General features: G+C 37.0%; 1 protein-coding gene across 1 annotated transcript; it reads right to left on the reverse strand.

Annotated features, from left to right (window-relative positions):
* Positions 1-3648: 3648 nt before the first annotated feature.
* On the reverse strand, positions 3649-44549 carry LOC136833226 (protein sax-3-like). Its single transcript, XM_067095098.1, has 4 exons — positions 44127-44549; positions 9582-10160; positions 6519-8048; positions 3649-5626 (listed from the first exon to the last, which is right to left on the reverse strand). Exons 1-4 carry the CDS (start codon positions 44176-44178, stop codon positions 4524-4526), a joined length of 3264 nt encoding a protein of 1087 aa, XP_066951199.1. The 5' UTR covers positions 44179-44549; the 3' UTR covers positions 3649-4523.
* Positions 44550-65000: the final 20451 nt, after the last annotated feature.

The following is a 65000-nucleotide window of genomic DNA, read 5'->3' on the forward strand; positions in this document are numbered from 1 at the left end:
TTTCACCATGCAAATTATGGTAAATTACCGGGAAAATGATATTGTATAAAAATTATGATTCCCTGTAAAGACTTCGCTTGCTCACCGATACGTGTCTTTGTTGGGTCCATGAAAAGTTAGTTTTTTGCAAAAATTACTTATTTTTATGTCCTTTCAAAACCTAGTATGCTAAAAAAAATTCCATAAGTAAAACGTCAAAATTACTGGATAAAGTTGGCCAAAATAAAAAAAAAAAACCATAACGTGCCGAAATAAGTATTTTCCTAGACTAAAGTAATATATATTATTTAATTTTGCCGTCATTATTGGTGTCATGGGTACGCTAGTACTGTAATAAAAAAAAACATCAGTAATAATAATTATAGTGAGTTCATCCCAACGGTATATAACAATTTGGTATATTTTGCTCTTCCTCGAGAATCATCCAAACTGCATTCAAATGACATATGTTTTACTAGATGCGATATAACACCTCTCTCTCTCTCTCTCTCTCTCTCTCTCTCTCTCTCTCTCTCTCTCTCTCTCTCTCTCGCTTGTACTTGCAGTAGCGGCACTTAGTGTTTCAGCTGAAATGCAAACAGCTATCGACGACAAGGAGCGGGGGGAACATCAACAAACAATCATGTGAAGTGCAGTGTTTTGTCAGTATCGAGACAGATACTACAACTTATTTCCTCTCGCTTTTTCTGTTTTGCGATTCTCTCTCTCTCTCTCTCTCTCTCTCTCTCTCTCTCTCTCTAAGCTACAGATGTAACTGTGAAATCTCTAGTTTTCTCTTCGTTTCACATATAAATTTGTATGTCTGGTTATTATGAGCAAATAAGAAAATCGAATAGACAATAAATTGTATTTAAAAAACATAAACAGACGTTTACAAAAGCGATTAATCCGGCTGTGTAAAAAAAAAAAAAGAAAAAAAGTCGACACTTTTAATGTTGCAGAAAATATTTCGAGAAACTGGCGCCGAATACCTCGCTTATCGATACGACTAATGACATCCCGAATTGATCCAACCCAAACGACAGAACTAAAACACCAGACGAAATCTATAATGGTCGAGTCTCCCTCTTCCCCCTCCCCCGCCACCCTACCCCCCCTGATCAACCACCCTCCCTTGCTCCCCACCCTCCCCTACCGTGCCTAGCGAAAACAAGTTTTTGATGCATGAGCAGTTTTGACAAAAGCTGCCACTAACTTGTCTCCTCTTCCTCCTCCTCCTCCCTCATCCGTTTATCGAGGTTAGAATCATACAAATTGATCTATTTAAGGAGCTGTTAAGAGAACCTCCCAAAAGATAATGGGGCCTAATTAAAAATCGAGGTGTCCCGAGGCAGGTGAGAGCGGTTGTTCAAAAACCCATCACCGTGCCCTCTGAAAGATTTTTATTGGGCGCATGCGTGATACCCCGATACCGGCGTCCCTGCCTACGAAGCGTCCTTTAATCGTCACCAGAGGTGTGGCTTTTATATACCTTAACATTTCATCCTTTAATAGTGTCCGGTTTGTTGGGATCCAGGCGTGGGCAGATCTGATGAAGGCGTGTTCTCCCAGGCTAAGTGAATCTCGCCTCCATTATTTTGCTTTAATTTTTTTATGGCCAAAACTCAGCGTTGGCTAATAGTCGGATACTATAATGACGTATTTGGCTTTTATGGTTTTGCCGTTTTATTTGCTTTATTTTGAAAATTAACATATTCATTTTTTTTGGTAAATTATTAAATATTTTTGGAGATAATACAAAAACCTCAGCGTTGGCTAATAGTCAGATACTATAATATAATGACATTTTTGGCTTGTATGGTTTTGCCATTTTATTTGTTTTTATTTTGAAAAATGACATATTTATTTTTTTGTATAATTATTAACCAGTTTTGGAGATATATACAAAAACCTCAGCGTTGCCTAATAGTCAGGTACTATAATGACGTTTTTGGCTTTAAGGTTTTGCCATTTTATTTATTTTTATTTTGAAAATTGACATATTTATTTTTAGTTAATTATTAAACATTTTTGGAGATAAACACCTTCCCTTTTCAGTTTTGTTTATTTTGTATGGGGTATAAACAACCTTAGCGAAGTCAAATACTTATTTATTTTTCCTTTATTTAGGTTTCGCTTTTTTATGTTTATTTATGCTTATTAAAAACAGCTGATGAATTTTTTCTAGAAAAAATAATATTTTTTATTTTAAGCTATGGTGATATCAAATGTTTATCTATTTATTTATTTTGATCTTAAAGTAGGGATAATTCCTTTTTTCATATTTTATCAAATAAATCATTTATTTTTGCCGGAATTGCTTTGATTTGATTTGATTTTCAAAGTGGTTATTATTTTGATATTTGTTGCTAAGAAACAAAAACATATCTATTTATTTATTTTGGTTTTAAAATAGAGGTAATTAATTTTTTCTTATTTTGTGAAATAAATCATATCTATTTTCGGCTTAAGGTTCTTCCGGCGGAATTGCTTGTTTTGATTTTATTTTCAAAGTGATTATTATTTTGAATATTTGTTGCTAAGAAACAATAACATATCACTTGGAATTAGATGTAATAGTTTCATACAAGTTTCTCGAGTGATTTTTTTTGTTTAACTTTACGGTATTTATACAAACATTTCGGCTCAAATTGGTTTATTTAATGAAAGAGTAAACAGACGCTTATTTGCCTCTCGTTAATGCAAGAATAAATCCATATTTACTCTACTTACCATTTAATGACGAAACAAATATGAGAAGATATTCACCTCAACACTGCAAGAGTCTCGGCGGCTCTGCTGATACAGAGCTGGACTTTGGAGAACAAGCAGAGAGAGAGAGAGAGAGAGAGAGAGAGAGAGAGAGAGAGAGAGAGAGAGAGAGAGAGAGAGGTGGAATGAGGTTAGAGCGAGGGTATTTGTCCATCTGTGTAACGGTCACTTGCTCATCCATTGACCCGAAGGAGAGAGAGAGAGAGAGAGAGAGAGAGAGAGAGAGAGAGAGTGAGAAGGGGGGACCTGAGCCAGTACTTTTGGATCCATCCGCCTGTCTAAATGAGATATGTATGTGCGCGCGTGTCTTAGAGAGAGAGAGAGAGAGAGAGAGAGAGAGAGAGAGAGAGAGAGAGAGAGAGCTGGGACGCGAATGTGTATTCCTGCACCGAACCGTGTGTTTGTATTACAAACATGTTATTTTGAAGAGAGGAATCGAGTGAGCAATAGCGATTTTATCCAAGGGTTTACGTGACAAATATCGCATGTGAGCGTACGAACCTAATGAAAATACAATCATCAACTGCGTTTTTTTAAAACAAATCATTTATTTTTCAGTAACGCATTTAACTGTTTATATGTTTAGAGCTTCCAAGGGTAAATACTTGCATTTCTCTCATCCGAAAACCTTGTGACATTTGAAGTACATGGTGTATAATCGTGGTGTTTAGATTTTCTTATGCCTTTTTCTCTACTTGACATACATGGTGTGTATACGCATGGCATATGAATTTTCATGTGCAATTTGCCATTTTGTAGGATATCCCTCTTCTGTAGGAATACATATATTTCTGAAAACTTCAGTCAGAATCTTTGATCTTAAATAGGTTTTCGCTACTTCTGTAGCAAAAATCTCACTGCTAAGGTGTTGAAAGGAGTGAGGTCATCAAAAAAGAATTCTAAATCAAGGTCATTTATTATAAGAATAACTCTGTTATTCACATATGTACAGAATTTACAAAAGTACTCCATCTCAGTAACTGAACGGCTTTCAAACTGACAGAAAAAAAAAAACAACAAATAATAGAATTGGCACATCACTATTCATCGTTAATGAGATTCAGTCAAGAGAACAAAGACTTAACAAAGACTCCAGCCTTGAAAACAAGATATTAGCAAAGCGTCAATCCCAGTCTGTAGTTACGGGCTTCCTCTACATGTGATTTTTGCATAAATTGTGTAGTTATGTTAGCGTACTTGGGTGATAATATGGGCTGTTACGACCAGTAACTGCTTAAGCTCGGGTTTCCAATCAGAGAAAATCAACAGAAGTATTAACAGCTAAACCTACCTGAGGAAAACAATATACTTCACTTACAAATCTGTAAGGTATTTGACAGTAGCCATGAGAAGCATAATGCAGTCATTGACGTAGTTAAAATCCAGATAATCATAAATGCACTGCAGTTTGCAATTTTTTTGGGTAATCTAAAATTTACTGATCTACAGCTTAAAAAAGCGCCTCTAACATCAAATTAACATCTAGGATCCAATAACTTATTCCAGCACGTACTCTAATGAGAATTCTAGTTAATCATTTACACATGACTTAGAAGGGGGGCAGGGGGGAGATGTAGGTATTTACAATACATGACAAGAACAGGTACACATAATAACTCTTTGGTACAGGTTCTCCCTGAATATAAGCAAGGAGATTTCATTTGAAACCGTCTTTCTGCTGTACAGAAGAAGAAAAACGTTATTTACAAGCACAACCTCACTGTGATAACAAACAGGAACTTCCTTCCCTAAGCGACCAATTCCTCCCAACATTAGTGGGTGTTGTTGTAAGGGATGTCAGTCGTCTCCTCCTCCTGCAGCTGCTGGTCGTCTGAACTGTCTCGGGAGATGTCGCGGTTTTGGACAGTGTTAAATGTTATGAACCTGTCCTTAGTACAGTTGTCAGAAGTCACCTGGGAGTACGTGTCGTACATGTGATCTGCAGTGGCATCACAAGGCCTCTTATACTGTTCTGATCCCCCAGCATTGTCAAGCTGCGTGGTTCCATTATACCCGCCCCTTCGGTTGCTCCTAGGGCTTGCTTGACTTGTGGGATCACCTAGGTCCAGCTCGCGAGGAGGCGGGCAAGCTGGCGGCGGTGGAAGGAAGGCTGCCCAGTTCACTTTCATCCCCGAGTTCTCCCTCTGATGCCACGGGCTGCCTTGGTGGACCAGACGAGGAGAGCCAGGTGCCAAAAGTGCCGTGGTGGCATACGGCTCTGCCGTTTCGTTGGCATGCTGAGATCTGGGCTCAGCATACTCGTTGATCTGCTGGTCTCCTGGCAGAAGACGCACAGAAGACAGGCCGTATTCCTTCTCACTCTCTGATGGGCGCCAGAGCTTCTGTTCACTGTACATGTTGATGGAGTGATGGGTCGGGTATATGGAAGGGTCTTGGTAATGTGCCGGTGTCTGTGGTGGGTTTGACGGGGCAGATTTGTGATGGAGTCTCCTAATGTAAAGAATAGTACACACAAACAGCATGATGACCAAGGGAATGAGCAAGTACACCAACCAGTCAGGTTGTGCAGGAGCGTAAATCACAGATGTTTCGTTCGAGGGTTCATCCAGGTCTTGGTGACCCTGGGCCAGACCAGATCCAAAATCAATTAACACAGGTGCACTGAAGGGCCCTAAACCCGCTCCTGTCTCTGCAGCTACTTTCACGCTATAGATGCGACCTGGGGCGAGGCCATGAGCTTCCAGCCAAGGGCTGGACACAGTTTCTGTCGTCTCAGTTCCATTGTGGGTGAGGGTGACCTGGTAGCCTGTGACTTTCCCACGGGCGTCTTTGCTTGGCAATGAGGACCACGTGATGAGTATGGAACCGTCTTCCCTGAGGGTTGCATGGACGTCCTTTGGTGGCTCGACAGGTTCTGCAAAAGAGGATTTTATTGCTATAATAAATTAAATGTGATTTTTATGGAATATCATCAGCATGACATCTCGCTATCTCTTCATAATGTCGTTAACATCCTTTTACAAACACACACACACACACACACACACACACACACACATATATATATATATATATATATATATATATATATATGTATGTGTATATATATATATATATATATATATATATATATATATATATATATATATATATATATATTATGGCAGGTGTATATTTGCAAGAAAGGGTGAATTACAAAATCTGAAACAATAAAGGAATCCCACTAAAAACTTCAAGTAATGGAAATTATTTTATTAGCTCTCGGAAGGGAACATTCTCTTTCCTCTTTCAGATAGTTATATCAGAAAGAGGAAAGGGAATGTTCCCTCCAGGAGGCTAATGAAATGATTTCCATCACTTGAAGTTTTTGGTGGGATTCCTTTATTGTTATGTAATATCACGGGAAGTGTCTGTCGTCTCTATAATAGAAATAGACAGGGAAATGAACAAGTGCTTTTTTGTATATAATCATATAGCATATATATATATATATATATATATATATATATATATATATATATATGTGTGTGTGTGTGTGTGTGTGTGTGTGTGTGTGTGTGTGTGTGTGTGTATGCATAATTATATATGTATGTATATATGTATGTATGTATGCAACTACAAAAGTTATACTTTACATAATTAAGGATAGTCCAAAAGTTTGCACAGTGACATATATATATATATATATATATATATATATATATATATATATATATATATATATATACATATATATATATATATATATTAGAAATCTTACTAAATTCTTTCATATAGGAGTGGTGGAGAAACCTGGAAATACTCACTATCCTCTGGGGTGGTGAGCGTGAAAGAATTTGAAGGCGTTCCCTCGACGCTCCTCCAAAATGGTACTATGAAGAAAGAATACTCAGTATTGGGTTCCAGATTATGTAAATGATGTGCAGAGGAAGAGGACCCTAGCACAGTTGCCACTTTTACTATTCCGTCCCCTGACACTGTATAAACCAGGACACCTTCCACTGTTTCGTGGGCAGTAGTGAGGAACTTCCACTTCAGAAGCACACTAGTGGCACCTGTAGCAGTTGCATCAGCAAGGGTAACCGTTGGCCTGGAGAGACGACGCCTTGCATGAATGACCTGGTCCATTGTCAGCGACGGGTCCCTGGGAGGCCGTATGGTGACTGGATCTGACCAAGGACTTGGGAAGGAGATGCCTCCTTTCGTGACTGCTCTCACCAAGAATGTGTAAATGTTGCCAGGTGTCAGGTTCTTTACAATACAGGATTCATCCATCATGATGGTGTCGGCAACCCGCCACTCATCCCATCCTTGCCTCCAGTATTCAACAATGTATTGGTGCCTTGCACCACCGATTATCTGAGAATTGGGTAACCATTTCAAGATAACAGCAGTCTCGTTGGTGAACAGAATATGAGGTTTTGAAGGAGGTGCAGGAATTGTTGTAACTGGAGCTGGCACAGCATCTTTGCTTATCCGCAATATTGCCTCTTGCTCTATGTGCCCTGTTTCTGCAGATACTTTACAAGTATAAATGCCCCCATCATCAACCCGGACATCTCTTATTACAAGGGCACCATTTGATGATAGTGAGATCCGAGCATTTTCAAAACCTTGGGCCAGTTGTCTAGCAGGTAGGTGTGCAGCTGGGCGATACCACCAAGTTATTGTTGGTGTTGCAGCTTCACTCACTGCTTCACAAGGAAATGAGGCAACACTTCCAGGGGCTAAGTTCAAGTCTTTTGGTCCTACACCAATTACAGGAGGTGGGTAGGCTTCAACAACCATTATCTCTACTTGGGCACTCACTCCTCCTCCACTGCTAACTCCCCAGCAGTAATAGATGCCACTGTCCTGGGTGGTAGCTGCATCCAGGTGCAAGATTTGTCCATCTTCACTCACAGACACATGGCCACTTGATTGTTTTGGGGTGAGCAGGGCTGTTCTGTCTTGTGTAGGAAGTCGCCACAAGATGAGAGGAGCTGGGTCTCCTTCGACAACACAGGTAATCTCTGTTGATTTGCCTGTCATCACCTGAATGTCCTGTGGACGCTGCATAAGCTCAGGGGCATCTACAACCGTTAGTGTGGCTTTTGCAGTGGCAACACCCGCCTCATTTTGCACCTCACACACATATACCCCAGAGTCTATAGCGGTGACTTGTTCAAGAACTAAACGTTGATCTTCGATTGTAGCCCGACCAAGTGGCATGATGCCATCAAGTCTTCTCCACGTAACTGTGGGCATTGGCGATCCCTGGGCACGGCATGTTAGCTCTACCAACACACCAGACGCAGTCGTAACGTTGGCAGGCTTCTTCTCAAACCAAGGAGGAACTGGAGATGAGGAAAAAAAAAACACATTCTGGTTAATAAAGAAGGGCATTTCTTGGGATTTCTTGTAATTATCCTAATATTAGCCACATCGTTTACTTTACTTTTATATATCTACTTACATGTATATACACGCGGGAGAGAAGTACATAATGTTCATATGTCGGTAATGGAAGAAAAACAAAAACAACCCTTGAAAGCTGAATATAAAATACATATGTGCTTAGTAGTTAACAAAGTCCTTTTCATATTTTTCCTGATACAATGATTCACAGTTACGGATTAGGCAGTAAACATTTTGCACAAGACACAGCGGTTAATCGGCGAATCTTGTGCACCTTATCAATACATGTTTCATTAAGAAAATACGATAATGTTCATAACATTAAAGGAATTCAGAAATTAAAGTGATTCACAGGAAAATTCTAAGCCAGTTTTGTGGTATAGCGAATTGGGCATAAACACTAACGACAAGAAGGCATCTGAAATCATTTCCTTTTAAACTGTAATAATTTGAATAATTTCATATTTAAATTTATGAGAACTTGTGCTTTCCGCTTTGATTCATATGGTTTCGGTCACATAAATACTGAAATTATGAAAATGGTTCTAATAAAGGCTCAACATTAGAAAAAAAATCAAAATGTTTGTTTTACAGATTAGGTGATGTAGAAGTTAGGCCTAAAGACCAAACATCTATTTATGGGGCGGGGGGAGAATTAATTAAAAGGATCAACATTGGCCTATTATGAGACAAACGTACTCATAATTGGAGAGAGCAGACTCATAACTGTTGTTATTCTTTATTTTGTAATGATTGATAAAAATGGTGAATGAAAAAAAACACAACCAGTGGATCTACCCCAGCACTTTTTGTCTGCTACTCATTTTCTCCTGATGCGCCAACGAGCACCTTTCTGTCAGCCAAGCAACTAATTTTACTCTATCCCGTTAAAGAGTTAATATCGTTGACTGTGAATCAGCAATGAGCACCTTTCTTTCAACCAAGCAACTAATTTTACTCTATCCCGTTAAAGAGTTAATATCATTGACTATGAATCAACAACGAGCACGTTTCTTTCAACCAAGCAACTAATTTTACTCTATCCCGTCAGAGAATTAATATCATTGACTGTGAATCAATTTTGCTCTGTCCTGTTAAAGAATTAATATCATTGACTGTGAATCAGCAACGAGCACCTTTCTTTCAACCAAGCAACTAATTTTACTCTATCCCGTTAGAGAATTAATATCATTGACTGTGAAGTCTTTCAACCAAGCAACTAATTTTACTCTATTCCGTTAGAGAATTAATATCATTGACTGTGAATCAATTTTGCTCTGTCCTGTTAAAGAATTAATATCACTGACTGTGAATCAATTTTTCTTTGTCCTGTTAAAGAATTACTATCATTGACTGTGAATCCGCAACGAGCACCTTTCTTTCAACCAGGTAACTAATTTTACTCCATCCTATTAGAGAATTAATATTGACTGTGAATCGACACCCCTGAACGATAGGATAACAAAACTCACTCATAATGATAAGTTCCGTCGGCCTGGTGTCTCGACTTCCAGCGACGTTTTGCGCCCGGCAGACGTACATCCCGGAATCCTCCAGGGTGACGTCTGTGATGACCAGATCCCCGTCCACCGCGACGGAGACGCGACTCGTATTGGTCATCTCCCTCCCGTCCCTCAGCCATACCAAGTGAGGCTCCGGAACTCCCTTCGGCGCCCGGCAGGGCAGCGTCACGGAGTCCCCGATGCGCGCCTTCACCACCGGCTCCGGATACGACTCGAACTCGTCGGAGAGAGTGGCGATGGTCAGCGTCGCGTTCTGCGATCGCGTCGAGCCGTAGCTGTTGGAGGCGACGCACCAGTAGGTCCCGGCGTCCGATTCCCTCCTGCTGGAGGTGACCCGCAGGAAGAAGAGCGAACCCGAGGGCAGGAGCACTCTGTGGGAGCGCGTGCCCTGCGAGGACGTCACCACTTGTTGGCCATCGCGGAACCAGGTGATACGAGCAGCACCCGAAGCGGCGCAGTTGAGAGTTGCCGGGTCGTTCCGACGAGCTATGACGTTGCTGGGCTGTTCTCGAATCTCGGGAGCCAAGTCTGCAAGGAAGAAGACAGGATTATGTTTTAATGTCTGCCGAATTTTGAGAGAGAAACAAATTCATTTTTTGAAAATATTAGTATTTTGATATTATCATGAAACATAACTGTTATGACGGGCAGTAAAATGTATAAAAACACTGTCATGATCGTAAGATATACCGAAAATAGCAACCGCTCTGTCTTCATAATAAAATTCAACGGAAGCCACTCCTCTTCCGAAGCAACAGGTAAAAAGAAAGAAACGCGAGAACGGCGCTAAATTAGGAAACAGCTCAAGAGCCACCTTCATTTTTTTTTTAAAGAAAGTGAACTGATAAATAGAAGCACAAAATAATAATAAACAAAATTGAGGAAAACGAAAGACGAAACGTATTTAAAAGCAGAAGAAAGTCATCCCACCCGAATGGAGAACACACTGGATAACGTCAAGCAAAACAAAGAACCTATTACGGCGAAAATATATTGTATTGGCTTAGGGGAGCTTTGCATATAAAGTGTTGAAGTTTAGTATTTGAAATCAGATTTCGACAGCTGTGCTGGAAGGCAGAATATATGGCGCCTCCTCCTCCTCCTCCTCCTCCTCCTCCTCCTCCTCCTCTGCTTCTTCTTCTCTTTGCACCTTGCAAGACTAACGGACCTTCTTTGGTTTATACGAGGAGAGTTGCTTTCTTCTCTTTCTTTTTTTGTCGGCTCAGAGAACTCTTTCTCTTTGCGGAATTGGATAATAAATAGAGAGCGGAACGACGGTTGTACCTGATGGGTGTACTGCTCAGAGTCGGTTTTCCTTAGATGTTTGTTTGGCCATCTTTATGTTTAAGGTCTTCAAAGGAGAAGAAGAGAGGGAGTGAAAGCTGAACAAGATGTGGGAAGAGGATAAGAGAATGATAACGGTGTAGGTAAATGAAAACAAATGCAAATTGCGAGCCATTTGAGGGGGATGTTGAACCAGGAGGAAAATTGCGAGCCTTTTCAATTTGTTTCGAGTTAGCTCGTCTAAATGAATAAATAAACAGTTTAGATAATTAAATGCTTTAAAAAAAAAAGGGGGGCGAGGGGGCAGAACCGGTAAACTGGAAGTCAATGGCGCCCGGTCTCGGTTCTTTTAGGGCAGTGGAATATTTTAGATATAACTTTGAACAACCGAGGTTAATTTGAAGTTATCATCAGTCTTACATATTCATTCAGTCGAAAAGGTGTCATTATATTTTTGTGTTGTTTCATAAATTGATTACAGTAATGGTAATGTAGATGTATCAATAATTTATTTCCAGCCGGAAAAGGATCACGGTAAGGATTTAAACTGAAACCCTCATTGTGGTATAAGACAATCTAAGAATGGAATCACATGAAATAAAATTAGAGGTTATAAGTGTCCACGGGGAATGTTATCATAGGAAGAATTGGTTCGACGCTGCAGAAAGCGGCGATTCGGTAATCAAAAGCAACACTTTTAATATTTTGTCTCCAGCGAAAATCTGAAGCTTCGGCCCAGTTTTCCAGGTGGGAAGTTGCAAGATTTTTAATCTCGTTTGGGCCTAGGCATATGCAAATTTTTTAGTTATCTTAAATACTTTTGCTTCACGTCAAGGACCTCTGAAACAGCGCAGTCACCCTTGACGTCCTCCCCTTCGCCTAGGGAACAATTTTATCCCGTGATGCTATGAAAGATTAATAAGGGACCGCTACTCGACTCCCTAAAATAGCCCGAGTCATATAATAGCTTTTTTTATCATTTTATTCCGTCATATTTACCAAAACTCCCCGTAGGGAGGGAGTGCCATCAGTGCACCTCATGCGGTGCACTGTAGGCATTACTTAAGGTTCTTTGCAGTGTGCCTTCTGTCCCCTAGCTGCAAACCCTTTCGTTTCTTTTACTGTACCTCCTTTCATCTTCTCTTTCTTCCATCTTACTTTCCAACATTCTCCTAACAGTTGACTCCTAATGCAACTGCGATGTTTTACTCCTGTTACACCTTTCAAACCTTTTACTAACAATTTCCGTTTCAGCACTGAATGACCTCTTAGGTTCCAGTGCTTGGCCTTTGGCGTAAATTCTGTATTCAGTTCATTTTGGCCTTTGGCGTAAATTCTGTATTCAATTCAATTTACCAAAACTGACGAATCAGCCCACGGAATTTACGGTGAATTTTGAGGCAAAAAGCCTGAGATTACATACCTGCGAGTACAGCATAATCATTTTGATCTCAAAATCGGATCGTTATTTTTGGCACCCACACACGCAGAATAATGATTCGGGTCTCACAACCGCACAGACGAAAATATCCCCCTGATTTTTAATAATTACGCTCAAAGAATTCCGCGATGGCGCTTTGCCTTAATTATTCCTTTTCCGGGATTTAACTTTCAGTGTTCTTTATTTTTTTTTTTCTCGGGTTTTGCAAAACTCGAAAACGAAAAACGGCGGGGAATAAATAAGGGAAGGAATGTGGTTCAAAGGGGATGCCATTGTTGGAAAAGACGAGAGTCCCAGTACACTCTGTTTCGCGTCCTGATGCGGTATTCTTTCCGCGAGTGAATGACCTTTATTGTTCATCTTTTGTGCGTGGCGGCGCATTTTCTCCATTAATCTTTGTGCGGGAGAGTGCGTGGGTGGAAGTCTTTGTGTGTGTGCGTTTTGTGTATTCCGTATTGGTGTTTTTGTGTGTTGGGAAATCATTCTTTATTATTAGTCATTTTTGTTAATTAGTCAAATGACTGTTTATGTGCGGGTGAATCTTCTTCTTCTTCTTCTTTCTTCTTCTTATTATTATTATTATTATTATTATTATTATTATTATTATTATTATTATTCATGTAAATCTCATAATAGCATGATTCACTAAAATGGTGAAGAAATCCACAGTGGTGTAAATGTAAATATAAATTAGAAATATATATATTTACACCTACACCATTGTGAATTTTTTCACCATTATTATTATTATTATTATTATTATTATTATTATTATTATTATTATTAATCTACGGGTAGGTGTTTGCTCGTCATAAATATTTGTGTGTGAGAGCATTCTTTGTTTGTGGGTGAATATTCCTCATTGGATTTGGTGTGCGTATGGTCCATCGTTCTGTTTGTGTTTGTTTGCATGTTCTAATTTAAAATGTGTGTGTGTGTGTGTGTGTGTGTGTGTGTGTGTGTGTGTGTGTGTGTGTGTGTGTGGGCTGCGGGCTGTGTTGGAGAACGACTGCCTCATCCCAAAATACTAGCTATTAATCAAAAGGCGTATGCATGTTGGAGTCATATGTATATTTATGTTTATATATATGTATATAAATATTTGGATATATATAAATATATATATAAATATGTTGCTATATATATAATTATATATACTGTGTATATATATATATATATATATATATATATATATATATATATATATATATATATATATATATATATATATATATATATATATATATATATATATATATATATATATATATAAACACTGGAACTTCCAAATACGTCTACTAAATGTCTCTAAAATCATTAAAACCCCATCTACGTTTATTACAATTTTCAAAATTCGTTTGCGCATCGCTATTGCAACACCCATAACAGGTAATCAACTCAGCCTTCCCTCATTTAACTTATTGACATTAAACACACCGAAGAGCCATCGAAAATTAGTAAATACCACCAAAAGCAGCAGGAACAGCAGAAACAGCAGCAAAAGCAGCAGCATCTAAACAGCAGCTGGTAGCGGTTTCAAATAAATGGAATTTCCATATCCGTCCATGTCAGAGGGCGATTTAATTCAATTTACTGTAAGTCCATTTGGTCTCTCGGACCGTGAATATTCAAAACCTTGATCTTATGATTTCCCCCCCTCCCCCGCCCCGCCTTTCGCTCCGCCGGAGGAGGACTCGCTCGTACATGCAAAGGCATGTTGGCAGAGAGAGAGAGAGAGAGAGAGAGAGAGAGCTTGCAGTGATATATATATATATATATATATATATATATATATATATATATATATATATATATATATATATATATATATATATATATATTATTATATATATGTATATATATATATATATACTGTATATATACACAGCCATATAAATATATTTGTATCCTTGCGTAATTTCGTTGTATACTATATATATATATATACACAGACATATAAATATATTTGTATCCTTGGTAATTTCTCTCTCTCTCTCTCTCTCTCTCTCTCTCTCTCTCTCTCTCTCTCTCTCTCTCTCTCTCTCAAGAACAGCCACTTGTGCACTTGTCAAGTGCCCGGTGACTCGGCAGAAATCTTTATGCAAATCGATAGAGAAGAAAAGCGCCTGGGATTAACAGACCCAATAATCTTTCGAGTCGATTTGATTTGCGTTCGAATGAGTTTATTTAAAGGAAGATTTCTCCTCCCTAACGATTCTAATGGATGGTGCTGACGGAAATTTCTCTCTCTCTCTCTCTCTCTCTCTCTCTCTCTCTCTCTCTCTAGTGATGCTCTCTTCTCTGATGTTAGGTAAATTGTTCTACTGGATGATGCTGACAGAAATTTCCTGTCTCTCTCTCTCTTCTTAATGATGCTAGGAAAATTGTTCTAATGGTTGATGCTGACGTAAATTTCTCTCTCTCTCTCTCTCTCTCTCCCTAATGAGGCTAGGAAACTTGTTCTAATGGATGATGCTGACAGAAATTTCTCTCTCTCTCTCTCTCTCTCTCTCTCTCTCTCTCTCTCTCTCTCTCTCTCTCTCTCTCTCTCTCTGTATTATGAAGTTCGTGTATGTAATCATGCGTGTCTCATCACATGACCACAAAAGTCTTGGTCATAAATAGATTAAATTTATCAAAGGAAACAAACTTATAAAATCTTAGAAAACGCATTAAGTCCAAAGGGATACTTGTTATTTATTCGCTTGTCTTTTAAATTTTACTTGATATTTAAATTTTTAATTTTTACCTGTATTTTGATACACCTCTGATGCAATATCAATTTATTATACATCAATTACACTGCTTTAAGCTGAAGATTTCCCTCTGATGTAGTTATTACGCCCTATTATTACTCAAGACACCATCAACAATTTTGATCATCCGATTTTCATTTCCAAAGACTCAGGAATTTTTTGTCGCATTGTTTGTTTCCAGGACTGGATGACGACTTTTATTTCTGGAAGCATGATATGAAAATGCCACTGGCAGAGAAATTTTGGGAATCATTTTAGTTCTGTTGTGTAGAAAAGGACACTCCCTTGAAAAGCCTAGCTCAGAGAAAGTAAAACCGACCCCTTCCATCCCTCCTCTCTCTCTCTCTCTCTCTCTCTCTCTCTCTCTCTCTCTCTCTCTCTCTCTCTCTCTGGCGACTGCAGAGCAATTCATCCACTGCGAATACATACCCAGTGAAAGCCATTGTTCATCCAAGCACCCAAACACTGATACCACCAAAGCCCTCGGAGATACAAAGAGAGAGAGAGAGAAGAGAGAGAGAGAGAGAGAGAGAGAGAGAGAGAGAGAGAGATTTTCAGTCCCCCAACAGCAACAACATAGCAAAAGCAAACAAGAAAGTGTGAGACAACAAATTTCCTCCTATTCACCACTCCATTCTCTGTCTGACTCTCTTTCTCTCTCTCTCTCACACACACACTAAACCAAAAATTGCATTCCATTCAGCGCCCCGGGTATGTATATATACAGTTACTCATAGGACGAGAACTCCGTTTCTTTGACTTTATTTCAGCATATCAACTGGTGCCGACAATACACAGCTCTGTTTGGGATTAACTCTCACAAGTGTCTGTGGCGTATGTCGCAGTGTTTATATTTAAATAATCCCAGTCACTTCCAGCTCATACACACATATCTGTCTACTTGATAATATACAGATTTGTGTCTGTATGTTATACGAATACAGATGTGTGTGTTTGCGTGCCATATGTTTGTGTATATTTTCCTCTCTTGACTGCAAGCCATTTCCCTTAACAAGGGGTAGTTCCGGAAAAAAAATGACAACAGTCATTACCAGTTTCATACTTTTAACTGGTTGACACCCCTGTGCAGAAAACCTCCACAGCATTAGACGCCTACACAGAGGGCCCATTAGCATCTCGTTGAACCCCCTTCGCACACTGCACCATTCACTTCCCCCTTCCACTCACTTCGCACTTCCTGGAAATTCAGAACCTTCCTTTCCAGTACCCCTATTATTGCTCTTCACCAGCCTATCGTCCTCCATTCTTTCCACAGGACCAAATCATCTTAGAACTGATACGTCCTTTCACGTACACACTAACATTTTTAGCACTTTTTCTGTGTCCCATCTCATCTTTCATATATATATATATATATATATATATATATATATATATATATATATATATATATATATATATATATATATATATATAAGCGCTGTTGTTTGTATGCATGTAGAGTGCCCATAAATTTCCTCTTTTTATATATACTCACATAATAGTTTTGATGATCATCAACAAAGTTAATTTCTTTTTTCGTCTTCATTCATTCGTGAAATATATCAGTAACAAAACAGGAATTCCCATGCAAACCACATACGTCCAGTTTCAGACTCGTGGTGCATTTTTCATTTGTTTTTTTAATCTTTGTCAAAAAGTATTTTTTCGTCATTCATTCCGTTATGATATATGCCCCGACTTCAAAATTGAAAATTCCCGTGTTAACAAAGACTGCTGACCTCAGTTACACATATGTTCCACTGAAATTCTTTTATTTAAATCATCTACAAAAATAATCTGGGTTTAAACTTCATGAAACTTTTGTCATATTCGCGAGTATTCTTTTTTTTTTTTTGTTACGGTATTTTATTTTTGAATTTCATCACAAGCATGTGTTGACATCCCATTACAATAGAAAAGAATTTGTAGGAAGTTTATTCCTTCATAAATGCGAAGGAAAACGAATAAAAAAGTTGAATCTTAAAATGCAGAATGCAAAACTATTGCTTTATTTATTCTGTCAGATTTGCAAGCATGTTTGCAAGCATGTTTGAAATATACAGATGTAAGCGTTATGATCAAAAGTACAGTTAGAGGTTATATTTAAAAGAATACATTTATTCGTGAAAGATAATTATGTACAGCATAGGAAATTTTATATATATAAAATATGTATATATATATGCATATATATAATATATATATGTATGTGTATATGTATATATATAATATATATATATATATATATATATATAATATCTAAAATAGATATATACATTTATATATATATATATTTATGTGTATGTATACATACATGTATACATGTATATATATATATATATATATATATATATATATATATATATATATATATATATATATATATATATACATGTACATATATTTATATATGTGTGAACATATATACACATACACATACACGCATACACATATACATATAGGCTACGTGCTCGCTCGCATAAAGAACATATGGATTCATAAATCAAACTAAACCTTGACTAGTACATGTTCGAAACAGTATAATAAAGAATTTTCAGAAAGTGAAAGGAACGCTATAGACAAAAAAAAAAAAAGAAAGGCAATAAAAAAAAAGCGAGTATAAAAGCGATGATGTTGGACAGACTCAAAAGACACAGAATGGCAAGATAGAGGGGAGAAAGATGGCTGCAATAAAACATTTATGAGAGCAATATTGTGGAAACTTTTCTTGCCTTTTTATTATGAACAATAATTCCAGCACCAACGGGAAAAATGTTCTCTCTCTCTCTCTCTCTCTCTCTCTCTCTCTCTCTCTCTCTCTCTCTCTCTCTCTCTCCATTGAGGAAATGTACTACATGCTTGCTTTTTGTTGCGGAATACACACACACACGTTCTCTCTCTCTCTCTCTCTCTCTCTCTCTCTCTCTCTCTCTCTCTCTCTCTCTCTCTCCAATGAGGAAATTTACAGTACAATATGGATTCGTTTTGTTGTGGATTACAGTCAAGTTCTCTCTCTCTCTCTCTCTCTCTCTCTCTCTCTCTCTCTCTCTCTCTCTCTCTCTCTCTAGTGAGGAAATATACAGTACAACATGGTTTCCTTTTGTTGGGGAATACTGGCAAGTTTCTCTCTCTTTCTCTCTCTCTCTCTCTCAATGAAGAAATGTACTACATGGTTTCGTTTTGTTGCGGAATACAGTCAAGTTCTCTCTCTCTCTCTCTCTCTCTCTCTCTCTCTCTCTCTCTCTCTCTCTCTCTCTCTCTCTCTCTCCAATTGGGAAATGTATCACATGCTTTCCTTTTGTTGCAGAATACAGTCAAGTTCTCTCTCTCTCTCTCTCTCTCTCTCTCTCTCTCTCTCTCTCTCTCTCTCTCTCTCTCTCTCTCTCATACCCCCAAAATAAAAATGCACTGTCTCTCTCGCTTGTCTTCCGTTGTCACCAGTTGCAAAATCCTCTTTTTCTTCCTCCTCCTCCTCCTCTCCTTCTTCTTCCTTTCTTTTTTTCCTACAAGCACATCTAACCATTTTACGAGACATGTCCCAGACTTTTACCGAAGAGGAAAAAGACTATTTCCTCTCACTCCATCCGTGGTATGACCGACGGTAGTGGCATGAAACCGAATTACCCTTCCATTGCTCGGAATAATGATGATGATGATGATGATGACGATGATGATCTTCTTAGGTGATGACCTCTGTGTCCGTGCGAAGATGACGGAATTTGCTGCGAATCGACTGGACGGTGATGATGAGGTGATGAGTGGTGGGTAATGATCGTAATAATAGTTTCAGTCAGATTTGCCTTTTCTTTAGATTTAGATATATATATATATATATATATATATATATATATATATATATATATATATATATATATATATATATATATATATATATAGGATATTGATTACTGCAGTTTCCTTCCAATGGGCTTTAAGCAGGCAACTAAAAGGTCAGCGTTAAAATATTTCTTTTAATGGGCGTTAAGCTATTAACTAAAAAAAAAATAAATACCAAAATATTCCTTTTAACGGCCATTAAGCTAGCAACTAAAAAAAAAAAAGCTAATAATTTTTTTCGGATTTTGACTATTATTGCGTTTCTCCTTCCAAAGGGCTGTAAGCTAGCAACTAAAAAAAATCACTAATAAAATATTTCTTTTAACAGGCATTAAGGTATCAACTAAAAAAAAGAAACAAGTAATAAAATATTCCTTTTAACGGGCATTAAGCAGCAACTACAAAAATAAATACCAATTTAACGGCCATTAAGCTACCAACGCAAAAATTCAGTAATGAAACATGCATTTTAACGGGCATTAAGCTGCAGCTAAAAAAATAATTGCCAAAATATTCCTTTTAACGGACATTAAACTAGCAACAAAAAAATCACTAATAAAATATTCCGGGCATGAAGATAGCAACTAAAAAAAAGTATTAAAATATTAATTTTATTCGGCACTGAGCTAGCAACTAAAAAAACAGTAATAAAGTATTCATTTTATTGGGCATTGAGCTAGCAACAAAAAAAAAAAACAGTAATAAAATATTAATTTTATTGGGCATGAAGATAGCAACAAAAAAAAAAGTAATAGAATATTTATTTTATTGGGCATTGAGCTAGCAACTAAAAAAAGTGATAAAGTATTCATTTTATTGGGCATTGAGCTAGCAACTAAAAAAAAAAAACAGTAATAAATATTCATTTTAACGGGCATTAACGTTGCAAAAAAAAAATATTCCTTTTCAAGGGCATTAACCTAGTAACTAAAATAAACAAGTAAAAAATGCGCCGAAGTTTCCTCGGGCCAATCGAGTTTTCTGTACAGCCGCTACAGCTTATAATCAAGGCCACCGAAAATAGATCTATCTTTTGGTGGTCTTTGTATAATGCTGTATGAGCCGCGGCCCTTGAAACTTTAATCTCCGCCCGGTGGTGGCCTATCCTGTGCCGTTGCCAGAGGGACAATTACGGCTAACTTTAATCTTAAATAAAATGAAAACTACTGAGGCTAGAGGGCTGCAATTTGGTTTGTTTGAAGACTGGAGGGTGGATGATCAACATACAAATTTGCAGCCCTCTAGCCTCAGTAGTTTTTAAGATCTGAGGGCGGACAGAATAAAGTGCGGACGGACAGACAAAGCCGGCACGATAGTTTTCTTTTACAGAAAACTAAAATCAGTAATACAATAAACTTGTTTCGTATTCTCAATCAAGTCGATTCTCATTATAATGCACAAAATTATTATCAAACCCTTACGTTTGCACAGTAACGTATTTTAAGACGAATAAATAGCCCATTTCTAATAACCGCCTCCGGATAGCTTGGCAAGTACTTATAATGTACTGAGCACCCTTCACTTACGTACTCCCTGTACTGCAGTAGGAAATGAACGCAGAGAGAAAAGAGTTAGTAGGGGGAATAATGAGAGGAACTGAAAATAACGGAGAAAGTAGGAAACAGGAAGGGGGATAATGTTACTGATATAAATGAGGAAGTGAATGAAGAGAAAAAAAATAGCAGGAAACAAGAGAATTGGGTAAGGGTAAAGCATCGGATGTGAGAGGCAAGGGGGAATACTGCATGCAACTTGAGAGAGAGAGAGAGAGAGAGAGAGAGAGAGAGAGAGAGAGAGAGAGAGAGAGAGAGAGAGAGAGAGCAAATCCCTTGTCCCCACAATATAGCACTGGATATCTTTTGTCTCCAAGTCCACATACTTCTCACAATATGTGACTAAACAGCCGTCTGGAGACACTCTCCCCATATCTCTCTCTCTCTCTCTCTCTCTCTCCTTCTCCTCCCCTTCCTACTACCCCTCCTTCCCTCGAACCGTCGCAAACACAAACAAACGCACGAACGCTATTATCTGCAAGGCTGCGAATGGCACTCGGAGCCTCGATAGTCAAACTGTCGCCGCTTGTGGTATTTGCTCCGGAAAATATTGGTTTAAAGACACTGCTGACGACGACGAACTGCACAAACGTTGATGCCGAGACTTACGCTGGCTTGTTTTGGGGCTTCGGAGTTGCCAGAAGGGTGGAAGGACTTCATCTCAGACACCATGCAGATGAGAGAGAGAGAGAGAGAGAGAGAGAGAGAGTTTAGATGAATGTTAACTGTGGAAGAACGTCATCTTACAATTTAGAGAGAGAGAGAGAGAGCAACATGGTTTAAAATGGATGTTAAGGCTGAGATTATTAAAGGCAGTCGAAACTATGGAAGAACTTCATTAGACACCATACAGAGAGAGAGAGAGAGAGAGAGAGAGAGAGAGAGAGATGTACAAGGTTTAAGTGGATGTTAGCGTTAAGGGTATTAAAAGTAGTCAGAACTATAGAAAGAACATCATCTGACGACGCTGAGAGAGAGAGAGAGAGAGAGAGAGAGATGATTCAAGTGGATGTTAACGTTAAGAGAATTAAAAGCAGTTGAAACTATTGAAGAACATCATCTGCCAACGCTGAGAGAGAGAGAGAAAGAGAGAGACTACGGCTTCAGTGGGTTATTAATGTACGTACACTATTTATCCAGTAAATCTGCTATTTCAGTTTTACAGGTTTTTACAGAGAGAGAGAGAGAGAGAGAGAGAGAGAGAGAGAGAGAGAGAGAGATGATGTTAACGCTAAGAGAATTAAAAGCAGTCGAAACTATGGAAGAACTTCATCTTACAACTTTGAAAGAGAGAGAGAGAGAGAGAGAGAGAGAGAGAGAGAATACGACTTCAGTGAATTATCAGCATACAATATTTTTCCAGCAGTTCTAATACTATTTTGAGAGAGAGAGAGAGAGAGAGAGAGAGAGAGAGAGAGAGAGAGAGAGAGAGGAGCGGTGTTAATAAAAACTTACTGGCCAAATGGATGCATTTGTTTCAACCTTATCTCAGCCATTGTGGTTTAATGCATCTTATACACTTGGCTGTAAGTTGTAATAGCGGTAATGCACCATCTCATACACTTATCTGTTATAGCTTCTAGTGGCCTAATGCGTTTGCTCTCATGATTATCTAGTGTTATACTAGTCAAAGACATCTGTTTTCTTAAAGTTTATAACTGTTAAAGGTTGCTTTAGATTAACCGGAAATTTTATACAAAGCTGAGTTATTATTTTCCAATCAAGTTAATAATAACGGTGACATAATGTCCCCATTTATTGAGAGGTATTGTGCTTATTCATTTTTAGATCGGCATAATGTTTCTTTGTAAAGCGATAAACTCATATGTTAGGCTTATTTAATGCGTCTCGTATATTATTTCTGTAACATTGCATTGCCAAATTCATCAGATTTTTGTTGCCTTGGTAAAGTTTACTAAGTTGTATTGACAAAAGTATAGGTGGTGTGTAATTCTTTCATTTGTGGCTCAGAGTTAAAAAATGTTAATAAAATCCTACAGGCCAGATTCAATAGCTAATTAAGCAAGGATAGATTAACCCACATCACGTGTCCTTCCTTTTGAAATGTAAAATACGATGTAGTGAAAAATTCTTTTCAAACTGCCGGTCAGAGTTATTTTTGAATACCGACTCTCTCTCTCTCTCTCTCTCTCTCTCTCTCTCTCTCTCTCTCTCTCTCTCTCTCTCTCTCTCTCTCTCTCTCTCCAGTAAATTCGAGATTTGCGCCCTTCCTTGGGGAGCGTAAATGAAGCAGTCAGAAATCCGTTTAAATACGAGGAATTTTTCGTTCGTTGTCCGCGGAATAAGATATCCGGGGTTGTATTATAATACATCTCGTAACGTCGGCCCCTCTCCTGCTGCAATGTTTACCGGTGAGATGCGGATTCCTTTCAGCGTTATAAACTGCATCATTCATCACGGGAATACAATTTGAAGTAAAAATGGCAACACTGACGTTCAAGGAAAGTGATTCTATATTTCATCTCTAGTGTTTTCGTTCAGACCTTCTTAGTTTTCTTCCTCTTCCTTCTTATTCTTCTTCTTCTTCTTTTATTTTTAAAACGTCATGGAATCCCAAACAAACTCCTGAGTCGAAAAATTTTGAGAATTCCTTCTTTCTTCTTCTTCTTCTTCTTCTTCTTCTTCTTCTTCTTCTTCTTCTTCTTCTTCTTCTTCTTCTTCTTTATTTTTAAAACGTCATGGAATCCCAAACAAACTCCTGAGTCGAAAAATTTTGAGAATTCCTTCTACTTCTTCTTTTTCTTCTTTATTTTCAAAACGTCATGGAATCCCAAACAAACTCCTGAGTCGAAAAATTTTGAGATTTCCTTCTTCTTCTTCTTCTTCTTCTTCTTCTTCTTCTTCTTCTTCTTCTTCTTCTTCTTCTTCTTCTTCTTCTTCTTTATTTTTAAAACGCCATGGAATCCCAAACAAACTCGTAGGGTCGGAAGATTTTGAGAAGTGTCGAAATAATCCGGCCATGACGTTCCCAATTTTAACGATTTTAGAACAATGGTTTACCCACCCTATCATTTCATTTTATTCTTTGGCAATCCCACAGTTTTATTGTGGAATTCGAAAATTCTTTGAAGTATACAAGTTATCTTATTTTTTATAGTTTGGTTTACGTTTTTCTTATTTTAAGTTTGTCTCCAGAAGAAATAAATACAAGTTCTGAAAATGTGCGTCAGATTAACCAGCGTGAGACCACCTGTCGGAAACATCGTGAAATGTCACACGCAAGAAATAATAGTCGCGGATAATAACAGAATCAGCGAAGCTTTAATAAAAAAAATAATACTTTTTCGTTTCTCTCTCTCTCTCTCTCTCTCTCTCTCTCTCTCTCTCTCTCTCTCTCTCTCTCTCTCTCTCTCTAATCGTGAAATGTCAACGCGAGAAATAACGACAGACAATAGTAACAAAATCACGAGGGAATGATTATAAAAAAAAAGTCTTTGCAGTAAGCCCTCTCTCTCTCTCTCTCTTCTCTCTCTCTCTCTCTCTCTCTCTCTCTCTCTCTCTCTCTCTCTCATATCTGCTTTTGAGTCACCAGCCATGTTCTTGGCGTTGTTGTCCCGCTCGTAAATTCACCTAGGGCTAAATTGCCATGTTCTCTCTCTCTCTCTCTCTCTCTCTCTCTCTCTCTCTCTCTCTCTCTCTCTCTCTCTCTCTCTCTCTCTCCCCCTTTCTTTCTCCCCTCCCCTTTGCTGAGTACCTTTAGGCCTAAGTACTCCGTACTTCGGTACTCTGGTGTGCCTGCGTTAGTCATCCTCTTTGGTCTAAGAAAGGATGGCCAAGGCCTACTTATCGCCCACCTTCAGTCGCATAGATTCTCTTTCTTTCTCAAGGCCCGCCTACTCGGTCAAGCTCTCTCTCTCTCTCTCTCTCTCTCTCTCTCTCTCTCTCTCTCTCTCTCTCTCTCTCTCTCTCTCTCTCTCTCTCTCTCGTAGCCTAGATGCTACCTCGTCTAGCTCAAAAATGGGCGACCCACGTTCGATTCTTGAAAGAGACGAGAAGGGCCACGTTGGAGTGTCCCCTAAAAATCTTGTGTGCCTCTGTTAACCTAAGCAGTAACTTGGTGCCTCGTTGTTAGACGCCTGTTGAGGATCTCGGCTATGGCAGAGAGAGAGAGAGAGAGAGAGAGAGAGAGAGAGAGAGAGAGAGAGAGAGAAAATAGACGCGAGTGTCCATTGCTCTGTCATAATGTATATAATCAAAACGGGAGGGCCTCGAGGAGGGAATCCTCATAACATTTAAAAGTTCTCTCTCTCTCTCTCTCTCTCTCTCTCTCTCTCTCTCTCTCTCTCTCTCTCTCTCTCTCTCTCTCTCTATTTCCATGCAATTTTTCGTCATTCCCTTTGCTCATTCTTACAGAAGGTTCCAGTACTCGGGAGACACTTTTTAAACAATTTTTCCAGCTTTTTAAACTTCTGATAATAATTTATCATATATTTGCCTCGTATCTCATTTCTCTTATCTTTAGGCATTACGACATTATTAAATTTTTTTATAGCGTTTTCTCTCTTTCTTAAGAAAAAAAAAAGATAAGAAAGCTGAGTCTTCCCTTTACATGCTTGTGGCGAAAGGAAGCAGCCGCCGACCAGCTCCAATCCAATGTCGTAAAGTAGATATAACACTCACTCGCCCTTCTCCCCTGCTTCCAGATTAAAGGAAATTGTGAGGTGTTTTACTTTCCGAAGGAAATTATTAGAGTTTTGTATTATTTTACCATGTATGTGGTTTTTTTTTTTTTTTTTTTTTTTTGTAGATTATACCTGATGTCACCTTGGATCAATGAGTTTCATTTGGTTTCACGGTGTTGTTTTCTGAAAGATAAATAGTGAAAAATGATTTTGAATTAGTGTAGTTTTGACTGATTTCTTTTAAAGAATAATATTATCCAGTTACTTGAATCACTATGCTTCTGAGGGATTTTAAAAGATGTTTTGGTAACCACTATGTATCGTGGAAGTAAAGAAAATATTCACAGGCCAGTCTTCGCAGGATTCTTACATTACTTCTTCGCGTGACTTGCATCTGTTTAAGTTCTTCGTTGGAGGGATGGGTAGAGCTGTCGCCTAGCACTCTGCTGGGCCCGCGTTCGAGTCTTCGGCCGGTCAATGAAAAATTAGAGGAATTTATTTCTGGTGAGAGAAATTCATTTCTCGCAATGTGGTTCGGATTCCACAATAAGCTGTAGGTCCCGTTGCTAGGTAACCAATTGGTTCTTAGCCACGTAAAATAAGTCTAATCCTTCGACCCAGCCCTAGGAGAGCTGTTAATCAGCTCAGTGGTCTGGTTAAACTAAGGTATACTTAACTTTTTTAACTTTTGCATCTGTTTATTTGATTCATATTTAGAATTTAGATAAAATATATGAATAAAAGTGAGCTTGAATATAAACGGCGTCAGTAGGAAGTTTTATGAAAGCGCCGGTTCTCAAAAGAATTTTCATCATTTGCGTAATTGTATCACAAGACCCCCAGTGACGACCCGGTAGAGGGAACTGCAGGGCATTCATCGTCGATTCCTAGAACCAGTCTCGTTTCCTTTTTGGAGTCACAAACATTCGGTATATCCTTTTTCTTTCTCCTTTTCTTTCGTGGCTTTCTTAGAAATTATTTACAGCCGATGTCGCAGCGGCCGATTGAGGAAAACCTCGTTTTTTACAGCTGACACTGGAGGACATTTCTGTTTTGATCCGATTCGGGCGTGAATATGGGTTGAGGGGGAGGGGGAATGTTTCTTGATGTGGGGAAATTCTAAGGTTTTGATTCTCAGTAGTTTATACATCTTTAAAATTTCCAAAGTTGTGTTAATGAATAGCGTTTACTGTTGTCATTGTTGCCACTGTTGTTTTTTTTTTTTTGGTAATCATTATGATTGTGGTCAATGTTGACTGATTGATTGTATTACCAAATTGACTAAACAGCATCAGTGATTATCGACCTCGTTACATAAAAGAATAACAAAGACATTTAAAAGGTTTACTAATCATCCCAATTGCATGTTGAAGTAGAATACAGTAACTAAGAATATAGATTGGAATATAGAATTTAGGTCAAATGCCAAGCTTTGGGACCTATGAGGTCATTCAACAGTGAAAGGGAAATTGAGAGTAGAGATGTTTGAAAGATGTAACAGAATAAATACTTCGCAGTTGCGCAAAGAAATAATGAAAAAGCAAGAGAGAGAGAGAGAGAGAGAGAGAGAGAGAGAGAGAGAGAGAGAGAGAGAGAGGGGGAATCAGGAAGAAAAGACAGCCAGTCACATTTTTTTTCGAACGAATGAAACCAGCTAGCGAAAGAGACACGTTTCAGTACTAAATTCTGAGAGAGAGCGGTAGTTCACTATTTTATTCAAATACGTTTCATTTGACGAATGCCACAACTCCAAACCGGAAACGTGACGTTTCAAATACCTTTCAGGAAAAAGAAAATATGAGAGAGAGAGAGAGAGAGAGAGAGAGAGAGAGAGAGAGAGAGAGAGACTTCTTTAGCTTTGAGACATAAATCTCTAACCCAAAGGAAAAAAAATAAAAGAGTTCCCACGTCAAGTGCTTCGTCAGTACGTGACCTTCTTCGAGAAATTTAAGAAGGGGGAAACGAGGGGAGGAGAAATGACTCTCTCTCTCTCTCTCTCTCTCTCTCTCTCTCTCTCTCTCTCTCTCTCTCTCTCTCTCCTAAACATATTCTGAAGCTGGGTTACCCTAGCATCGAAAATCAGCCGATTTGTCACAGATTTTCTTTAATAGATTCCAATAATAAAGAAGCCTTTCCACGCACCGATATAAAATCAACAAAACCTTCGTAGTCTCTCTCTCTCTCTCTCTCTCTCTCTCTCTCTCTCTCTCTCCTAAACATATTCTGAAGCTGGGCTACCCTTGCATCTAAAATCAACCTAGCTTTCACAAATTTATCTCTAACGGATTCCAACAATAAAGAAACCTTCCCACGCACCGATACAAAATCAACATCGTAGTCTCTCTCTCTCTCTCTCTCTCTCTCTCTCTCTCTCTCTCTCTCTCTCTCTCTCTCTCTCTCTGCCCCTGGCCGTTAAGTGACTGTCTGACCCCTCTCTAATCTCCCACAACATCCCCTCACTCTTCTCTAAATAAGAATCCCCTCCCGAGATTCTTTTCCCCTTCTTTACACCATTTTATTGATGTCAAGTGATCTCGAAGGTCGGCTTCGACGGTCGAGAGGCCGTGGAAAAAATTTCGAAAATCTCATAAAATCCTTCGAAATGCGGAGTAGGTAGATGTCTGTCCGGATAAATGTCGGTCTGATTGTCCGCTTGTCCTCGGGACAATATTTGGTAACCGCCGTTGATTGCAAAGAGCTGCTCGGTCGTTGATATTTGGCTTGATGGTTGAATCTGTCTGTGTGTCTCTGTCCGTCTCCTCTGACAGTATTTTGGTGGCTACTGCTGCGGAGAACAGCAGCGCTGACATTCGTCTTCGTAAATGTCTTCTTGCATGCTGCTCATGACAGTTTTTGGTGACTGCTGTTGGCTGTAGCGAGCAGCAAAGTTCATATTTGTCATGGTTATCTATCTGTGTATATTTTTTCTCAAGACAGTTTTTTTTTTCGTGGCTACATCTGATTCTGGAAAGCAGCGATATTGAAACTTGTATGGATAAAAGTTTGTTTGTCTGTATATCTCCCCGTACAGTGTTTGGGAAAATGGAAACTCAGCTATTTTATCATTATTAATTAAAAGGCCAAAATTACATTGATTCGAACAGTAATCTGTCAAAGAGCTGAATGACCGTTAAGATTATTTTCAAGATGACAATATTAATGTGTATTCAGCATGCTAGGTAACTTTTTTTTATTATAAAATATGCTCTCATGACGACAAAGCATTTAATTATATTCAAGAACGTGAAAGAAATAATCCCAAATTTTTTTACACTATTTTGCTGATTCTCAAAACTTGAAGACCTGATGACTGGCTTTGAATATATCAGTCAGCAACATGAAATAAAAAAATCCATAAATTAATACTCGGGATATAAGTTTTTTTTATATTTTTTTAAATGTTGTGATTTCTATAACCAGCAATGGGAAAAGTGCTTCATTCCTTGTCAGCACTGAACTTCTTTCATCTGAAAGATTAAGAGTGGGATGCTGGAATCCCTATTGCATGTCGTCCATTTTTTAGTTTTCTGTAAAAGAAAACTATTGTGCCGGCTTTTTCTGTCCGTCCGCACTTTTTCCTGCCTGCCCACAGATCTTAAAAACTACTGAGACTAGAGGGCTGCAAATTGGTATGTTGATCATCCACCCTCCAATCATCAAACATACTAAATTGCAGCCTTCTAGCCTCAGTAGGTTTTATCTTATTTAAGGTTAAAGTTAGCCATAACCCCTCTTCTGACAACGAAGTAGGATAGCCACCACCGGGCCGTGGTTAAAGTTTCATGGGCCGCGGCTCATATAGTATTATACCGAGAACACCGAAAGATAGATTTATCTTCGGTGGCCTTGATTATACCCTGTAGCGCCTGTAAAGAAAACTCGATTGCGCCGAAGAAACTTCGGCGCATTTTTATTTGTTTTTTACTGATTTTCATATAATAATTCGAATGGACGAAGAGACAAATAACTTTTTCTAGTCCAGGTCTTGGGGAAACAAGAAAGAAACTAAAAATGAGTAGGGGTGACAGATAGGGAGAATAATTCCATTCCCATTATCAGTCTTATTGTATCAGTTCTCACAAATCGGCGATCAATCTCCCAATATTTGAGTCATCTGCAATAAATATGTTTTGAATTACATAATCATTCAGTAATTTTATGATGGGCGTTTACCAATTTACTTCACATTCTTAAGATTTCTCAATGTCTTTAAATACCTCTACCTTTACATTTATTTCTAAACTTCAGTTATACAATTCCATAGCCAACTTTCTCGAAAGCTAAATAAAATAAGGCAAGACACGACTGGGCTATAATGTCGGATAAACTCGCGGAATATGACTTCAGCCTGCCGTAAACTTTGTCCAAACCAGATGCCTCATGAGGAACATAAAGCAAACGGGGTGCCCCCTCCCCAAAAAAGAAATCAACTACCCAAGGCTAAGGCAGAGAGCTATGAATAAGCCCCCAAAACAATTCGTAATCAAATAAGCGCTTCTTCCTTCGAGATACGAAGTCGGAAATTTCTTTTTCGACTCACGTTTACAGAATCAAGAACTTCAGAAAAAAGGAAAAAAGGAGAGAGAGAGAGAGAGAGAGAGAGAGAGAGAGAGAGAGAGAGAGAGAGAGAGAGATAAAAAAAATAGTGATTTAAAAGGAGGAGGCAGGCCGGAACATCAGCCAAGGACCCCAAGAGTTGAATTCCAAATAAGCTGGAATTTTTGGATTCCCTTGCTCGTTTCTGTTTGCCTTCTATGCACCAGGGTCCTCGAGGTGTGTTTTGGGGGCAGAGGTGCGGGATTCCCCCTGGGGGGTGTTGGCATGTAGGGGGAGGATGAGGAGGAGGAGGAGGAGGTGGAGGCCCAGTAGGGTCCCTGGTGATCAGGACGTTTCATGACTATTACGGCCTGTTTATTGTGTATCTGCTTGTCGAAGTCTGTTTATCTCGCGAAATGGTTTCCTCGGCCACGTCACCTCAGCAAACGTTTCTCTTGACGATTCAAAGTCCCTCCCCTAAATTCCTCTTCAGGACGAGCCGTTCCTTCACATATTCCAACGAAAATAAAGCGACGCAAAGAGACGAGGAAGACGTTCTTGAGGGAGCCTCGTCCTTTCACATATTCTTGCGAAAGCAAAAGAGACGGCCGAGTCATTCCTCCCCCATATTCCTAAGAAGATAAAGAGACAAGAGGCGGCATTCCCGATAAAAGAAGGGAATGACAGAGAGAAGAAAGCGACTGACCGATTCATAAAGCGAACTTTTAAAGGTATGACTGCGGACTCTGTCGAAGTGGAGTGGAACGCTTCGCAGACCTTATCTTCGAGACCCTTAAAGCCAATATTCAGAAAAATGTCAGATAAACATCTTTAGTTTGGGACATGTTATTGGGAAGCTCTCCCATAAACGTTGGCCCTTCCTTCTGTTACGCAATGTTTCGTGACTGCGGAATACATACACTTGTGTGAGAACGAGTCCATGCACACACATACATACATACATATACACACATGTATATATATATATATATATATATATATATATATATATATATATATATATATATATTTATATATAATATATTTATGCATATAATAAATATATATGTATATATATATATATTATATACATATATATATATATATATATATATATATATATATATATATATATATATATATATATATATATATATATATTATATATATATATATATATATATATATATATATATATATATATATATATATATATATATATATATATATATATGCACACGCTTTATGCACGCACGCATTTACTTATATCTCATGAACGTTTTGTATGTGTGAACAGCCATCATGCCCTCACAGAATGTATGTATTGAACAGATACCCTATATGTGTTTCCTTGTGTATGTGATTCTAAACTTCGGTACCAAATCGTATCAAGAAAATTCCACATTTCAGTATTTAAGACAGCGACAAAAAACAAGTAATAATAATAATAACTGTTACACCAACTGTGCCAAATTGCTTCCATGATGGTCAGCAGAGCGCTAGACAATGACTTCTCTCGTATTCCTTCCACCATCACCCATTTAGGGAATTGGAATTTTCACCCGAAGAAAGTTGGAACACATGGGGATGCTGCTCAAAATCGTCTTCAGCCATCCTCCCCAGGTGTTCCTGAACGAATCCAGAACACGTCCCACTAACTTGTTATACGGCCTTACGGTCCCATGAGATCATTTTCTACTGTAAGGAATTTTGACTGCGCCTCTCTCTCTCTCTCTCTCTCTCTCTCTCTCTCTCTCTCTCTCTCTCTCTCTCTCTCTCTCTCTCATCATTTGAGTCACCTTATGTACTTTCTCCCCAAAATAATATTAAGTTGTAGAAACTCACATGTCTGTGAAGGATCCTATTAGCCTCAGGGTATACTTCTTTATATGCTGAGTAAGATAAAGATGTATTTATTAACATCATGGAGAATAAAGGATAGTAGAAAAGAAAAAAAATATATTGTAGGCTTCTGTCCATATGATCCCAAAAAACATTTGTGTATATGTGTTTGAAGTCATGTCGGAAGCACAGAATTTTTTTGTTGTAATGGTCATGAGTTGGTCTGGCAATTTTGCGGATTGCATATGTAAATTGTTAGGATCAGCTTGAATTTATTCAGTTACACTTTTTCGAACTTTTCGACTTTCTTTGCCACATTCAAAAGGATCATGTGCGGAATCAGAAATTTCCATGGTGCTTTCCAAAGGCTGTGAAACATTACGCTGAAAATTGTCATGTTTCTTAAGTATATATATATATATATATATATATATATATATATATATATATATATATATATATATATATATATATATATATATATATACATATATATATATATATATATATATATATATATATATATATATATATATATATATATATATATAATACACACACACACACCAAATCAGGTTGCAATTGGTTATGGGTGAAGTTAACATTTAAAATTCTTCTAGGCAAAATGAGATAACACAAAGATCGCCAAAATATTGTAGATTTGCTCATTACAACAGAAGACACGGCTCTCTCTCTCTCTCTCTCATCAGTTCTGGTTTATCCCAGGTTAGGGAACTCAATTGCCCATCCCGTCGGCCCTTGGTGTTCAAAAAAAAAAAAATAATATAAAGTTAATGAACATTCAAATTGCAAAAACTGGGACTCGCAGATCCTTTTAACGACTGCAGTAATCTTGGCATGGCGAGAACGCGCCAAATTGTGTCCGGCCGTCCATTCCAACACTTGTTTTTATTAGCTACGTTGTAACCAACGAGGACTCCTGGTGCGTCTTAGATTTGTCTCGGTGCCTTCAAGAGCGTCACCTGACTTTCTCCTCTTCCTCCAACTTTCCCCTTCCCCCCATCCCCCATCTCGCTCCTCTTCGTCCTTCTCTCTTTACATTTACCTCTTCCCCATCCGTTGTTATTTTGGGGTCTAAGTTTACCCAGACATGTACAATTTACCTAATAGGCTCACTCCTTGAAGTTTCCTTTAGACTCCTCGGAGTTTCCTTTAGACTCCTTAGAGTTTCCTTTAGACCCCTTGGAGTTTCCTTTAGACCCCTAGGAGTTTCCTTTAGACTCCTTGAAGTTTCCTTTAGACTCCTTGGAGTTTCCTTTAGACTCCTTTGAGTTTAGTTTAGACTCCTTGAAGTTTCCTTTAGACTCCTTTGAGTTCCTTCAGACTCCTTGAAGTTTCCTTTAGACTCCTTGGATTTTCCTTTAAGACTCCATGAAGTTTCCTTTAGACTCCTTGAAGTTTCCTTTAGACTCCTTGGAGTTTAGTTTAGACTCCTTGGAGTTTAGTTTAGACTCCTTAAAGTTTCGTTTAGACTCCTTTGAGTTCCCTTTAGACTCCTTGAAGTTTCCTTCAGACTCCTTGAAGTTTCCTTTAGACTCCTTGGAGTTTCCTTTAGACTCCTTGCAGTTTCCTTTAGACTCCTTGCAGTTTCCTGTAGATTCCTTGGAGTTTCCTTTAGACTTCTTTGAGTTTCCTTTAGACTCCTTGGAATTTCCTTCACACTCCTTGGAGTTTCTTTGTAGACTCCTCGAAGTTTCCTTTAGACTCCTTGGAGTTTCTTCGTAGACTCCTTGATGCTTTGTCTAGACTCCTTAGGGGGTACTTTTTCAGACTCCTTGCTGCGAGTCTCGAAAGCCAGACTCCGTGCCGGGGACTTGAGATTATATTTTTCCTGCCTTGTTATTTTATTTTATTTTTTCTCTGGGAGTCCAGTTCCGAGTCGTATTTGTACTGCGACTTCAAGAAGTGTCGCCTTTGCTAAAAGGAAAAAGAGAAAGTCTTTAATTAATGGGTAGGAAATATTTCCAATTAATGGCATATAAAGGTGAGGGCCGAAAAGAATACCTGATACTGGTCTTGTGTGTTATTATCTCGAAATTCTCTCTCTCTCTCTCTCTCTCTCTCTCTCTCTCTGGGGGCCGGAAAGAATACCTGATACTGGCCTTCTGTATTACCTCGAAATTTTCTCTCTCTCTCTCTCTCTCTCTCTCTCTCTCTCTCTCTCTCTCTCTCTCTCTCTCTCTCTCTCAGAGGGCCGAAAAGAATACCTGATACCTGGCCTTCTGTATTGCCTCGCAATTTCTCTCTCTCTCTCTCTCTCTCTCTCTCTCTCTCTCTCTCTCTCTCTCTCGAAAAGAATACCTGATACTGGCTGCCCCCTCTCTCTCTCTCTCTCTCTCTCTCTCTCTCTCTCTCTCTCTACCTCTCTCTGGGAGCCAAAAAGACTGGTCTTGATACCCCTCTCTCTCTCTCTCTCTCTCTCTCTCTCTCTCTCTCTCTCTCTCTCTCTCTCTCTCTCTCTGTAATTCCCTTCATATATAGGTCGTGAGCGTCCAAGTTCCCAAACTAAATTTGAGGCAACTCCAAAAAAAAAAAAAAAGGCCTAATCATAAAAGAAATAGATGAAGGGGGAAACAAAGGTAAACTTCGCTTTGTTTTATGACCCTATTATGTTTTTCCTTCGTTAATTACAAAGACGTAGTGGCGCAGTTAATTTGAGGCCACCGGAAAAAATGCCGCAGGTTCGTATATGCCAACAGTAATGATGGCGTTAATTAATTCGCCGCGTTTCCCCCGCTACGAAAACCGAGCTATAATGGGCCGAGAGTTTGCAGGAGCAGGAGATGGATGTGGTATTCGCAATACACATGCGTACTTACATACGTATATATGTGTATGTGTGTATGCATATATGTGCATTGCGAATGGCATATTCATCTTCTCTTTTAAACTCTCGGTCCGTTGTAGCTTGGTTTTCTTAGCACACGCACGCACACACACATATGTACTGTATGTATGTATATATATATATATATATATATATATATATATATATATATATATATATATATATATATATATATATATATATTACTAAAGGACCTCATTCAAACTGGATGGTATCTCCATTAGATACCATCCAGTTTGAATGAGGTCCTTTAGTAATTCTACTAATGCACAGAACAATTGTGTATGTAATAAAGTTATATATATGTATATATATATATATTATATATATATATATATATATATATACTTGATAATGAGGACTCTTTGTCCAGGAAAGCTTGTAACTTTTTCTGAATAAATGCTCCATTAGATACCATCCAGTTTGAATGAGGTCCTGTTAGTAATTCTACTAATGCACAGAACAATTGTGTATGGATAAAGTTAATATATATATATATATATATATATATATATATATATATATATATATATATATATATATATATATATATATATATATATATATATATATATATATATATGTATATATCTATATACAGTTATATATATATATATATATATATATATATATATATATATATATATATATATTAGGACATGCTTTATTAACATTCTGACCTCAAAATACCCTCCCACCCACCCACCCCCGAAAATGAGACGGAGAGATAGAGAGATTGATGAATATTCCATTCGTCAGCTCACCTCCTTCCTAGCCTCGTCCGTCGCCTTTTAACTGGAAATGAATTTACATAGAGTTCGGAGCCTCAAAAAAGATAGGGCCATTTTGCATATGCCCTCACCACCCCCCACCTCCACCCCCCCACCCCCGGGGGCCATATTTACGTGGCCCTCCCTCCCAATCTAAATCCGGTTTCTTCCAATTTTCATTAACCGGGAATGCCTGCCTCTCCGCGTTCTTGCCTCACCGTGCAGTCTCCAAAATAAAGGAAAATGAAGGGGGAGTGGACAAAAAAAAAATAAATAAATAAAATAAATCCAGCCCAATTGAGGCCTTTAACATTCCGGGCGAAAGCCTAAGTGATCTACTGGAAGCCTCAGTCATTCTGGTGGAAATTCGGCTTTGCATTATGTATGTATGTATGTATGTATGTATGTATGTATGTATGTATGTATGTATATTTTATATATATATATATATATATATATATATATATATATATATATATATATATATATATATATATATATATATATATATATATATATATATATATATATATATATATATATATATGTGTGTGTGTGTGTGTGTGTGTGTGTGTGTGTGTATATATGTGTGTATGTATATATGAGTATATGTTTGTATGTATGTATTTACTTATGTCTGTATGTTTGTGTGTTCATAATTATTATCTGGATTAGTATTCTTGTCCAGAATCTGATGTAAAAAAAAAAGATATGAAAATAGAAAAATTGGTGGAACTTTTCAACGCCATCTTCCCTCGAAAGTCGAAATTTGGAAAAGTGAAAAGTTCACTCGCCACTTAAACTTGGAAAAAGAGTAAAAATATAAAATTTCAACTTTTCCTTGTGATTCCTGAGAAAGTTTTAAAAGAATGTAAATACATAAATATGATGACTTAGAAAGAAATAATCGATAATAGAAATATGGAAAATTTAATCTTTTCATCCCTTCATATATTGTGTATAATTTCATTTCCATTTTCATCTTGATATTTATTGTTATTTATTTATGAGTGATATTGAAAAGCAAAGATTTATTTCCAAGTCATTGTGAAAAGTAGTAAATGAGAAATTCTGCTTTTCCTTTTCTTTTGTGAATGAAATTTTGAAAAAATTTAAAATGTTTTTATATATATTATTTAGTAAAAAAAAAAAAAGACAACACCCTGCACGATTCTTGCCTGTAATTGATACAAACAAATTTTATTAATTTTGAATTTTATTTATTTTATTTTATTTTTAAGATACAAAAGCGAGTAGTTCCCAGAATGTCCATAATTGATTGGATAAAGATTGAAAAATAAAATGGTTTCCGCTGTACAATTATTGTATGATTATTCATCGGATAAAGTTTAGATATATATATATATATATATATATATATATATATATATATATATATATATATATATATATATATTATATAATTTATATGTACAGTATACTGTATATACAAATACATAAATTTATATATATATATATATATATATATATATATATATATATATATATATATAACCTATATATATATTTATTTATTTATTATATAGAAAGTTGCCGCTTTACGATCTTTCATCAATGACGAATTCGACGGAGACGCAATTCAGTCACATCTCAAAATTCAAAGGTCGAGTGGCGCCACATTCCATATTCATATTCATATTCGATCTCTGCTATTTCTGTTGGAAGTCGAGAATGAATTATTTTTTGTCTAACAATATGAATGCATGACTTTTTAAGAGTACAGTTATTTTTAAGAGTCGAAATTAGTTATTTTTTTAATGATGAGAATGAATGAACTAAAAAAAAAGACATGAATGAATCAATTTTTCATCAGTCGAAAATTAGTTTAGTTAAGTTGATAATGAATGAATTTTTAAATAGTCAAGTATTAAAGTTTCGTAAAATCTGAGATCAGATACATTTTTCAATTCATTAACGAATTAATTTTGTTCGAAATCGAGGTGGGTAATAATTTCTATTTTTAATATAACTTCCTTCATCGCACAGAAGTTGATTACATTTTTGTTAAATTAATAATGAATGAATTTTTAAATAGTCAGGCATTAAAGTTTCGTAAAATCTGAGATCAAATATATTTTTCAGTTCATTAATGAATATTTTTCCTAAATCCAGTTGGGTAATAACTTCAGTTTTTAATCTAATTTCTTTCACAGCACAGAAGTTGATTACATTTAAGTAGCCACCACAGCCACTTGGAAGGTTTCCTGTAATGTACCCTCGGCTACGCAGTATCACGTATCATTAGAATTATGTGACATTTATGATTTCTTTACGATTTAGGAGTCTTTTAGCCAAGACGTGACAACTAGGTCGTTATAGCTCAATCCCACTGAAAGCATTTTCTCACAAAAACTATCTTTTTAAATTATTATTTTTTTATTTTCATTCTGGTTTCTTAATTACTTGTAAAGTAGGATCTAAGTCTTTCTATTTTTTCTTCTTTGTTATTTCTCTTTTTATTGCCAATCGAATGGAAAACGTTGTTAGGTTTTTCTTGTTTTTTTTTTTTATGTTTATGATTCAGCCATTCTATGCAATTTCGGTGACGTATGACGTTTGTTCATTCATCTCTACACTATAATTATATTTATATTTATTCAGTGTGTACATTTTCCATCTACTTTTGTTTTCTATTCTTGCGGTCTTCGAAGACTAAAGTATCAGTGTAAATAAATAATGTGGGAAACATGGTATATGAAACACTCAGGAGCTCTCTCTCTCTCTCTCTCTCTCTCTCTCTCTCTCTCTCTCTCTCTCTCTCTCTCTCTCTCTCTCTCTCATGAAAATAAGCCTAACTGATCCGCCTGATACTAGGTATGTTGTGTGGATGACAGAAAGTATATAAAACAAAGTAAATAGGTAAACAAATAAACAGTAGATCCAATCACAAATAAACAAAACCCGGCATCTGTTTACAACCAGACAAGCCCATAATAATAATAATAATAATAATAATAATAATAATAATAATAATAATAATAATAATAATCTGTATTTCATCTCAGGGCCATATACATGGAATATGCAAAGTAGAGACAATAATACAACAAACACAATCTGGATACGTAAGCACCCTCGTACATCACACTGTTCACATCAAATTTCATAAAAAGTATATATAATATAATGGCGCCGTTGAACCCCTCATAACCAACAATAGCCACTTGACGTTTTTGGGAACGGTTGTAATGTCTTCATACTCGCAAAGTCACACACAAAAGTCACTTGACAAGTAGAAAGCAACAAGAAAAGCGACAAGAAGAGCCACCGTTCTTCATCTTCCACGCACCGTCCTTCCACGAACTCCCAGCGAGACCCTTCCTCGCCCTACCCCAGGGGAACGCCGTGTTTTGCACCCCGTCCTCCATCCTCCGTAGATGCTATTAACGAGGTCCTGGCAGCCCTAAACGAGATCCTAGCCCTAAACAAGGTCCTGCTCCTAATCCCCGTGTAATACACTTGCATTATGTTCTATGCCATACTTCATAACTTTGCGAGACACTCGGACATTTCCTTGTTCTGTGCATCTACAGTAATCCTTCACTGACACTTCCAAGTGGTTTCTTGCCGTATGTAAATAAATGAATTGGTACTAACATCTTATTCTTCCACCTATTCTTTGGCATTCGCACTCACACCTATCCTATTTTTGTCTTTATCCTAACAAACGTTTTGCCATTTCTTGTTTTATTCCTAATCCTTCATAGACAGTTCCAAGTAGTTTCTTGCCTTATTTATGAGTCAGTACTAACACCATATATTTCTACCTATTCTCTGGCCCTTGAACAAACACCCACCCTATTCTTGTCTTTATCCTATCAGTTTCTCGCCATATCCCCGAGACTCAGCGTATTCCTCACCCTATCCTTTTTTGCTTGCGGACGATTCCAGCCTATTCCTAATTCTGTCTCAAATCCCTCGTAAACATTCTCCAGCTTTCTCCTGGTCTTATCCAGCGCAGACAAATAACTCTACGTTCTATCGGCTGTCTGTCACAGATAATTCCCGCGTATTCTTCGCTTTACCCCTTATCTTTCGTAGATTCTTTCCAAATATTATTTGCCCTATCTTTTGTCCTTCTTGTCCAGCCTCAGCCTATTCCTCAGTTATTCGTATCCCGCTTTTACCTTCCCTATTGAGCTCCTCATTTTGTTCCCCATCTTTCGTAGATACTCGAAACTCACTTTTTGGCCAATAACCTGATTCCCATAAAATCACTTACTGTACTGTACATAGTTCATTGCCGTATCTCTTACCCCTTGCTATCACTTCTGGCATTTTTCTAACACTTGTCCCTCATCCGTTTCATACATTTTTAAACATATCGCTCGCTTTTATCTTATATCTTGTCACTTTTAAACACTATAATCACTATTTCCTATCCATCGAAGATATTCCTCTCACCGTTCCTGTCCCATCTTGATATTCCTAATTCCTCGTCGAGTCCCTAAACTATTCTCTGTCCCGTTCCGATCCATTCAAGAGAATCTTACTTTATGACTCGTCCCATTGGGTATACTACATTGATTCTCGCTACAGGTATATTCTTATTCCTTCCGGGCACTCCTAACCTAACCCATTCCATCTCCTTCGCAGATAACCCCTACGTGTTTCCTCTCCTGAATTGATTCTCAATATATTTCTTATTCGTTCTGGGCGCTCCTAACTTATCCCATCCCATCTCCTTCGCAGGAAACCCCTACTTATTCCTCTCTATCCCAATCGTAAACTATCTGTTCCTATCCAGAATTGATTCTCACTTTATTTCTTGTCCCTCCTGGTTCCCCACCAAAATCACTTTCATGCATCATAATAAATTTTTCATGTAACCTAACCATCTCACAGACTCTATCAACATAAAGCTACGGGCTGCTCTAGGAGCAAGAGCCCGTGCTGGCACAAGGCCAGCTAAGTCTGAAACAACAACAACAATCCTTCTGGGCGCTCCTAACTATCCCATCCCATCCCCTTCCCAGGAAACTCCTACTTATTCTCACCATCCCATTCGTAAACTATCTATTCCTGCCATGAATTGATTCTCACTATATTTATTCCTTCTGGGCACTCGTAAACTATCCTATCCCATCTCCTTCATAGGACACCCCAACTTGTTCCTCTCCATCACGTTCTTAAACTATTTATTCCAACCCTGAATTGATTTTCACTATATTCCTTATCCTTCTGAGCACTCTTAACCTATCCCCCATCTCCTTCGTAGGAAGCCTCTCCTTCCTATTCGTAAACTATCTGTTCCTATCCTGAATTGATTATCACTATACTTCTCCTATTCCTTCCGGGCAATCCTAACTTATCCCATCCCATCTCCTACGCAAGAAACCCCTACTTATTCCTCTCCATACCATTCGAAAACACATATTCCTATTCCCTGCCACTCGCAGACAGTCCTAACCTACCCTTCGACTTATCCCCTAGCCCACATGGAACAGCGACGGACGGAAAGTCTTAAGCCCCACCTGGGTAACCTTGAGGTGCTTTGTATGCCCAAACCCCCACCATACCTCCTGAGGGCTAACCAGGGTTCAGGAAGGTCACTTGGTATGGGTACACGATTCTCTCGCTTTAGAACTCAGTGGGATAAATCTTCGAAACATTAGTCATTCTCTCTCTCTCTCTCTCTCTCTCTCTCTCTCATTTTACCGTTCCAATATTTCTGTAAGACTACCGTATGATAAATCTTCAAAAGATAAGACTCCTCTATGATAAATCTTCTCTCTAAGTTCTCTCTCTCTCTCTCTCTCTCTCTCTCTCTTTCTCTCTCTCTCTCTCTCTCGAACACAGTTTACCATTCTAATATTCCTTTAAGACTCAGTAGGATAAATCTTCAAAACATAAGTTCTCTCTCCTCTCTCTCTCTCTCTCTCTCTCTCTCTCTCTCTCTCTCTCTCTCTCTCTCTCTCTCTCTCTTCTCGCAGACACGCACACTGTGACGTGAAAATATAAATGTAGTGGCTATAGAACCAACGGTATGCGTTTCAAAATATATTATTATTGCACTCCGTTAAAAAAATCATTTTGAGAGTCGTGAAAATGTCACCATGTCAGGAATTAAAGATGCCTGTTTAAAAGTAGAAATGACAATTTTCAGATTAGGGTTAAAATCCGTAATGTTAGAAAATACACTTTTGGGATTAGGGTTAAAATCCGTAATGTTCAAAAACTCTTGTATTGTCCAAGAAGCGTATTTCAGATTCGAGAAGTGATTTTATGAATGCAAATTGTAATCAGAACGAAAGCTTAAAAATAATTCACAGAGTGTAATCAAATCATGGTTAAGTGTAGTTCTGCAGTTCAAGAAATGAATATTAGTACATACAGTAACAGAGGAGTGGTAAAATATTAAAACCATTTAAAGCTAAGGTTATATTTTTAAACCTGAGAGACTGAAAAACAATCAGCATCAAAATTGTTAAATTACTCTGAAGATGCCGAAATTATGAAAATTGCTTACAAATTCCAACGAGATTGTCAAGGCAGAGTCTCAAAAGTAAACCATAATTACTGTGGGCGCTTTATGTTGATTTTAAAGAAATGATTTATACCAAAATTTTATGAAAAGCAAGGAACCTAAAACAAAGGAACTTGATTTCGAGCCAGAAATATAACATGTCACATCGAATTATTTTAGAAGGGACTGTATGTATAATAAATGATAAATAATAAAAGGATTTCCTAATCCCTTTGCTTTCTTGACATGTATAATTTCTGTTGGGTGTGTATGGGTGTTTTTGGCTTATATATTTCGATTTATTATTCTTTTATTATATATGCAGTAAACAAAACCACTTTAATTCCAGTAATGCTGGACCTTGGAATATTTCCCCTGGACCCACCCACATATGTTGGTTGCGCATGAGAGGAATTCGAAAAACGTTAATTTTATTTTTAGCGTATGTGTCAGAGCGATTTTTCTAAACATATTACAAATTGAAATCAAAAGAAATTAATATTATAATTAATTAGGCTAAAAAGTGTTTCTTGAAATCAGGACACTTTGCTCTGTTATAATTTTTAAAGTGAATGTGATTTTCCTTTCTTGAGATAATACAGAGATTCTTGTTTAGGGAAGTGCTAATTTTCCTAATGACTGGTATCGCAAATTATAATATTAAACGAAGCCTTAAAATATTTACTGCACTGCAGAACACCGTTTTGTTTGAATATCATTAACCCACATTCATAGGGTTTCCTCATTCTTACAATTTAAATAATATTAAGAGGTTTACAGTTTTTTTAAAGATTTAATTGATAGGTAAATATTCCTCTCGTTCCTTTTGTGGATATTTATTTTCATGCGAGTGTGAATGTATGTATGTATGCATGTATGTTTACACTGAGGCTGGATACTAGCAACCTTGTATAAATCTTCCGAGACAGAAAGGCATCACTGTGTGACATCTAACCCTTTGAGAAGCAAATGATGGTCGCAGAAATATAAATGAAAGCCCGTGTATGTGAGGGAATGTGATTGCATGTTTGTGCACGGTTATATACATGTGAATATGCATGTTGCATATAAAAAAAAAGACCATTGCCAAGAAGAGTCCTCCCTGCCGTGTTGCCCATCACATCTCTCTCTCTCTCTCTCTCTCTCTCTCTCTCTCTCTCTCTCTCTCTCTCTCTCTCTCGTGTACGTGCTACCAGCTGTGCATGCACTTGAATAACGCAATAATAAAAGAAGACTTGTGGAGAATGAACCCTCCTTTTGTATACCCGTGGCAAAAATTGTTTTTCCCCCTCTGTGATCTTGAATGCGACCTCACTCAAGGAAGAAATAACCCGCAGAGTTTTCCCCCGTTTCCATACTGTATGCCTTTCTTTTTTTTTTTTTTTCTTTCTTAGTGCTTTTGCTCTCTGTCCTTTCCATGTTTTTGGGGGGTTAGTTCTTATCTATTGTTTCAGTGACGGCAAAGCTGAGTGCTCTTTCCTTCTGGGAGGGAATGAGGGCTACGTATCGGTTTAGGTTCTGGCTGTGTGTGTGTGGGAGAGGTTTGGTTGACGTCGATGGTTCATGTAAAGCTTTACAGTGCTGGACATGAGATTACTTTATTCCCTCAATCAATGACATCTTAAAATAATATTAAAACTAATTCGTTAGGAAATGGATGTCCTGTAAAAGAAGAAAAATCAATGTGACAGTTCGTGTTTGTCAATCACGACGTAAACATCCCGTAGAGTTTTGATCTCCTCGGTTTTATGTTTCATTATTGTGTATCAAATTGCTAACGTTAATCAAGATTGGCGGTCGTCGGGGCATGATATCTTCAAAAACCTTCGTTTTACGAAGGGAGGCTTCGGCCTGATCAGTGCTTGTTTCTTATTCAGAAGCGAGTTCAAGGGAGTAGGCCTAATATGATCAAATTTGTTTGGATTAGGCCTATGCAAAATATTTTTGAAGCCGACCAGGTCGGGGTTTTCGTATTATGAAGTTATTGATTCAAATTCTTAGTTCTTTTAGGTCAGTTTCTGAGCTTTCCGGGACTGTTGCATTGAATTAGAGCTTTCTGTCTACTTTTGACTTCAATTAGAGTTAAAATAAGGAAGACCTCTCGAGAGATTCAGCAGCAATCACTATAAACAGCACAAAAGTTAGAAGCATCGGTGTCTATAAAGTTGTGTAACTTGTGACCGGCAGGAGACTTGAGAGATAAACCGCATCGGAAAGTAAAGAACAAACTTCACACTTGTTTCCTCAAACTTTTAAAACATTTGTGAAACTCGAACGGAAAGGTTTGAGAAGTTGACCCAAGTTAAAACAACTTCCCGAAATGCAGATGTACCGAAGCGGACTAACCCTGCGACGGACAATTAAGCCTCAGACGTTCTTAGGAACACTTTGGAAGATAGGCCTCTTAGGGCTGATTCATCTCAAGGCAAGTTAACAACACCAACACCGCAAAATCCATTCGTCTTTCTCTCACCTTCGCTGGATGCTGCGACACCGAAGATGCAGAAGAACAACAAAATATCCATCTTTATGGACTGCACCAACAAACTTCCTCACTTTCCCCTTCGAGCCTATAGAAGAAGAAGCGGTCGCGACTGTGGAAGAAGTCTTTTCACATTCATAATGCATTCAAAGGTCCTCCTCAAAAGTTGGACACGGCCTCGGGATCAGCCATGCCCGTCCGGAAACACTCTCAGGCAACGCGAGAGGCGAAGACGAATTCCTCTAATCACTGATAACAATTGGTAATAGCCACGCGCTCGCCTCTTCCGACGACACTAAAAAGAGCGAAACATCTTGACTCAGTGGAGTCTGGTCTAGTACTGATCCCGCTGGCAGTCAGCTCGCTCAGGCTGAGAGGCTCAGCCGAACATCGAAGTCTTTTTCTTTTTCTTTCTCTCTGTCACCCTGCCAGGCCTGCCTGACTGCTGGTCTCCCCTGCCTGCCCCTTCCTGTTAATGGGGGTATGCATGGGGCCCGTGTCCCACAGATGACCCCCTTCCGCCGTCCCTATGATGGGGGTGTTTAAGGTTGGGCCGGGTTTGGGCATGAGGTGCCCAGAGTGTTTGTCGTGTTCGTAAGGTCTTATAGACGGTCGAATATTTTGTGCGATTGTAACTGCTAAGAGAGGCAATAAACTGTTTACTGCTTTACTGTTTGGAAGCTGTAAAATCCTAGTAAATCCGGACGTTAATTATATAAACATTATTATTGTACACCTTACCGTCGGTCAGCGGAAAATGTTGGGGTATTTGTTTTCGTTTTGTTTTAGATTTTCGTATTGTTTTAGAGCTTCCCGAACGAAGCGTTTGGTGGTCTACTGTCAACTGGGCGAAGGGGGGTGGGTTTTATTCATTCACTCGGAAGGTACAATAAAGAGCGCGTTCAATGGATTGTTGCGGGCACCGTTTGGCTCACCTTGACTACAGATAACTAACGGAGATTCGACCAGTCTTATTTTTAGCCATTCAGCTGCGCATAGAATTTAAAAGGTGCTGTAAGCCACGTCTCGCATCCTGACAGCAGGGCGCATGGAAAGTACTTTTAGTTTCCAAACACCGTTCCAGGAGAAGACAATAAATAGTTACATGAATATTCTTTTATTGTAATAGCCACAATAAGCCGTTAATCTTCCGATTGTCTATTGTTTTTGGATAAGGTTTCCACTGAAAACCTTGAAATCCAGTAGAACTGAATAAACGGATTCCCCCCTCCCATTTTGGATTCGAACCTACATTAGTCAGAAGACCGAGGTGCGAATTAGAAGTCTGAGAACTCTGTGAGGTACTAAAAATAATTTATATAAAATATGAATAACAAGGACATACTTTTATCGATCAACCTAATCATTTAAGTTACTGTTGTATAGGTATCAACATTTGCCATGCAAAAGTAAAGACTTAAAGATTATTAAACATCCTCAAGAATTTTTAATTTTAAAGATTATTAACCTTTCTCAAGAATTTTTAATTTTTCTTTCTCATCCTATTGTGAGAAAGACATGAATGAAAATATTTTAAAATAAAAACAGAGATAAACCTAAGACGACGAATAATCGTAGCTTGCTCCTAATGCTTTATTTTAAAAATCTCGATACTTTTGTGGTGTCAATTTCAATGAGCTGAAGCGAGTTCAATGAAGCTGATGTGATCGTCATACAATGTAAATACAGCAAAAAAAAATCATGTATTAAAAAATCTTTCAAGAGAAAAAAAATGAAACGCATCCACATCATGGAATTAGATAATGAACCCATTTAAAATTGATATTTAATTTCTCAAATAAAAAAATCTTATATATTGAAAAAGTTTTTTAGAGAAGACAAAACATATGCACGTCGTGTACGGTACTTAGAGAATGAACCCGTTTGAAATTGATACTTTACATCTAATTATTATTTTTTTATTTTATTGAGCAGATGAACCCTATTCATATGGAACAAGCCCACGGGGCCGTTGACTTGAAATTCAAGCTTCCAAAGAATTTTGATTTCAACTTCACACCATAGACCCCACACCGCGGCAGTAACTGATCATGATAGAAAGCCAGTAATTTTACATCGGCCAGCCCTGGGGGAGGCGTGAACTCGTGACATCTGAGTGGCATACCAAGACACTAACCACTATACCAGTGACCAGCATTAGTTTTCACTACAAATGACAGTATTTTGACGACGATATTTTGCCGCTTTTCGGTGGCGATGAAGAATTACGCTACCCATTATTCACGAGTAAGACAGTCTGCAGTCCTTAGATATTCAAATTCTTCTCGAAGTTTTCCGTAGCTCTCACAGAACCTTCAACAGCGTTTAAGAACTCTCTCGACTTCCCGTCACGACTGTTTTCAAGTCCTTTTGCATGTTTTTCATTTCCGGGGGCTCCTGGTGAACGTTGTCGCTTTGAAGAATGCGTCGGCGATGTCTCTTACTTTTGGCGTGTTGTAATAAAAGCAAAGTCTTTATTAATTTTAATAAATGCGTAATTAATTCGGAATTCTAGTCATTTGACTCATCCCACACATTCCTAAAAAAAGTAAAAAATGCGCTTCCTTAAAAAAAAGTAAAAAATGCGTTTCCTTCCTTAAAAAAGGAAAAAAAGCTTTTCCTTAAAAAAGCAAAAAATGCGCTTCCTTAAAAAAAGTAAAAAATGCGCTTCCTAAAAAAAAAGAAAAAAAATGCTTCTTCTTAAAAAAAAAAATGTAAAAAAAAAAATGCGCAAAAAATTCTTAAAAAAAAAAAGTAAAAAAGTAAAAATGCGCTTCCTTAAAAAAAAAAAAGTAAAAATGCTAATAAAGTTTCTTCGGCGCATTCGGGTTTTCATTACAGCCGCTACAGAGTTTAATAAAGGTCACGGGAAAATAGGTCCTTTTGGTGGCCTCGGTATAGTGCTGTATGAGCCGAGGCCCATGAAACTTTAACCACTGCCCGGTGGTGGCCTATCCTGTATCGTTGCCAGAAGCACGATTATGGCTAACTTTAACATTGAATAAAATTAAAACTACTGAGGCTAGATGGCTGTAATTTGGTATGTTTGATGATTATTGTTGAATGATGAACATACCAGTTTGCAGCCCTCAAACCTCAGTAGTTTTTAAGATCTGAGGGCGGACAGAAAAAGTGCGGACGGACAGACAAAACCGGCACAATAGTTTTCTTTTACAGAAAACTAAAATTAGTACGCTGACAGCTGACAGCTGACATTGCTGTGAAGAAGACATGTGGACCAGATATAAACAGACGTTATGGTTGCACCGGCGAATGCGTTTATTCAGATAGTTTTGCTCTTAAATGCTCTCTCCAGTTTGCTAGAACTTCTTTGCTCGTTGACTCTCCTAACACCGTATTATTTTTACAGATACGTCTGTTACCTGTCATCATTATTTCATCCCTCTTATGTATGTATGTATGTATGGATGTGTATATATATACACACACATATATATATACATACTCTATGTATGTATTATTATTTCATATATATATTTTTATATATACACATATATATATATATATACTATATATATATATATATATATATTTAATATACTCGAGGGATGAAATAATATATTATATAATAACATATATATATATATATATATATATATATATATATACACTATTACCTGTCATTATTATTTCATTCCTCGTATATGTTATATTTATATATATGTATATATATATAAAATATATATACGACGGATGAAATAATAATGATATATATATATAGTAATGTACGTATATGTATATGTAAATAATATATATATATATATATATATATATATATATATATATATATATATATATATATATATATAGTATATATATATACGAGAATTAAATAATAATTGTAATAGAGTATATATGTATGTATATATATATATATATATATATATATATATATATACATATATATATATATAATATACATGTATGTGTGTGTGTGTGTATATATATGTGTGTATGTATATATGTATATATGACTCGATCATACTAAAATTACTTCGAGTTAAGTCCATAAGCGTTGAAGCTCTTCCGCAAAAAAGAAAAAAAGACGATGAAATATAATAAAACATTCAACAGCGCTGCAACTATTATATTTGGAAACTGACTTGAAACTGTAAGTAAGAGTTTCTGATGTGGGTTATGATTAAAGTTATTAACGTTTTATTTTAATTATTTACTGAAAATAAATGCGTTTTTTGGAAAGTCCTTGAACAAGTTGAAACAGTTGTGGGCTTCATATTTAGTTTTCGTGTCTGTATTTTGACCGTTTTGACAAAAATCCAAATTCTGATCTATTTCTAATATAAATGTTCTTCATTGGAGGGGTGGTTAGAGCTCATGGCTAGCACGCTGTTGGCCCAGCGTTCGACTCTCCGACCGGCCAATGAAGAATTAGAGGAATTTATTTCTGGCGATAAAAATTCATTTCTCGTCATAATGTGGTTCGGATTCCACAATAAACTGTAGGTCCCGTTGCAAGGTAACCAGCTGGTTCTTAGCCACGTAAAATAAATCTAATCCTTCGGGCCAGCCCTAGGAGAGCTGTTAATCAGCTCAGTGGTCTGTTTAAACTAAGATATACTTAACCTTATAATATAAATAATGAAAGAACAAGACCCCATTGTTACTAGAGAAGAACCGATGGGTCATCCCCAGTCTGTTCATTTATGCAGTTCATTTTTCTTTGTTTCTCCCTCGTTCTACTTACCCCTAGTCTTAGTTGGCGATTGTCTGAGTTCTGTATTAATTTTGCACGTCGTTCTGAGGCACAATTCATTTACCTTTATGATGGCTCTAGAGTTGATTAAATCATTTTGGAAAGCTTTAATTTAATTCAATAAACCTAGCGATTCGAATAATTTCACGAGTTCATCCTTTGCCTGTAGAATAGAATAGAACAGATTATAGAATTTAGACCAAAGACCAAGCGCTGGGACCTATGAGGTCATTCAGCGGTGAAAGGAAAATTAACAGTAGAAAGGTTTGAAAGTTGCAACAGGAGGAAAACCTCGCAGTTCCACTTTGAAACAATAGTTAGAGAGGGTGGAAAGTCAGATGGAAGGAAGGGAATATGAATTGGGACGAGTATTTTAGTTACATTAGGGGCCAACAGATAGTAGTAGTACAGCTAAATGTCGAAAATAAGTTTTTAATCTTCCGATGTATCGGAACATTTTTATCCTGTTGAAAGAGGTGTTTGCCAGTATCCCATGGAAGAGAATGCAGCCGCAAAACAGATGTTAAGCTTGATATAGTTAACATTTGATTGAACATAAGGAAATCTCCTTGTCTACCGGGTTCTGGTCAAGCATACGTCAAACAGAATATCACCCCTGTATCAAATACCCTGTAGTTTTTATTACGGTAATGAGGCTTATTATTAAATGACTGCCGTTATTATAGAGAACAGAGGCATCGTTTCTTAAGGCATGCAATAATAACAGGAAGCCTTTATCAAACGTTCTTGAGTTTGTAATCTTTGAAGAAAGATTATAAATTCTTTCGTGGTCACTTTGAAGTATTGCTGTATAGTTTTACACATTTTAATTCGAGTTGAATAACGTTTTTATCGAGAAGAGTTTTTGTAATGGTTTAAAAACACAAATTGATTTTTGAGAGATGAAAAAAGTGTATTTTTATCATACAGCTATATAAAGGATGGAATTGAAAATAGAATTTAGGACATCTGCCAAGCGCTGGGATCTATGAAGTCATTCAGCGCTGAAACAGAAATTGGGAGTAGAGAGGTTTGAAAGGTGTAACAGGAGGATAACCTCGCAGTTGCACTATGAATGAAATGTTAAGAGAGGTTGGATAGCAAGATGGAAGCAAGAGAATATGAATGGAGGTACAGTAAAAGAAATAAAAATGGGTTGCAGCTAGATGCCAAAGAGACGCTGCAATGAACCTAAAGTAATGCCTACAGTGCACCGCGTGAGGTGCGCTACCCCCCTACGGGGTACAGATACATAAGTGACACCTTGGACGTTATCTAATACAAGAGCTGAATAACTGGTCAATTTATAACTGTTTTGATCGGCAGTTTGCTATACTGGTGTTAGTCACGCTTTGAGTTTCCAATTAGTTGTTATTTATTTTTGGGAAGGGGCAACGACCGATCACTCGAAGCTTTCCAGGTTTCCATTTCTGTCAGCTGATGTGGTCTGGGCGATTGACTGACTGACTGATTGAAAACTATTTGGCGTTGCAAATGCCAAGGTCAATTGGTGCCTACGCGACGGTTTGTAAGTTTATAGTGGGCATGGATCATATCGCATAGATTGGATGGTTAGAATAAATTTAAGATTTGCGCGTGATTAATTATCAATATCTGACCGAATCAAAGTAATTTAGGTATGTTTGTTTTTATTTGCTTTCTTTAGTGAAGTAATTTAGGTATTTTCTTTATTTTTATATGTTCTCTTTAGTGAAATAATGAGCCAAAATAATTTTCAGCCAGTAAAACATCTCAGTTGATGAATGGAAATGAAATCTTGCATGAAAGATATTATTGTAAAATTATTCTAAATTGGATGTTGTATTTTCTAACTGAATTGAATTAGTCATGATTTTGAGTTACTAAAACCTCTCGGTGGGTAAATGGAAATGAAATTTTACATGAAAGATATCACAGCAATCTTTCTAAATTGGATGTTGTATTTTCTAACTGAACTGAATACGTCATGGTTATCTGGCTTCGACCAAGGGTCATTGATCATCCCAATATCATCATTTTGAAGTACGGAATTAAAGCCTGGGTGGAAAGAGAACCGCAAAACATTTGAATAAAGTGAGAGGCGCGTTCTGTTCAGTCTCTCTCGCGGAAGACCAGCTCCTGAAATGAATTTATTTGCAAAGCGATTCAGATGTAAATATCGTATCACGGAAAAAAATCCGGAGGCATTTGTTGGAACTGTACCTGGCTAAATTACGCGACACCGTATTTTGTCATTTATTTCGCCCCGCTATAGCCGTGTCTTGATCGAAATATTTTGTTTTGAATCTTGCAATTTTTTTTAAATCCAGTTATGACAAAAAGCGTTTTGTTATTTTCAAGTTCTTTTCGTTATATATGATGCAGAGTGTGTTTCGTTATCTTGATATATATAGGCGTGTATATATATATATATATATATATATATATATATATATATATATGTATATATACACATATATATGCATATATATATAGTTGTATATATTTTACACGATAAGAGATGAATACTATTTCAAGAATAGTATTCATCTCTTATCGTCTCGGGTAACGCAACTTCTTTTCCTTCATCATCTTTAACAAAATGTCATCGGTTAACAGAATTGATTTCAGTCGAAAGATAGAGAATGGAAGATCATAATTTAACGTATTTTTAAACTTGACAAACGTGACAATGATTCTCAAGGAAACCTTATTTTGATGTTTCGTATCCGCGTCTTATATTTTACTCTCGGTGCCAAAAATGTTACGTTATCGTGTCTCGCATTTTTTGTGATACTTTTTTACTCTCTTTTAAGTAAAATATTGACCTTTTCTCTGACACACATATACTCACACATATATGTATGTATGCATGTATATATGTATATATATATATATATGTGTGTGGGTGTTTTGTGTGTATATATATACTTATATATATAAATATACATATATGTATGTATATATATATATATATATATATATATATATATATATATATATATATATATATATATATATATATATATATATATATATATTACTATAAGACGTTCTTCCTTAGAGGGTATTTTCAGAGTATGTTAACCTTCCGGTTCTCAACGAGTCGTTTTGGGATGAAGCTGCTACCCCCATGACTTTCTCTATCGTGGCTGTGATTAACTATCAGTTACTAGGTTCAGTGATTAAGGAAAAAGGGGAAAATTTAATTTTTTTTTTTTATAAAGCGAGTATAAAAACATTTTCTCCCCGCCAGCATAGGATCGAACTGTCCTCTCGCAAGTGAGGCTAGGTCGTTAATTACTGGTCTGTATAACTGATAAATATAATTAAAAACGTTTACGGTACAATAGTTCATTTGTATTTGCATCAGCTTCGTACTCACTATAAATACGCGTACTATGGTACAGCTGAAATGCCGCAATGTTAATTCCTACTTGCCAAAAATCGCAAGAAATTATGAATGAATCTACATAATTACGATATGAGGAGTGCAGTCTGTCAAGGGGACAAGGGTCCAGTTCTGTGGGGGGCGGGTAGTGGAAACCACGGGGTACCCCAGGGAAACAGGGGAGGGGAGAGTGGTGTCCATGAAGCACATTTAGTAAGGGAGGGGTATTAGGCAATAAAAGGAGGGGGCATTGTGGAATCCATGGGGTACCCAAAGGAAACATGGGGTTACCCCAGGGAAACATTTTTGGGGGTGGGGAACGGGTAGCAATGATGTACATTCAGTAAGGAAGGTACTCCATCGGCTCCTTCATGGCAAGGTGACCGGGCACATCAAATATTCCCACTCACGTTGTATGGGAAGGCAGCATAAGTTATACAACACAAATATAATTGGTTGCTAATCAATTTTTGCCAATTATTAAAGGCCCTCGTAATTTTCTAGCATTTAACAACAATAAAACAACACGTTTATTCTTAAACGTGACAAAAAAATTTGCTGAGTTCCTCTCTGTGTTAAGCTGACCTCAGGGCATAAAGATGTCAAACAGCCCGTGGGGAAGCTCAGTCAAAACACTCACTGACTCATTAAGGAGTCTGTTGCCTTACAAACAACATGGAACGATGGAAGGGGTCCTCGTTTGACATTAATCTTCATCCTAAAATGAAATCGTTCATAGTGTCGTTAAGTACTTTTCTAAAGAAAAGACCGTGGACCCATTGCGGATATCAGAAAAACACTGCAACGCGCCTCAGAAACAACAATGATACCGGAGAGAACAGTCAGCAGGATTTGCAAAGAGGCAAAGATACGGAAGAGAGATGCGGCACAGCAATTTTCCTGAGAAGCATCAACCGAGAACCGTGAGAGATGTCAAAATCGACAGAGACGTTTTACGTAGAACTGTTTTAGACTCATGTAAGGAAGGAAGTACCAACCTTGATATAATCAAAGACGCGTTAAAACACAATAGATATTTTTCATCGGGTATGGGCATTCATGCAAAGGTATCTTGTATGTTGTAAGAATAAAAACTGATACAAAAACAAAGAAAAAAAAACAATGAAATATTCCGAGTAAATGGCAAACCTGGAGCTAAGTCTGTAAGGAAAAGAAGATATATGAATAGAAAAATGTTATGAATACTCTAACTGAAAGAAAGAGAAGGACCATATTATGAATAGATGATAAATTAAATAGCTGCCGGTAATCTTATTTGTGTAAACTATGTATATTTATGCTGCGCTCTCTTATCTGTCTACACACACAATCCTTTTCAAATGCCAATAGCTCTCTTTCTCTCTCTCTCTCTCTCTCTCTCTCTCTCTCTCTCTCTCTCTCTCTCTCTCTCTCTCTCTCTCTCTCTCTCTCTATATATATATATATATATATATATATATATATATATATATATATATATATATATATATAGACACATACTGTATATATACACAGTAAATTGACACAAAAACAAGTAAATTAAAAGTGAGAAGTCCAGTAGCGTGAGATAATCACAAGGAAGGTCCAAAGAGATTCAAGAGGAGAAAAACAGAGACCTGGAAGAATGGAAATAGAAGGAGTGTCCAATAGGGAACACAGAAGTATACTGCTCCCAGGAGACATTAACAAACGCCAAGGAGGTTAAACCTCTTTGACAAGCACGGATTAAAGGGGTAAATGGGAAGGGTAGGCCTTTAAAAACTCGAGAGAAGTACATTTGGCAAGAGGGACAACGCCTAAATCGCCATGAGGAGCCGATAGGGTAAATGAAGGGCATCTATGAAGGGAGGGGGTGTTTGGTAAAAGGGGGGAGGGGTTGGATGGGGGTAGGGGAGAGGGGAACAGGATAGGGTTAGTGACTTACTAAAAATGACGTCTCCTAAAGATGACACTGAGCACGAGTCGAAAGACTTTACGACGGTCGCAAAAATGCGAAAGATGAGAGAGAGAGAGATCAGAGAGCCCTGACACTAAGATCCTTCTTAGTTTTTGAAGCTAAGAGAGAGAGAGAGAGAGAGAGAGAGAGAGATCCCCTGACACTAAGAATCATCGTAGTTTTTAAAGCTAAGAGAGAGAGAGAGAGAGAGATCCCCTAACACTAAGAGCCTTCTTAGTTTTTGAAGCTAAGAAAAGAGAGAGAGAGAGAGAGAGAGAGATGCATAGATATCAACCCTCATTACTCCTCCTACAAATCATCCTCTACAGACGGGAACCTTGTGCAGGGATCAAGTTTCAGAAAGCATTTTACTGCTTGCATAATTTATTCACGAAGGAGAGAGAGAGAGAGAGAGAGAGAGAGAGAGAGAGAGAGAGAGAGAGAGAGGCTATTTTTCACCGAGCCAAAGGCTCTCAGCTGCGCCATCGTTTCGTATAATAAAGTAAATCAGTTTACTTGTTGATCTTAGATTTGAGTCCCGTTGAATTTATTTGAAGGATAACGACGTTTTGCTGATACGGATTGCGTCCTCTCTCTCTCTCTCTCTCTCTCTCTCTCTCTCTCTCTCTCTCTCTCTCTCTCTCCAATTTTAAAGTTTTTGAATCTTCGTGAAGATAAATTACGTTGCATCCCTCCTCTTCGCTATATGTATCTCACCGACGTTCTTGGTAAACTAATCTGAATTTTATATCCCACAATTTTCACACTATCCTTGGTTTCCTATGATCGGTTTTCTAGATACTGTAATATACATACGTACATACATACATATATACAATATTATTACATATATATATATATATATATATATATATATATATATATATATATATATATATATATATATATATATATATATATATATATATAATATATAATGTTTGTGTGTGTGTGAGTGAGTGTGTGTGTGTATGTATATATATATATATATATATATATATATATATATATATATATATATATATATATATATATATATATATATATATATATATATGCACACACACATATACACACACATATATATATATATATGTGTGTGTGTGTGTGTATTTATATGTTTTTCATTTCTTCGCATTTTCACCTTACTGGCTCCAAAGTGTTATGCAAATCATCATATTACTGGGGCATATTTCTCCTGTGCCAACGTTGATAAACGTACCTCAGGTTATGAGAACGATCCACCAAATCGTAAATGAAATAGATAAATAAAAAAAAACAGGATTTGCTTTTATCGAGAATATTCACCATATTCGTATATCTAAGGCTTATAACTTGTACTAGTAAGGTAAAGGCTTAGCTGACTGTATATTTGTTCACCGTGTTTTTTTTAGTTCGATTTTATTTTAAATTTTTGAATGGCTTCCCTCGTTGTTCGAAACACGTAATAGTTATCGTTTTAAAAATTAAAATAATTATTAAAGAGGAATTGCACGGAATTCAGAGTAAGACATGAAAGTGACGACGAACAGTCAAGCAAAATTTGAACACGAACATTCTTCTCTAGTTAAAATTAATATGAACTTCAGAGATTAAACTCTTCTTATTTATTTTTGGTCTGTTTATGAAAAAAATTTCTTAAAATGATAATTTAAGTATAGAGTGTAATTACTTACTCTAAGTGCATACTTTACAGATATATTATTTTATTGATATATTTATCTCGATGTATTGCCTTTCCTTAAAAAAAGTCTTGATCTCTCCATGATTACCTAAATATTTTCTGCACTCGACAGCGCTCCTCCTCGAAGCTCCTTCACCTCCCCCTTGACGCTGACACTTCAGCTGAGACCACTGGCGAGGAGGAGTTAAATGGAAGAAGCTTGTAAGGTAAATGTAGAAGTCCTTTCGAGGCACAAAGCAGGAGCGAATTTTTGGAGGGTCCTTTTTTTTTCCCCCTACGACAACAACCAGCGGAGATTTAAAGGACACTCGAAATGGATTTAGAGGACGCCTTAAAATACTCCTCCTAGTGTAACATGGGCGTCCATTGAGCCTAAACAACATTTAAGGGGAAAAAGCAGTTCAGGAGGTTTTACCCATTTTCCTGCTGAGGCCGGAGTGAAGAAAATCTTTGCTCAGGGAAAAATGATACCACATTTTAAATTCTCTCTCTCTCTCTCTCTCTCTCTCTCTCTCTCTCTCTCTCTCTCTCTCTCTCTCTCTCTCACAATCGATTGATTGGCACCAAACACGCCCCATTAGCTCACGTCATTGTCCGGAACACGTTTTCAACTTGGAGACTGGAAGACCCAGTCCTGGAAATTTCCCAAGGTAAACCTAAGCGCATATTGATCGATGTGATTAGGTCCCACCGCGTTTTTGGGGCCCTTTTGGCAAATAAATTCTCCATGCTGTAGTAGTAGTAGTAGTAGTAGTAGTAGTCTGTCTCACCCACGCTCCATTAAATTGGGAATTTTATTGTCACGGCTTTTCCGTATATGTATATATATATATATATATATATATATATATATATATATATATATATATATATATATATATATATATATATATATATATATATATATGTGTGTGTGTGTGTGTGTGTGTGTGTGTATGTATAATATACATGACTATACGTACGCTAAAATAATTGATAAAATGAGCTGTTCAGTCGTTGTAAGAAAATCTTGAAGAGGCTTATAAAAACAGCGATCCCAACTAGGAATTAAACTGAAAAAAATATATATATATATATACACACATACATCCTTTTCCTCATATTTTCAATATATTGAAGGATTGGATTACTAGCCCCATGCTCATCACAATCGACTGACCACCACATACCCATTTCACTGCTTAAATCAACAGAGTTACAATGAGATTAAAGTAAAAGATTCTAAGGATTTTCATCTCTTCTCCATCAAACCCTGATCGGCCTGTGAGCAAATTTAATCATCGTTGGGGCCGGTCTGTAACTGGATGGGTGAGCACCAAGGAATTTCAGAAATCGACAAATAAACCATTTGAATATCTACGACGTATAGGTTGCTGGCCTAGCAACCTCATCCGTCTAACGGATACTTGCCGGAAACCGTAATGGTAGTACCTTTACGAGCAATCCTTTATAAGGGGAAAGGCGTAACAATGAAATCTCTCTCTCTCTCTCTCTCTCTCTCTCTCTCTCTCTATATATATATATATATATATATATATATATATATATATATATATATATATATATATATATATATATATATTATATATATATATATATATATATATATATATATATATATATATATATACATATACTGTATATATATACATATAATTTTTTCTTTTGTGTGTGTGTGTGTGTGCAAGTGTAAGTGCACTGACACAAAAATAAATAGAGAGAAAGCCTTACAAAGTTTTCGTATAATAATTGATTTACTCCATCCCAGCGAACCACGGTTTTTTTTTTCCGCCGCCTCCATAAATATTAAATTCCCGCATGGAAAAAAAAAAAGTGATTCACGCTCAATTCAATTCAGAAGCGATAATCGCATCATGAATATCAAGATGACGAATGAAACGAAATTCAACGAATAATATATTAAAAGTCGGGTTCATCTTTTTTTTTTTTATAATATATTTTTTATTGGTTTGAGCGGTATCGAAGGATACTGCTTTCTAAACGGGTGGTTTCAAAACGTTCAATATAAAATGGAATTTTTATTTCTTTTTTTTTTTCTTATCGATCTCGGCAATTGGTGATGCTTCTGAAAGAGTGATGGTAAATGGGATTGGAAAAGGTTGTGTGATAGGTAAGAGTTTGGATGCCGGCTGCGGCTGTCTGGACTCCTGTCTGTCTGTCTGTCTGTGAGGCTTTCTGAAGTCTGTCTAATAGCATATTCGTCTGTCTGTTCGTGCTCTTGTCTGTGTCTGTCTGTCTGGTTGTGCGCTTGTCTGTATGTCTGTCTGTGCGCCTGAATATCTGTCTTTGCGCACACCTGTTTGTGCGCCTGTCTGTCTGTCTGTCAGTGCGCCTGTCTGTCGGTCTGTGCGCCTTTCTGTCTGTCTGTCTGAGCGCCTGTCTGACTTTCTGTGCACCTGACTGTCTGTATGTGCTCTGGTGTGTCAGTCTGTGCGCCTGTCTGTCTGTCTGTGCGAGTTTGCCTATCTGTCTGTTCTGTGTGTTTGTGCGCATGACGGTTTGTGTGCGCCTAACGGTTTGTCTGTCTGTCTGTGCGTTTTCTGTCTGTTTGTGCGCCTGACGGTCTGTCTGTGCGCCTAACGGTCTGTCTGTGCGCCTAACTGTCTGTCTGTCCGCCTGTCTGTCTGTCTGTGCGCCTAACGGTCTGTCTGTGCGCCTAACTGTCTGTCTGTGCGCCTGTCTGTCTGTCTGTGCGCCTAACGGTCTGTCTGTGCGCCTAACTGTCTGTCTGTCTGTGCGCCTTGACGGTCTGTCTGTGCGCCTAACTGTCTGTCTGTGCGCCTGTCTGTCTGTTTGTGTCCCTGTTTCTCCGTCTGTGCACCTGCCTGTCTGTTTGTCTGTGCGCCTGTCTGTCTGTATGTGAACCTGTCTGTCTTGTCTGTGCGCCTGACTGTCTGTCTGTCTGTCTGACCAGCTTATACGTTTATTCAGTGCGAACACAATTTATGACCCAAAGAAAACTACTGGATCTTTGTCATAGATAAACAAGGTATTGAGGCAGATGGGACCGTGGGAGATTTATCGTTCGAAGGGGGGCTGATGGGTGCTAGCCCTTGGGCTGGGGGCTGTAGCTAGGGCTGAGGCCTGGACTGGGATGGAAAAAAGACGCAGGACAGTTGTAGCATTATTGTAGGGGAGGAAGGCGAGTTCATGTCAGGTGGTTTTTGTTGTATATATCTTATTTTTATTTCGTTTCATTTCAAATCACTGCTTTTTGGGAGAAAACGTTATTTTTCGTGGATGCATTGTATGATTGTTACGTATTTTTTTTTTGTACGATTTTGAGAAGGTATATAATGTCTTCTGTCCAATGGCAATGACCCTCGAAGTTGTAACGCTAACTTATAATTCTAAATAAGATTAATCTTGCAGGCCAGGTAGGTTTAGATATATGATTTTGATCAGTGATTAATTACGCAAATTTTATGTGATTTATTTCTCATTTTCTAATAACTGATTTTTTCCAGTATTTCCTATTGCCTGCTGTTACTTCTCTGAAATGGGCGCCAATTTCTTTGGAAGCATGAATTTCAAGGCAGTTGCCCTTAGGGGCTTGTTCCATATGAATAGGGTCATCTTTTTAATATTAATAATAATAATAATAATGAGAGACTTTCAGACACTACTCCATATCCCTTATCTGTACATAAATATTTTTAACACTTCTGAGGCTTTTAATTCTCGTTATTATAGCCTCGTTACAGGGTCGCCTTGTCTCATTTCAATAATAATAATAATAATAATAATAATAATAATAATAATAGCATGAGCCACTAAAATAGTTAATAAATCCACAATGGTGTAAATGTAAATATATATTAGAAATATCTATACAAATCGAGAACAATGCTGATATAATAATAGCAATAGTCACTAAAATAGTTAATAAAACAATGGTGTAAATGTAAATATAATAATAGCAAGATTATAAATATATATATATATATATATATATATATATATATATATATATATATATATATATATATACATACATACAAACGAGAGCTTTCGAGAACCTACTCGATTCTCCTTCTCAATCTGAGATTGAGGAGAGTCGAGCTTGTTCTCTAAAGCTCTCGTTTGTATATATAATTCTTATATATATTTACTTTTACACCACTGTGGATTTCTTCACCAATAATGATAATGATAATAAAACGAATTGCTGTAGTCGGTATGAACACTATTTCTTGAGCCAAAAAAAGTTACACCGAAGCACAGATTGGCTTCAACTTCAAAATGAAATTATGGGGTCAGAGTAAAAACGAGGTTTATGATAAGGCGAGGCTAAAAACCTGAGTAAAATCCATAAATCACTGATGGCCCAGGTATTATTGACTTCCAGTGTTTTTGCTCGGGGTGAATTAACCGGTATCTAGTGGCTTTCGATTTACACAGGCATTATTATTATTATTATTATTATTATTATTATTATTATTATTATTATTATTATTATTATTATTATTATTATTAGTACTGCTACTACTACTATTACCACTGTTACTATTATTATTATTATTATTATTATTATTATTATTATTATTATTATTTATTATTATTATTACTGCTACTACTACTACTATTATTACTGTTATTATTATTATTATTATTATTATTATTACTGCTGCTACTACTACTGTTATTACTACTACTACTGCTACTACTACTACTACTACTATTATTATTATTATTATTATTATTATTATTATTATATTATTATTATTATGATGATGATGATGATGATGACTATTATTATTATTATTATTACGTTGCTAATGCTCTGGGTTTTATGATCACTATAACAAGATTATCTTGATTATTATTTTTAAAACTGAATAATTAACCGTTGTTATTTCTCTATTCTGCATTTATTATTATTATTATTATTATTATTATTATTATTATTATTATTATTATTATTACTCGAAACTTAATCCTCTGTTCTCAGTGCATAATTACCCACAAGCTTCAAGACGGAAATGGCTACGGTTTTTAACTTAAATGAGTATATACTTTGCATAATTAATGTATGCATGCATAAAGTAATTGTATTCATGCAGGAAAATGTATACCAAATGCTAATTTTTCAGCGGATTGCTAGTAAGATACAAAAGAAATTTTTACTCCTACGCTCATATATGAACAGAAATACTTTTAATATATAAATCAATAGTTTTGTTTGAAACCCCCACGGAACACGTGCGCATGTGGCACGCACATACACGCACATGTTAACACATATGCTCATGCATGCACACATATTTGTATGTATATATATATATATATATATATATATATATATATATATATATAATATATATATATATATATAAATATACATACATACATACATACATAAATTATACATACATATACATACATACATACATACATACATATATTATATATAATATATTATATATATATTATTAATATAAATTATATAAATATATTAATATATATACAGTATATATTATATAAATATATTATATATGTATATAATATATATGTACTTACATATTATATATGTATATAATATATATAATATATATATATATATATTATATATATATATATATATATATTGTTATATAAATATATTATGTTTATATATATATATATATATATATATATATATATATATATAATATATATATGTACATATAGATATATTATACATACATACACACAGTATATATACTGTATATACATACACACATACATAAACATATGAACTTAAACAGCCACTACTGTGCCGGCACGAAGATCTTTTCAATTTCTCAACAAGCTTTCATTTGACGTCAGATCTGGATGCTGCACAAGACATTTATGACTCGGGCTACAAGTTCATAGCCTTGCAATCATCTGAAGCCGTTCTTTGCATCCCGCATCGATATGATGCGGTTTACCCAAGGCTCTTTTGCCTCTCACGCCAGGTGGTCAGAGAGAGAGAGAGAGAGAGAGAGAGAGAGAGAGAGAGAGAGGGGAGGGATGGGTGAGGAGGAGAGAATTGATCGATTCATACTGTAAACAGGATTCATCTCGATAGTGGTCATAAAGACGTGGAGAAAGGGAGAAGCAGATAATCAGACAAACTGGTTGAATCATAAAGAGATAGACTGACACACAGCCACGCCCACGCACAAGCAAATACACACACACGCACACACACATAAATATATACATATATATGTGTTTGTATGCATGTGTATGTGCACTTGTATATATCCACAAAAGTATACCTTAGTTTAACCAGGCCACTGAGCTGATTAACAGCTGTCCTAGGGCTGGCCCGAAGGATTTGACTTATTTTACGTGGCTAAGAACCAATTGGTTACCTAGCAACGGGACCTACAGCTTATTGTGGAATCCGAACCACATTATACCGAGAAATGAATTTCTGTCACCAGAAATAAAATCCTCTTCTTCTTCATTGGCCGGCCGGAGAATAGAACGCGGGCCCAGCAGAGTATACAGAAAGTTACAAGAGATAGATTAACAATAATAGCAGCAGACTCTGTACATTGTCCCAGTGTTGTCCTCCCATAATCCTTTCGGATTCCATTGACGTAAAAGTCCATCATCTCTTTCACTACATGTGAGGTAATGGGTATGTACATGAAGGTGCAGAGTTGCAGATTGGTTCCCTCTTCAAACAAATGCATCAAAACGGGTGGATACCACAAACCTCTTAAGTCATATTATCTGTGAACCTTACATTTCGCTGTGTTGATTTACGGCAAAGGAATCACACGCACAATTATAGTTAAATACCGCAACTCCCATTAGAAGATGTGAAGATGCTGTTGTTGATGTTGGTTGCAGCTGGCCTTATGCTAACACGGACCCTCGGTAATTGAACAATCGGTCTCCACCATCTTGAATATGTTAGCAAAGACTCAGACCAATAGAGCCTTAAATATACCGTTCTTTATTCTAAGAGATTCTTTAATTTGCTAGATCAGCTGATACAAGTCAGCTAATATTCGCTCTCTTGCCTTATTGTGAGTGAAGGTTTGCTGCTCTCCTGATAAACAGGAAAATTTATCATAACTGAGATTGGGTTTATATCCGAAGCTAAATAGTGGGAACTGTGATAGGACCATCAGCTGCCCGATAATGTTCAGACCTGAGAGATCTCTCCTTGGTAATTTTTTGCTTTTTCCTGATCAAGCAACTGCTGTGTGTTGTCGTTTGCATAACCTTGTCTACGAAACTGTGGAGTTCTTTACTGTCTTTTTTTGCTGTGTTAACTTATTGTAGGATCAGATTCCTTTTTAAAGTTCAAAGAATAGATTTGATACCTATGACTTTGACAGACCTTATCAAGTTTTGTATTATGTCTTTTGCTGCATTGACCATAGTCCAGTTTTCCAGTTTCCAAGTACTGTCTACTTAATTAAATGATGTTATTTTCCTATGTGAACCAGGTTAGATATTTGGATAGCTTCCGTACAAAGTGATGGTTCGTATAATCCTAGATTAATTCTGTCATAACTTTGTGAAAAGTTGATTTCACCAGACCAGAGCTATTTGAATGCAATTCTTCTGGTTGTGCCTTTGTTAACATTTGCTAAAATAGGTATGACCTTACCTTTGTTCAGTTGTCCATTGTATGCCTTTGAAGGTTAACAAACAAGTAAAGGAAGGTCATGACTATTTCATTCTTCCTTCCTGAGATATGAAAGTTCTGAAAATCGTAGACTTACTCTAAGAGTGAAATATTTTTGTTTGGAATCTTCGTTGCCAGTTTTTCGCGTAGAAGGAACAGTTAATGCAGTTTGTAATTCAGTAGTGATGTCTGATTATTTTAATGATATATATGAAGGTTATGTTAATTTTCATATTTTGTGGACCAGTGGTCGGAATTGTCCCAAATGTAAAGCATTTTCATTCATGGGAAATTAACCTTCTCTGGTATTGCCTTTATTGCGATCTGAATGATGATTTTTGGATTCTTATGTCCATCGTACAACAGAAGAGCCATTGTATTATTTTCCTGACCCGCTAAAATGAGATTTCGTTTTGTCTGTTCGTATGTTACCAACGCTACGATGATCGATCAATAAATCCCATTTCATCTCGGAACAACACAGAGATTTCCAGTTTCCTTCCAGTTTCCTCTTCCAGTTTCCCTTCTGCCAAAAAAGGAATCCGGCTAACTCCCGCAGACGCCAGTTATTGGAAGAGAAAGTCGAAATCTGCCTAGGGCTCCCCGCCAAAGAAAGAGTTTCACTTTTCCATTTTATGGTCCTTGCACATCGATTTTACCTTCGAATCACAAGAAGATTCCAGGATCAATGCCTTTGTTCCAGCCCAGCCATCCTGGAACGCGCCGCCACCACCACCACCACCACCGCCGCCGCCGCCGCCGCATCCACTGCTACTATTGGTCAGGAGGTTTCCTTCCTCTTCTCTGGTTTCCTTGAGAGGCTTTCAAGAAGGAACCGGAGTCCTGACAGAGCAGGAATATGTAACATGGACTGGAAGGAGAGATCCTACGGTGAATTGGAAAAGTACACAAGCCTGATAGTCAAAGGAACATTGATGGCAAGGGCTCTGTCACTTATGATTTGAGGATGTGAACATAAAAAAAGAATGTAAAATTATGTTGTCAAAAAATATTCATGTGGCCGAGGAAGCCAGTGCATTATATACTGTATATATATACACATACTATATAGATATATATATATAAAATATGTATACATATATATATATATATATATATATATAGTGTATATATATATATTACATATATAATATATGTATGTATAAAATATGTATACATAATATATATATATAGTGTGTGTATGTGAGTGTAAATATCCTGTATATATATACATTTATATATATATATATATATATATATATATATATATATATATATATATATATATATATATATATATATATATATATATATATATTATTTCAATACGGATGGAGATAGAAATATACAACCTTCTAAACAAGAAACTGTTCAGGATACAGTAAGAAGTCAACACCATCTTAGACGTGCTTGGTCAAAAAAAAAAAAAAAAAAAAAAACCACAACCCATTTTCAAAAGCCAGAAACTATTCGTCAAGGTGCGAAGATTAAAAGTGGAAAAATC

This window comes from Macrobrachium rosenbergii, chromosome 51 (assembly GCF_040412425.1).
Source record: "Macrobrachium rosenbergii isolate ZJJX-2024 chromosome 51, ASM4041242v1, whole genome shotgun sequence".
In the NCBI taxonomy this organism is placed as follows: Eukaryota; Metazoa; Arthropoda; class Malacostraca; order Decapoda; family Palaemonidae; genus Macrobrachium; species Macrobrachium rosenbergii.

Excerpts from the sequence above, each read along its gene's own strand:
- LOC136833226 (XM_067095098.1), bottom strand. The coding sequence starts at position 44,178 with ATGGATATTTTGTTGTTCTTCTGCATCTTCGGTGTCGCAGCATCCAGC. Across the intron at positions 10,161-44,126 it reads TGTCGCAGCATCCAGCGAAG|ACTTGGCTCCCGAGATTCGA; the intron begins GTGAGAGAAAGA and ends TCTTCCTTGCAG. Across the intron at positions 5,627-6,518 it reads GCTCACCACCCCAGAGGATA|AACCTGTCGAGCCACCAAAG; the intron begins GTGAGTATTTCC and ends CCTCTTTTGCAG.